At 38.8% G+C, this 72,089-nt stretch overlaps 2 protein-coding genes across 2 annotated transcripts; both read right to left on the bottom strand.

The window, feature by feature from the left end:
- Positions 1–49,416: 49,416 nt before the first annotated feature.
- LOC110729271 lies at positions 49,417–51,472 on the bottom strand. The gene is made up of 6 exons (XM_021909000.1): positions 51,226–51,472; positions 50,871–51,062; positions 50,652–50,768; positions 50,467–50,548; positions 50,287–50,385; positions 49,417–49,440 (listed from the first exon to the last, which is right to left on the bottom strand). Coding segments are annotated over exons 1-6 (516 nt in total). The 5' UTR covers positions 51,228–51,472.
- Positions 51,473–55,151: 3,679 nt separating this feature from the next.
- Positions 55,152–57,475, bottom strand: LOC110729270. Its single transcript, XM_021908999.1, has 7 exons — positions 57,343–57,475; positions 56,947–57,203; positions 56,306–56,838; positions 55,815–56,146; positions 55,639–55,709; positions 55,386–55,466; positions 55,152–55,283 (listed from the first exon to the last, which is right to left on the bottom strand). The coding sequence occupies exons 1-7, from the start codon at positions 57,473–57,475 to the stop codon at positions 55,152–55,154; spliced, it is 1,539 nt and encodes a 512-aa protein (XP_021764691.1).
- Positions 57,476–72,089: the final 14,614 nt, after the last annotated feature.

Genomic DNA, 72,089 nt, shown 5'->3' with positions numbered 1-72,089 from the left:
GAGCTAAGCAAACAGCCACAAATTCAGCAAGAAAACCGTTGGAGGTGCATTTGTAACCCCCCCTTGATTCACGCCTCCTTCATTATTCATGCATTGAAGTTTCTCCTTGAGTTCCTCTCCATTCCCACGGCTCTCCAACTGAAATGGCTGTTCAAAATGCTTCAATTAACGTGCTTAATGAGCAATTAAGCAAGTAAATCCATGATTAAAACCAAACGGACCATGGGCAGCAAAAGAATCCAAGGTTTGGTCTTCAAATGATTTCGCAAGTATTACTTCTTTGGGCGAACCGTAACTTGGACTTGTGCTTGGACTTGGATGAAATTTGTGACTAGGACTAATAGGACTTTCGTGATTTGCATCATCCTCCCCTTCTTCGAAAGGAGTTGTCCTCAACTCGTCATCTTCTAAATAAGGAGCTAGATCACCAACATTGAAAGTTGATGAAACTCCAAATTGCCCTCCAAGATCAACTTTGTATGCATTATCATTGATCCTTTCCATTATTTGAAAAGGACCCTCTGCCCTTGGCATCAAATTGTTCTTTCGTTGCTTAGGGAACCTTTCTTTTCGAAGAAAAATCCAAACAAGATCACCCACTTCGAATTTTCTCACATTGCTCAAGTGTTTGTTTGCTTGCTTCTTGTAGGACTCGTTAGCTTTCTCAATGTTCTTCCTAAATTCTTTATGAACATTAATCATGAACTCAACATGCTCCTTGGCTGTCCCATGAACAAATTTGTCCTTAGGAATTGCAATGTAATCAATAGGAACATAAGGATTGACCCCATAAACAATTTCGAATGGTGAGTATTTCGTGGTTTTACTTGGAGTTCTATTGTAAGCAAATTCAGCATGAGCTAGCTTTAGATCCCAATCTTTCCCTCCTTTGTTCACTAAGGCACGCAGCAATGTTCCAAGAACTCTATTCACCACCTCAGTTTGACCATCCGTTTGCGGATGATGGCTAGTTGAGAAAAGTAGCTTGGTACCCACGAGCCTCCATAATGACTTCCAAAAATGGCTCACAAACTTTGTATCACGATCTGAAACAATGGTTCTAGGCAAACCATGTAACTTAGCCACCTCCTTGAAAAAAAGTTGAGCCACGTTATAAGCATCATCCACTTTTTTACAAGCAATGAAATGGGCCATCTTCGAAAAAAGATCAACAACCACCATGATTGAATCTTTTCCACGAGCTGTTCTAGGCAAGGCCATGATGAAATCCATACTCAAATCCTCCCAAGGTCTTTCGGGAATTGGCAAAGGCTTGTATTCACCTCTATGAAAGGTCATTTTAGCCCTTTGACAAGTAGAACATCTAGCTAGGATTTGGTGCACGTTAGCTAGCATCTTAGGCCAATAAAAGTGACTTTGCAAGATCTCTAGGGTCTTTTGAATACCCATATGACCAGCAAGGCCCCCTCCATGAGCTTCCCTTATCAATAAGTCACGAATTGCCCCTTTAGGAACACAAAGTTTGTTTCCTTTGAAAAGAAAACCGTCCACCATCACAAATTTACCATTTACTCCATGTTTGCAAGCCTCAATGATTTCCATAAGTTCATGGTCATCTTTGTAAGCTTCTTTCATAATTTCAAAACCAAGGACCTTAGCCTCCATGATTCCAAGAAGAGTATGCCTCCTTGACAATGCATCAGCCACAATGTTGGCTTTCCCTTGCTTATATTTTGTAGCAAAGTTGAATGATTGTAAGAATTCTACCCACTTAGCATGCCTAGCATTCAATTTTTTTTGGCCATGTATGAACCTCAAAGATTCATGATCAGAATGCAAAATGAATGGTTGTGGTCTCAAATAATGTGACCAATGGTCTAAGGCTCGAACCATGGCATAAAATTCTTTGTCATAAGTGGAATAGTTCAATTTTCCTTGGCTCAATTTCTCACTAAAGTAGGCAATGGGTTTTTTTTCTTGGATTAGGACAGCCCCTATTCCCTTCCCACTTGCATCACACTCAACTTCAAAGGGTTTCATGAAATCAGGTAAGGCTAAAACAGGTGCCTCACACATCTTTTTTTTCACTAACTCAAACGCCTCTTGGGCTTGAGAAGTCCATTGAAAGTTCCCTTTTTTTGTACACTCGGTGATAGGAGCCATGAGGGTACTAAAGTTCTTAATGAACCTCCTATAGAAAGAGGTTAGTCCATGAAATGAACGAACTTCTGTTATGGTTTTGGGATAGGCCACGAAGCAATGGCTTCTATTTTGCTTGGATCCACCTTGATTCCATCACCTGAAACAATGTAACCAAGAAAAACAATTTCTGTTAGCAAAAAATGACACTTCTCCAATTTCCCATACAATTTTTTCTCCCTCAAAGTTCTAAAAATCTCCTCCAAGTGCCTCAAATGATCTTCCTCATTTTTACTATAAATGAGAATATCATCTAAGTAAACAACTACAAATCTCCCCAAAAAAGGTCTCAACATCTCATTCATAAGCCTCATGAAAGTACTTGGGGCATTTGTTAAACCAAATGGCATAACAAGCCATTCATACAACCCATGCTTGGTTTTAAAAGCTGTTTTCCACTCATCACCCTCCCTCATACGAATTTGGTGATACCCACTTCTCAAATCAATTTTTGAAAACACTCTAGCCCCACTCAACTCATCCAACATATCATCAAGCCTAGGTATGGGAAACCTATACTTAGTGGTTATATTGTTCACAGCCCTACTATCAATACACATCCTCCATGTTCCATCTTTTTTAGGCACTAACAAAGTAGGAACAGCACAAGGACTCATAGACTCTCTCACATAACCCATTTGCATCAACTCCTCAATTTGTTTTTGCAACTCTTTAGTTTCCATGGGATTACATCTATAAGGGGGTTTATTAGGAAGAGGCGCTCCCGGAATCAAGTCAATTTGGTGTTCTATCCCACGAATGGGAGGTAATCCTAAAGGTAACTCATTAGGAAAAACATCCTCATAAGCTTTGACTAATTCGGCCAACCTAGGGTTTTGTTGAACAAACCCTTCATGCTCCTCCTTAGACAACAGCAAAAACACCTCATCTTCCTTCTCTAAGGTCTTTTTGAATTCTTTGAAAGAAAGTAACAAGATTTCCTTTCTTTTGGGCTCTTTTTGTGGTGTTTGTGGTGGTGGGAATTGTGTTTGGGGAATCTTTTTTTGTGGTGGTAAGGGATGCAACACTTTCTTGCTGCCTTGGTGGGTGATAGTATAGGTATTAGTTAGACCATCATGGATTGATTTTCTATCACTTTGCCATGGTCTTCCTAATAAAACGTGACATGCATCCATAGGAATGACATCACACAAAATCTCATCAACATAAGATCCAATCTGAAATTTTATTAAACATTGTCTCCTAACTCCCGTACTCTTACTCTTATCAAGCCAACTTAATTTGTAAGGGGTAGGGTGTCTAGTGGTTTTCAAATCAAGCTTTTTAACAAGGTCACTTGACACAACATTTGCTTCACTACCACTATCGACAATTAAGTCACAAACATCTCCATTAACCTTGCATTTGGTTAAAAAGACATTCTCTCTTTGCAAAGGGTTTCTTTCAACCTCAACTTGCATTTGTAAAGCTCTCCTCAAGACTAGGCTGTTTTTTTCGGGGAAACAATCATCACCTTGTTCCTCCTCTTCATTAGAATCATAAGATCCCAAAGGGTCATTTTCAACAACATTTTCATCCTCTAACTCCTCATCTAGGCTAAAAGGTTGAGCCAGCATATTTTTTAGCTCTCTCATGGTTAAAGCTCTAGTATTAGGACAATCCCTCTTATAGTGTCCTCTTCCATGACACTTAAAACACACTATGTCACTCAAGTCCCCGGTTTTGGCGACAGCTTTGCCTTTTTCTTTTGGGTCAAAGGAACTTGGGTTTCTTTTGGTGGAATTTGGGAAAGAAGAGTTTTCTTTTGGTGGATTGAATGGACGTTTGAATTTTGGGTCAAAAGAGTTCGAAGGTTTCTTCTTCTTCCTTTGATTATCAAATTTCACCGAAAGCTTACAAGCTTCATCAAAGGTCAGATTGGGTTGCACCTCTACTTTCTCATAAATGTCCTTATCCAAACCAGCCATAAACCTCCCTAATTTGAGTTCTTCATTTTCCACTATATCGCACACAATGGAAAGTTTCTCAAATTCTTTAATGTATTCCTCCACACTACTCCCTCCTTGCTGCAAATTACTCCATTTCACATACATGGATTGCTTGTAATTAGAAGGAACAAATCGTCCCCTAAGTTTCTTCCTGAGCTTGGTCCATGTAGAAATACGAGTTTTCCCATTGCTTTCTCGTTTTCTTTGGACTCCTTTCAACCAAGTTTCAACATACTTGGCTATCTTTACCTTAGCAATCTTGTACTTTTGTTCATCTTCCTCAACGTCTTTGAACTCAAAGTACCTCTCAAGTGATTGCTCCCACTCCAAGTACTTCACAGGGTCAAGAGTACCATCAAAAAGGTCTACATCCACCTTTAGACTCTTGTCATCATATCTAGGAGGGTTTTGACGCCCATCCCTTTGTTCTTGTGTCAACAAACGAGCCATTAGAGCCATTATATTACCATGTAATTGCTCATTGGTTTCCAAGAGTCTTTGTTGGTTTTCCTCCATAATTCTAAGTCTCCTTTGGTCAATGGTTTCATTTGGGTTTGCTTGATCCATTTGGACAGAAACACCCCCTACCTGACGCGCCAAATGATGTAAAAACTAATAGATGAAATTAGTTTAAACAAGTTAATGAATCAAGCTTAAGCAAAAGATTGAGAAAAGGTTGGTGTTTAGGTACGGTTTTGTAGGATTTTAGGTGGGTTTTGGGGTTGGAAAGTGGCGTGGCTATTTGAGGGAAATTAGGAATGGAAAGGTTTAGGTTTGTAAGGATTACTCACTTAACAAACAAGGATATGAAGGCAAGGATTTCTCACTCAACCTACTAAGTTCAAATTGTATGGAAGGATTACTCACTTGACCACTCAATCTCTTCAAGTCTAACTTGGTACAAAAACCGGTTATTTCACAAACAAATAATCAGTTTTTAGGTTCAAGCAAAAGCTCTTTTTTTTTTCATTGTTCAAAATCTGATTACAAACTATCATTACATGCCTTTTATAAGCAACTAAAAGAACTAACAATCATTGCTTAACTTAAAGAAGCAAACTGATTTATTAAAGCTTTAAACAACGAAAATGAAACTAAGCCTAAGATTACGTCTAAGTGCAGCAGCCTCTTGGTCTTCATATGCCTCTTAAATTCCTTAATAAACTCATGTAAATGAGCTAAGCAAACAGCCACAAATTCAGCAAGAAAACCGTTGGAGGTGCATTTGTAACCCCCCCTTGATTCACGCCTCCTTCATTATTCATGCATTGAAGTTTCTCCTTGAGTTCCTCTCCATTCCCACGGCTCTCCAACTGAAATGGCTGTTCAAAATGCTTCAATTAACGTGCTTAATGAGCAATTAAGCAAGTAAATCCATGATTAAAACCAAACGGACCATGGGCAGCAAAAGAATCCAAGGTTTGGTCTTCAAATGATTTCGCAAGTATTACTTCTTTGGGCGAACCGTAACTTGGACTTGTGCTTGGACTTGGATGAAATTTGTGACTAGGACTAATAGGACTTTCGTGATTTGCATCAGAAGACGTATATAAGGCCCAACTTTAAGAGGATTCCTGAGACAGTTTTAGAGATAGTTTTGAGAGCCTTTGTAGAGAGTTATTGGAGAACGTTCTTAGTATTAGAGATTCATTAGTTTTCTTAGAGATATTTCTAGAGATTTTAGTTTTTTCTTGGATTGATTTGAAGCAAGATTTGCGAAGATTCTTTGTATTATTCATTGACGACGGATATCAAAGTTCTGAACTTTTCCATTGATTCGCATCAATACAATTGGTATTATTCATTCTTGTTTATTAATCAAGCTTTATTATTCCTTAATAAGAATTCATGTTTATATCTATTATGCTTTTGGAATTCATTATTGCTTTGATTATGAATATGTGTGAGTAGTCTCCTAGCTAGGGTTTCGGGATGAAACCCGGCCTAGGTAATCTATGTAATTGAGGATTGATTTTGATAAACGGATTGTGATTAAATTGATTATATGCGATTTCATGTTAATTCATTATAATAGGAGTAGCTAACCTAGAATCTTGAATTTGATTGCATGATATTCTTGATTTGAACAAGAGATTGTGAATTGAGTATTTCATTATTGAATGTGGTTTGATTATGTATCGAGTAATGTTAAGTGCATGAGAAATCCAAGCTTAGTATTGCCCGTTGTCTTCCTATCACATGATATTGATCAGACTTATAGTCTTTGCATATCCCGTTTGTCTATGTGATTCCTTGTTGCTTAGTTACCAATGGTTAGGCGGATTCCCGTTCTCCCTAGTGTCTTAGTTTATTGATTTATTCCATCTTATTAGTAGTATTTTAGAACACCATTTTCCATTGATTTCGAACTAGCTTAGGTTTAAGATTGATTTTCAATTACTCTCGTTCCTCGTGGACCGAACCTTTATTTGCCATTGTACTTGGTTATAGGGTGTTCGTATAAGTATTGTTTGATTGAGAGTTAGATTGTAGCGACCATTTTAACCCTCGTCAGGGCGCTGCTTTACTACCTTCCTGCCGTCCGCGATCTATATCGGATCGGGACTTATGACTGGGCCAGCTTGGCCTATGCTGACTTCATTCGAGCGCTAAGGGACTCGTGTCGACACCGGTCTTTTGGGACGAATGTTGCTCTGTCCATCTTTTGGAGGGTCGTAGAGGTAAACATTATTCCCTATAAAGTTTAGCTCTACATTGTAGCTAGCACTTGCTGATAATTTTAACTCCTTGTAGATCTGGTTCTACGAGTACTTCCCTTCTGCTGCACCGGCAAGACCGTCGCCGCACAGGTTTCCAGTGAGTGCTTCCTGGGGCAGCCGCCGTGTGGGGATGTCCACTGCGTATGTCCGAGACTAGATAATCGCGGTATGATTCTTTTCTTATTTGCCATTTTGCGATGCTCTAGATAGATTCTCGCCTGATTGACGCTCTTTGCAGGAGCCTGTGGTGTTGTACCGGCTGTGGGTCGGCCTGGTAGTCCCTGGGTTAGCCGCGCTGTATTCTGCCGAGCGTCGCTATTTCCTGGAGACTTATGGAGCGACTGCATACCTTGGAGAGAGGGTTGCTAGACAACATTCCTCCGATACCTTTGTCGTTCCTGCTCCTCCACCCGTCACATGTTTGACGCCGCGAGGTTGTTGAGCATGTCAGAGGGAGCTGGTACCCCTTGGAGATCTTGCACGATCCCTAGGCGATGCTATGTAGAGGAGCTACTGCCGTTGTTAGCTCCAGTTCCTGTACCGGCTGAGGATGTGGCGGTACGATTTTTCGGCTTTTACCTTTCGTCAAGTAGCCCCCAAGTAATGCTTTACTGACTTTGTTTTGCTTTATCAGGACGATGCTGCTGAGTCGTGTCGCCCCGTATGTCTATCCATTACCAGGGGACATACGGGCCGATTGAGGAGATAATTCCTCCGGCTCTTGAGGATGAGCGCTTCGTAGAGCGGTCGATTCCTCGCCACCAGACTCGGGTAAGCTTATTTATTTGCAACTTTTGTCCATATATATTATGCATGTTTACTGACTTACTTCTTTGACAGTTCTCGCGCGAGGTGGTTTCGGTGATGGCACGATGTATAGATGCCTTCCGGAGCCAGCTTGTCCGGATGAGGAACGTGGCTACCTGCCGTCGAGACGACGCCGTTCAGGAGGTAGTCTTTCTTTCATATGCTTTGCATTACAGCTTCAATTTTGCCTTGTTTCTGGTTTTAATTCCTTTTGCAGGGTCAGCCCATTCCTTCTCGTACCCGCACGAGACCTGAGGTGCGGAGGGATCCGGCGAGGTCTAGCTCGAGGCGTCGCCGCACTACTTCAGGAGGTAGAGGCGGTCAATCTGAGGCCGCTTGTGCTGATGTGGCAGAGGGCTCGGGTTCTTCCTCTGAGGGTGCTCATGCTGCGCCGGTAGGCCAGGGAGAGGCACCTCGGCTCTTAGAGGTGGTGGGATGTACGAGGTTGGCTCGTCATCGCAGCAGCCTCCATAGCCTCAGCCTCAGGTTGATCTTGGGTGGACTGGTCCCACGTTGAGTTTTCCTCCTCCTGCGGAGACTGGAGCTGATACTGGAGCTGGAGCTGGAGTAGGTGGAGTGGTTACTCCTCGTACGGCGGAGTTTTATGCGATGACGGGTTTACCTCCCCTGGCGCCGTTGTTTGTACCTGTGTTTTTTGCTAATTTATTACTTTGTATAGAACTTTGCCTTTTAGTTAGACTCATTTTTTAGACATATTTGTATATACATACTATTATGAGTTTATTTTATTTATCATGTTTTTTTCATTTTCTGTTAGTATCATTATGTGCATGTTTGTGTGTGCAAGAAAGTGCGACAAGTAATTTTGCGCAAAAATTCCATCATTTTTATTATTGATGAAGGGTATCCGATTTTGTCCCCCAAAAAGAAAAAATGAAAAAAGGAAAAGGTAAATAAAAACTTGGGTTTATAAAAAACTTGGAAATTAACCTAAATAAAATCCAAAAAAGAATAATATAATATAATAGCTATATTAATTAAAAAAAAGAATAAAAAGATGTTTAGAAAAAGATAAGGGAGCCGTAAAGTCATTAGTAGACTCGAATTAAGGTAAAAACGCGGTTTTAGAAAGCGCGTATGATGAGGCAGATTGGCGCCATCTGGCGCCACGCGTATTGGTGTAGCGCTAGGCGCTACACTTAGCGTGTGGTGCCAAGCTTTGGGGTCTGGCGCCAATAGCGGCGTCTAGCGCCAAGTAGCGCTGACTCCGTATCCTACCCCGATTAGAACTGCTCCGATTTCGTGCATAAATAGCCCCCTGCCCAGCCGATTCTTTTCATAATTTCAGCAAATAAAATAATTCTTTAGCTTTAAAAAAATAATATCATGTCTCTAGTCACTAAAACTTTTACCCAATACACCCATGAATGGTGTCGGTCTTTTAATGCCAAAGAAAGAAAAGAATTAGATTTGTTCCACTTGGGGGGAATTTATGGTATCAAAAGGGTAGATCTTGACTTAGATTTTATTCATATCGCTCTAGAATATTGGGATGATGATACTCATTGCTTTAGAATAGGGTATGATTGAAATTAGCCCTTTGCCGGAAGAATTTGGTGCTATTTTAGGTTTCCCTGCAATAGACCTCATAGTAATCCCTAGAATAGATGCATATTATTACAAGGATTTTGAACGATTCTTCAATTTAAAATAAAGGGATCTATCAAAAATAGTATATGGCAACATAGTTAATTTGAAAGAATTTGCTCGCCATTATTTTGATAAACCTCTCTCTGAATCTTTTCATATTTATAGAAGAAGGGCTTTCTTATTTTGTATGCTTAATCAATTTTTTCTTAGTAGTGGTAAAAATAATGAGGGTCAATCAATTATAACCACCATACTAGAACAAATTGAATCAGGGAGAAATCCAATGCCATTGATAGTTGGAGAGACTATGATTAGTCTTGATGAATTGAAAAGGAACCCAAAAGCACATTTTTGGGGTTCTCCAATTTTATTACAGGTAGAAAAATAATATTTTTAATTACAGAAATCAAAAAATATATTTTTGTATAGTAATAATAATTTATTTGCATTGCAATTTTTTTTACAGATGTGGCTAATGGAAAGGCTAGAATTAATTAGCCATCCCGATAATATTGATAAGTACACTCCAAATTGCTTCGTGAGGAGGAAGAAACGCTTCTCTAAAATGGGGCGCCATGAATGGAAGAGGGTGTTCGAATCTCGCAATTTTGCTATCAAGTGGGTCATCCCATGGTGGAAAATAGAAAGGATGATTGGTGTCAACAAGCAACCTTTCTTCCGTCTTCCAAGTTTGTCCCGTATGACTTATTACTATCCCTGCAGGATAAAAAGACAATACGACCTTCTTCAGAATATTCCTTCCGGAGATCTTCATCCTCCCTACGAGTTCCCTATCTCCTAGGAAGTAGCAGATTTGATGCTTATTGGAGTGCTAGACCTCTATGGGAAGTGATTACCCAAAAGGTTCCTCCTTCCTTGCCCAATGATGTGAAGAAGTGGTTGCTGAAGAAACCTTCGAAGGACTCGAAGAAAAATCAGGGTAAAACTGATGTGAAGAGTCGTCTAGGTGACAGGGTGATTCCTGCCAAGGAACGCTTAGGTGAAAGAATTGAATTCAAAACACCTGCAATGCCTAGGAAGAAAAGTACTACCAAAGATAAGGGAAAAAGGAAAGCTGACACCACAGAGAAAGAGGCTTGGGTAGAAAAGAATCATGGAGTCTTAGTTGAAGGGGAAACTATCTACTCTAAGATTGAATGTAGGTCCTCTAAAGGATGCCTACTAGCTAAGGTTATGGATGAGGAGGAGGAAGCAGACAAAAATTGGAAAAGGGCTAGGAAAGAAAAGAAAGATTAGGAGCATTGCTTAATTTCAAATTATTAGACTTAGTTTATATTTTTTATTTAAAGTTAATTTATTTCAGCTTCATTAAAATTCCATCAATAATGTAATTTTATTTTATTAATGAAATTTCAGCTTTTAATTAATTATTTACTTTAAATTTATTTATTAAAGCAATGAAAACCGAAAAAATTAATTTTCCAGAAATTCTTCGAGTACGGAAGTCGAAAATTTTCCGAAAAACACCGAAATATTCCCAGAATTTAAACAGTGAATTGGCGCCGCTTATCTGCGACTGGCGCCGACCAGGGAAGTCTGGCGTAAGGCGACGGTGCCGTCGGCTGGCGCTGATTGTCGTCGGCTGGCGCTAACGCTCAATTTCTGGCGCTGGACTGTTTTCTGTGACGCCGATCTTCTATCGAATTTTTAATTAATTCTGGGATGCAAGATTTTTGGAAAATAAAGTGGCCGCACCCATAAAGGGTTGCCTACGTATCCTTTCTCAAGGAATCAGGCCAAACATAGCTCTCTTGAGTATCCTACTCGAGTAATTATGGGTAGTATTTCTTAAGTTGGTCAAGATTTGTCATGTTCGAGAACTCATTGCCATCCATATCAGTTAGTTTTGCTGCACCCCCTGACAGGATTGTTTTGACAATGTAGGGTCCAGACCAATTAGGTCTAAATTATCCCCTTGGATCTAACACATTTTTACTTAATGCTTTTAACACCAAGTATCCTACTTTGATGTTTCTTGTCTTGACCTTCTTATTCTAGCCATGCGAGTTTGATAACACTGAGTGTGATGTAAAGCTTCTAGTCGTTTTTCATCGAGTAGAATTAATTCTTCATATCTTGCCCTAGTCCATTCGACTTCATCGAGTTTACTCTCTAATGCAATGCGTAGAGATGGAATTTCTAGTTCGACAGGTTGTACGACATCCATTCCATATACGAAGGAAAATGACGTATTTCCTGTTGATGTGCGAATTGACGTGCGGTAACCCCACAATGCGAAGTGAAGTTTGTCAGGCCAATCCTTATAATTTTCCGTCATTTTCTCGATGATAGTCTTTAAATTTTTATTAGCTGCCTCGACTGCTCCCTTTGCTTGAGGTCTGTAAGGGGAAGAATGATGATGTTGAATGCCATATTTTTGTAACAATTCTTCACATTCGGCCTGAAAGTGAGTTCCATTGTCACTTATCATTTCATGTGGGACTCCGTATTGACTAATAATATTTCTCTCGATAAAGAGTGCTGCATGTTTTGCGGTGAGTTTAGCGTATGATTGCGCTTCAACCCACTTTGTGAAGTAATCGATTGCTACTAAGATATATTCGTGGACTCCTGTTCCTGGGGGAGTGATTTTGCCAATGATGTCAATTCCCCATGTAGAGAATGGCCATGGCGATGTGTATGTGTAGAGAAAGGATGGAGGAACATGTTGTAAATTGACATAGATTTGGCACATGGGGGCATCTTTTTTCATATTGATGGCAATCCCTATTCATTGTAGTCCAATAATATCCTTCTCGCATTATTTTTGGACTAACATTTTGCCATTTATGTGCATGCCACAGATTCCTTCATGGACTATTCTCATTGCTCTTTGTGCATCTTTTTTTCCTACACATAAGAGAGCTCGACCCTTAGGTGCCCTTTTATGTAGCTCGTTGTCTATGAGTACATATTGGGAAGCCAAGAGTCTTAATGATCGTTTTTCTCTTTTGTCAGCGTGGGGAGGTTATTCTCCTTTGGTGACATAATTGAGTATATCCGTGTACCACGGTTCTTCTTCTTCTTCTTCTTCTTCTTCTTCTTCTTCTTCTTCTTCTTTCTTCTTCTTCTTCTTCTTCTTCTTTTTTTTCTTCTTCTTCTTCTTCTTCTTCTTCTTCTTCTTCTTCTTCTTCTTCTTCTTCTTCTTCTTCTTCTTCTTCTTCTTTCTTCTTCTTCTTCTTTCTTCTTCTTCTTCTTCTTCTTCTTCTTTCTTCTTCTTCTTCTTCTTCTTCTTCTTCTTCTTCTTCTTCTTCTTCTTCTTCTTCTTCTTCTTCTTCTTCTTCTTCTTCTTCTTTCTTCTTCTTCTTCTTCTTCTTTCTTCTTCTTCTTCTTCTTCTTCTTCGTCTTGGACTACTTCGTCGTCTTCTATAGCCTGGATGTATGCTGGTTTGTGCCTTTTCTCTATAGTTAGAGGCATTTGCTCGATTTTCGTGGGAATCCTAACCATTGAGGCTAGTCTTGCCAAGGCATCATAAAATTGATTTTCTTCCCTAGGTAGATATGTGTATTCTACCTTCTCTAACTGATCGGTAAGATTTTCCAGATAGGTTTGGTAAGGGGCTAGACTTTCGCTCCTTACTTTCCACCTTTTGGATATTTGATTGATAATCAAAGAAGAGTCTCCGAATATCCTTAAATTTTTTACTCCTAATGCCAAAACTGTTTCAAGGCCTACCACGCATGCTTCATATTCAGCAGCATTGTTGGTAACGTCGAAATCAAGCTTTATGGAGATTGGAACATGCTCTTCTTTAGGTGATACTAGTAATACTCCAACGCCACATCCCTTTTGGTTTGAGGCTCCGTCGAAGTACAAGGTCCAAGTATCATCTTTGGTAACCATTGAATCTTCATCTGGAAATTCATTGTCTTGTATTGGCGTCAAATCTTCTATTGGAAAGTCTGCTAGAAAGTCTGATACCACATATCCTTTGATAGCTTTTTGCGGCATAAACCTCACATCAAACTGGGCTAGATTGACTATCCATCTTGATATGCGTCCATTGAGTGTAGATTTCTCGAATAGATACTTGAGTGGATCTAATCGGGAGACTACGAAGACAGTATGCACTAACATGTAATGTCTTAACTTGGTTGTGGACCACACCAAGGAGAGGCACAACTTCTCAAGTGGTGTATAGCGTGTTTCATATTCGAGCATCTTTTTTGGTTAGATAGTAGATTGCGTTTTCTTTGCTTTCTACTTCGTGTGGTAGCATAGCTCCCATTGTCTCTTTGGTAACCGTCAAATACAACCTAAGAGGTATTCCGGGAAGTGCTGGTGCTAATACGGGATGATTTGCGAGATAAGCTTTGATCTTTTCAAAGGATTTTTGACACTCGTCATCCCATATCACTGGTACATTATTTTTGAGCTTTTTGAAGATTGGTTCACATATTGTCGTCAATTTTGATATGAACCTACTTATGTATTACAACCGGCCAATAAATCCTCGAATTTGTTTCTCAATTTTGGGCGGTGGCATTGACATGATTGCTTTGATTTTGGTTGGGTCTATCTCTTTTCCTCTAGAGCTTATGACATAACCCAAAAGCTTGCCTGAGGTGACTCCAAAAGCACACTTAGATGGATTCAACCTCATATTATATTTTCTTAGCCTTTCAAAAAATTTCCTTAAGGCTACTTGATGGCCTGGACGGTGTTTTGATTTTACAATCATGTCGTCGACATATACTTTAACTTCTTTATGCATCATGTCATGGAGTAAGGCAGTAACTGCACGTCGGTAAGTAGCACCCGCGTTTTTCAACCCGAATGGCATTACCGTGTAGCAGTAAGTGCCCCATGGTGTTATGAAAGTTGTTTTCTCCATGTCTTCTTCTGCCATGAGAATCTGATTATAACCTGCGTACCCATCCATGAATGAGAGAAGCGCGTGATTTACTGTGTTATCCACCAGAATATCGATGTGTGGTAAAGAGAAGTCGTCCTTTGGACTTGCCTTATTTAGATCTTGATAGTCAACACACATTCTTACCCTTCCATCTTTTTTCGAAACTGGGACGACATTGGCGACCCATTCGGGGTATTTGGATACCTTGATGAAACCTGCAGTTATTTGTTTTTGGACTTCTTCTTTTATTTTAAGAGCTACGTCGGGTTTCATTCGACGTAACTTTTGTTTTACAGGTTTCATTCTTGGAATTAGTGGTATAGTGTGTTGAGCTATTTCTCTATTAATGCCTGGCATATCTTCGTATGACCAAGAAAATACATCGATAAATTCTTTAAGTAAGTTAATTAAATCGGTTCTTTCTTGTTTATTAAGTGTTAATCCGATTTTAACTTCTCTTTTATTGGTTGAAGCATTTGAGATATCAACCGTTTCAGTTTTTTCAATTACCGGTGTTTTCTTTTCGAGTGTTTCCATTGCTTTAATAATTTATTTTTCTTTTTCATTGTTAGTTAAGCAATGCTCGTCATCTGTGGTTAGAGAAGAACATAAGAAATAAGGAGAAGGAGAAATATTATTATACTCTGAGATCATTACATGAAAGAGTGATATGTCCTCAGGGACTTGATCACTAACTATTCTAGGAGAAGAAATAGGAAGGGAAGGTGCTACTACTAAAGACCTAGAAGACTCTATAGGGAGAGACTCCGACTCAGACTCAGACTCAGACGACTCTTCAAACATTGGTCCTTGCCCTGTCGTGATGGATATTTTTCTTCCGCTTGGAGTAGTCACCTTGATATTCTTGCGCCACCCTTGTAGTGATCCTTCAGCTGCAGTGATTAGCTTCGAGGGATCGAAGCTTTTGCTTTGTAGGATTGTTTGAATGAGCGAGGAGTTATCTTCTCTGTAAGTTGGCTCATTCTTTTCTCGCCCAAATAGTAATCCCATGACGTTAAAGTCAAAGCATGGGGGTGATTTCTCCTTATGGACAGGAGTTGGGATTTCATCTGTGAAATAACAATCCAAGAAAATCTCAAATCCCGGTTGCCTTATGCCGTTTACAACAAATGGCTCGGGAAATTCATGGCATGGATAGTCCTCTCCTTCTTTTATAAATTGACCATTAAGTGTGAGAGGATACCGATCTATTGGGATTGCTTTCTTTTGAGTGCGAAAGTGTCGGTTCGAAACCAAGTCCGAAAGTGTCTAACTTAGGGAGGCCAGGTGACTCCAGCGATTTTGCTATTCCTTTCTTCTTTCCTAGGGTCATCCCAAGAAAATGTCCTTGTTTCTTTAGAATAGCATTTACAATCATGTTGGAATGGGGGTCATGGCAAAGAGGGGTCCTTTCATCCTCCTGGATTAAGGAGACTTCTTCGTTAAAGCCCCATAAGTCTTCATCATCCTCGTCGTGCTCCACATTAATGATTGGATTTTCTATAGACTTGATCCTCATAGGCGAAGCATCGATGGTGATAGGAATTCCCCTAACTATAGCATTTAATTGTTGGTGGAGAGATGAGGGGACAACCTTTAGGTCATGAAGCCAAGGGCGCCCCAACAGTAAATTGAATGAAGCTTTAATGTCTACAACTTGGAAAGTAGTAGCATGTTCTATTGTTCCCGCTGTTACGTCCAGAGTAATTTTACCAAGGGCTTGACGACGAGTGTTGTCGTAGGCCCTTATTCCTTGTGTAGAAGGAGTTAAATCTTCATCTCTTATTCTTAGCATCCTTGCAGTTCTAAGTGGACAGACGTTGATGGCCGATCTATTGTCTACAAGAGTCATAGGAACATTCATTCTCTTGCAAACTACTGTGAGGTTTAATGCCTTGTAATGTTTGTCACCTTCTGGAGGTAAATCCTTGTCAGAAAAGGTGATCAAATTGATTGGACTAGGAAGATCACTTGTGAGGAAGTTGGCTAACCCCTCAGGAGTAGTGTCATAATCTATCCCTATTTTGTCCAAGGCATTCATTACAGCCAACCTATGTTCTCGAGATGTCGCCAAAATTTTCCATACGTTCATCTCAACTTTTGTCTTCTTAAACTGCTTAACGATATCATTGTCTTCAATGATAGGTATGGGAACTTGTTGTGTGGTCGGCATAGGTTGTGTTGAAACGGGAGGTTGCATTCTCCTAGATCTTGTGAGGACGTCTATTGATGAGTCTTCTTCAGCCCAAAAGTCATCCATGGCGTATGACACAGACGGTGAAGACTCTACTATATATTTTAAGTAGACATCTTCTTCATCACTATCCAAAACTCCATTAATGGTTGCATCGTCTTCTTATGGAACTTGGACTAGTTTCTTTTCATCAATCATTTTCTGAACTACATCCTTGAATTTAAAACAGTTTTCGATAGTGTGACTCTTTGATTGATGATACTGACAGTAATATCTATATGTCCTTTTCAATGATTCGAATGGTCTCAGTTCGAGAGGTTTGATCTCGCCACTCTCGGAGAGAATTTTGAACATTTGTGCATATGGGATCCCAATTGGAGTGTAAATTCTATTACTCTTCTTGGGTTTTTCAGTGACTTGTAAAGGAAAACACTTTGCCTCATAAGTCGTTCTCATGGGTGTGAATTCTCTCTTGGGTTCATCTTTCGGGAGTGGAACCTCGTCATATTTCTTTTGAAGTTCCTTTATAGCTTTGAGAGTTTCACGTAGCAAATGCGACCCTTCCATCGTAGACAGTGTGAGCGCTTGCATGTTTTCTTTACTTGTCGGTTCTAGAAGGCTATCCATGGCGTGGAAGAATATCTTCTCGTCTTCTTTAATGACATGGATTTCTTTGACAGGTTTAATGAGAGACGAGGGGTCAACCTTGTTTTCCTCATCAAAAATAGCAAAGGCATGAGCGAGAGGTGCATTAACAATGCTTGGCTTCTTACTGCCAGGGGGCAATGGTAGCTTGTTGTTGTCGATCAAATCTTGGATAGCTTCCTTAAGCTTCCAACAGTTTTTTGTGAGATGGCCCCTACCTTGGTGATACTTACAGTGTGCATTGGGGTTCCAATTAGCCGACCTCTTTTCTACTGGTGGGTCCCCAAATGGCCCAATAGGAGTTATAAGACCTTTTGCATTTAATCGATCAAATGCGGTGTCATAACTCATGCTAATAGGAGTAAAGTTTCTCCTAAATGGTTTCTTTTGTCCTTGATTGTTCATAGCAAGGACTTCACCTAAATTAAAAGTGCTAACGTTGTTTGAGTGGGTGGTTTTGGAAGAAGAAGGATTGTCGTTCTTCTTTCCTTTCCAGCCACTGTTGAAGTTATTGTTGGCAGCTTTTAACTTAGCCTGGTCATCTTCAATGTTGATCCCAATGTCATAGACGACTTTGAAGGTATGGAGATTATTTTGATACTTGAGATGCTTGGAATATTTTTCTTGAAGGTTTTTGATGAACAACCTTACAGACTCTTTTTCACTTGGCACCTCAATCATCTTAGCTGAGGTTTCTCTCCATTTATTAGAGAAAGAGGTGAAGCCTTCGTTCTCTTTCTGCTTGAGGATTTCAAGTTCCCTATGGTTAATCTCAACTTGGATGTTGCACTTGTATCTATCAACGAAAGCGTTTGCTATGGACTCCCAGGTAGAGGTCTTTTCTTTCTCGAGAGAAAAGAACCATTGTTGACAAACGGTCTCGAGAGATAGTGAGAACAGAGAGGGGAAAACCTTCTTATCGATACCCTTAATACTCATTATTGTTTCGAAGGCTCTTAAATGAAAATAAGGGTTATCAGTTGCTTTGAATTTCGGGATGTCGTTGGCATTGAACTTCTGCGGAAGAAGATCTTTGTCCACCGAGACCCCTTGTGAAGTAAGCCCTTGAAACTTGTAGTCGCTAGATAGCTTGCTTAGACTCTCTTTCATGAGGTCCATCTGTTGTTGTTTCACAGGATCATCGATCTTAAGTGTGAGGAGCGGCAGTGCCTCAGTCACGGAAACCAGTTGGTTCCTAAGCTCATTGACTTCTTCTTGTGTTTCCATTATTGTCCTAGCTTTCCTCTTACGAGCTATGGGTTTGTCGAAAAGTTGGACTTGTACGAAAAGGTTGTCTTTGATTAACCGTCCTTCCTTTCTTGACCACGCAATGTAATTTAAACCATTTTGCGTTTTAATTACTTGACTCAAATCGACTTGACTTTACAGGTTTTTAAAGAGGAAAAAAAATGGGTGCATATTTTTTGGAAAAAATAATGTACATATTTTTAGGGAACTAAGTATAGTTTTTTTTTTTTTAGAAAAAATGGAGGATTAATATCTGACTTACCCCCCTAAAAAAAATGACGGAAAAAAACGCGCATGCAAGACTCCCTTAGACATGGTCAAAGTGTGTGTATTGGTGTGTACATTGAGTGTATGTGACATGTTTGGACTCTTGTGTAAGACCATGGGACTTAGTGCCTAAGCTCGATTAATGGCTCAACCAAGTACTATTGACAGCGAAAATTAACCGAATTAATTAGTAAACTGGTTAATTAGACACTAGGTGATGACTCGACCAATAATCCGAACTGTTGGAAAAACGACAAGACTGGCGTCGCACTATGTAGTGTAGCGCCAGACGACAGAGCTGTCGCCAGGCGCCACATTCCACACAGTGGCGCTACATTCCAGACTTTGGCGCCAATACTGGAGCTTCAATCTGGGACTGTTTTCGGTGTTATTAATCAACAGGGGTATGCCTAAAGTCGTACTAGGTCAATTTTGATTAAAATATTAGACTTTATTGACTCAAATTAATTAATTAATTAGGAAAGTTCTTTAAGTCATTAATTTATTTAATCTCAACACAAGTCAAACAAACGGTTAAGAAATCATAGTATATGCACAACAAATAATGCACAATTAGTCAAGTAGGCACAATATGATGCAATGAGTTTGCAACCTAACCATGGCTCTAGTTCTCTAAAGTTCGGGATATGGTTTAGTCAATAGAGGGTCCATGGTTAATTGTCCGGATGCGCCGCGCGGAAGCCTAACCGTGAAGGGTTGGCACGAGTATATGGGACACTGCGAGTTTTAGAAAAACTTTCGCTTCCATGGTTTGGTGAATTCAACATTCTTGGATGTACCCTTTGTTGCTCAGAGCGTTCAATCAGGTAGATGGAGCATGAATTCCCAGATGGTTATGTCCATATGTAGAACACATATGGGTTTCAGAAAAGTGAGAAAAAATTCAATCAGGAAGTAGGATCGAGCAAACGATACGAAAAATTGGCGCCAGGTTTTAGCTGCAGCGCTTGGAGACAAGCCTGTCGTCTGGCGCTACAGTTAAATGTCTGGCGCCAATACTCTGGTTGCTAACGCTAATTCCTACAAGCGTCAGTAGCTTTCTGTGCTCGATAAAATTTTCCAGTTTCGCGCAGTGTTATTTTGGTCCTAGTTGAGAAAGATATTTCTCAAATTTCCTACGTGTAAAATCCTATGTTTTTAACTCATTACGGATGGTCTTTCCAATGATCTCTTTTTTATGCATATGACAATAATGTTAATCAAAATTACGCACATGAAATACTTAGAACGTTTCGAGTCTCATCCACTCATTCTAAATCATTGCCGAAACAAATTCAGGAATTAAAATAGAAATCCTCCCCAGCGGAGTCGCTAAAAACTGTAGGGAATATTTCAAGCGCTAATCCCCTAGTTCGAACCCCACTGTGATCATACACTAAAGTACGGTGGCGTCCAAAAGGGAAGAAGATAGAGCAAAAGAGTCACCAACAAGTTTTAAGAAATTGTAAACCATTCACAGGGTGAAGGTTATACCCCTTAACGATCCAAGAGATCGTCAACTCCAATAAGGTCTTGAACCAAATAAGGGTTCGGGGATGAAGGTACAAATCCAACCTAAAAGAGATTGAACCTGCCCTAATAATAGGCCTCTACTTTATTCAGATCGTATTCATGTGCGCTTTTGATTAACATGCAATCATTAGGTTTAACCCTAAACTTGTTTATCTATGTTGGTTGAATTTTAATGCACAAATAAACTATTATTGGCGACCACTTGAATTATAATCATATTAACCCTAAACAAGATTATTAATTATCTTATTAAGTGTGATTACAAGTACCATTTCCCTTTAAACATGCATAAAAGGTGTGATCAAGTAATAAATAATAAATATAATATTAAGCAAAATAATAATAATCATCATAATAACAATTATAACAATAAAAATAATCATGTTAATAATAAAGGATAATATTAATAGTAAGATCCTAGGCATGATACTAATAAGATTAATAACAAACCCTAGCATGTCACTAAACATTAAAAATCAAATCTTTAACCCTAACATGATACTAACAATCATAAATATTAGGAAGAATATAAAAGGCATCATACTTTTAATCATACTTGATATTAAAGTTACCCTAGACATGATACTAGGAATCATAATAACAACCTAAGCATGAACTCTATATCATAACATCAATAAAAACCATTAAAGTACTTACTTTGATGCCTCGAATCTCTTTCTAATAACAAAATACACATGTTAGTAACTTCAATAAAAATAATAAAATCAAAACAATTAAATTAAATAATTGAAAGAGAGATTTGGGACCAAACCCTCAGAAATTAAACCTTTCACGTCTAGGGCGAAGGCAACTTCGAATATGGTTAAGTGTTTCTAGATCTAATGAATGCGGAATTTTTATATTTGTGAGAAGGCTAGTTTAGAAAAGAGAGAGAGAATAATCAACAAAATCTTGATGAGAGTTGGTAGATGTAGAGAGAATGAGAATTGATGATTGTTGATGAAAAACTAGTTATCGAAAACGGAGTTTTTAGCACGTTATTTATAGAGAAAATCAACCAAAAAGATAAAATCGTATTTCCCTCAAAAATGTTCTTTGATTTTAATTAAAACTCTGAAAAGTCAACAAAAGTCAATTTATCAATGCTAATTGAATTAGGAATGAAAAGAACCTTCTAGAAGAATCTAGAAGACTAAGACCATCCCTAATTGCATTAGGAATGATAAATCTATATTAGGCCCTCCCCAAGATCATTGGGCCGCATATAAGGCTTAAACCGGACCCAGTTCAGTAAATTGGCAATAAATTCCTCAATATTCATCGGAATTGGGCTTATAATATATCGTTGGAAAGATCTTGTCAAGCCCCATCCAACTACACTACTATTGGACCCATATCATGGACCAACCAAACTGGATTGGCTGTTTTCTTAAAATAAGTTTTCAATAACAGAGAGAAGAGAAAATAAATTAAAACTATACGCAACACTAAACTTTCCACACTTTCGCTTCATTCGATTATGATTCGATGTGAAAGGTACTCATCACTGGGTTTGGTTTTGGGGAGACACAAATGGGTGTCTATAGATATTCTTGATCTTACTCCAACTTTTCAAAAGTTTGTGAGAAATGAATTCTCTTTTAAGGCGCTTGTAAAGTCCTTTTGAGTATTCTTGATCAAGTATTCTCACGAAGCCCTTTTAAGGTCTTCCGAGATTCTCAGTTCTAGTTTGTTCCTAAGCTCGATGGTCATCGAGTTCATTTTCCTCCCACTTGTCGTTTTGGAAACGTGTTACTTTCCTTAAAGACACCACTTAGAGAAACAAACACTATGTTCTCAATTAGGTTTTGGAGGTAATGCCCATGGTCTCACTTGAATGCTTACAAAGAGACATGTATATTGTCTTTAGGTAAAAGTTCGTTGTGATGAAACAAACAGTTAGCTCCCACTTGAGCTATCTTAGCCTTTAATGAGCTATTAAGCTCCCACTCAACCACTTAGTTCTTGCTAAGCTAGTGAGCTCCCACCGAGCCAATGAACTCCCACTGTGGCTAAGAGTTTTAGACATATACTTGAAAAGACATTTAGAAGATAATTCTATCCATAACTGAATATGGCGTCCTTTCTTAGCTTCGACATTTTGTTTAGTGTAACATTAGTCCTTCGTGCAAATCTTAAGAACTTTATAGGAAGGGATGTGATCCATCATTGTTCGAGTCATTTTAAATGGCATCGAGGTCTCTATGAAGACACACCATGAAAATTTCAATTTCATCACTTTGTGATGGTCACGCTTGGCTCAAGAAAACATTGCTCGATCTAATCTAGACGTTTTGATATCTTGCCAAGTCGATTATGCACTTCACTGAACTCTTGAACTATTCAAGGTCAAGTTTGTTCACATTTGATGAATATAGCCATATTCTTTCAAATTCTTTGTGACACGTTGAAGTAAATGAATCCTCTTTAGCTTTCGGAGTCAATTGTCTATACCAAGAACAATAGCTCTTTACTTTGTCGGTTTCAACAAGTAAGATTTTCTTGTCTTAGAACAATTCCAAATCGATCAACTATCAAGAGCATATCTAATAGAGCCTTGAGTACGTTCTTGTCGATGTGACATTGTTAAAGATGTTCGGAACGCAAATCATGCCCATGAATTTGAGCTTTTTCTAGTTTATCATGTTAAGAAAATGTTTGTTTATAATCAAGCATTCTTGACTCACGGTTTTGACAACCATGCCATTCAAATAAATTTTCAACTATTGCTCATTGCTTTGAATGTGAGTCTTTTCGTGTGTAAACGGATCAATTGATGATTATGGAACACAATAACCATTTATTTGTTCCGGCCTTAGCTTAAAGGTCTTTAAACAAAGCATACGACCTTACAACTGATGTAGCACCCATTGGTTCATTCCTAGCTTGTAAGTTGATAACTTAGCTTATCTTCAATAGTTTGAGGTCACTTTCAAAGTGGAACACTCAAGCAGTATCTGATACTTGTGAAGATAACGAATTGCTAAGTTAACTACAATAACATGGAATCTTATTCCTTTTCTTCGTTCCTCATTTCCTATATTTCTTATCATACTTTATCTCATAATATTTTAAGAACCATTTCTTTAAGAGTCTTTGACTTTTATACTTTATTAGGCATAATTAAGCATCTAATGCGCCGTAAAACAAAGTTTCATCTTTTCCTTTAATTCACGCTTGAATTACTACATCAATGAGTCCTACTCATCTATGTATTAAGCGAAAAGATATGTTGGCTGTCAATATTGACAATTTAAGTTTGCAACTTAATACTTCATGTTTTATCAAAACTACCTAGTATTTTGAATACATGATGTCCAACCGTCCTTTCGGACTTTATAAAACTCATTTATGAGAATTGTATTTTAGAAATGCTTTACTTTTCTTTAAGAACCATTCTCAAAGATTTCCTTTACGAATCATGAAAAGCAATACAGTTTGATTTGGAATTCTACAAATATAAGTGCAAAGTATAACCATTTATCAAGTAAATAACATAATTATATTGAAAATTAAAAGGTATTCATGCAAATCTTCAATCTTATTAAACGTCTTATCCACGCATTAAAATTGTCCCCATTTTGGCGAGAATAAGTCAATTCCAAGATCCGAAGAAACAAAGAGTGGTTAAGCATGCTTTGTCTTGTGTTAACACTCAATCTCCTAAGGTAAGAAACGCTTTGCTAATGGCTCCAAGCCACTATTGGTTGAATAAATCATCGCATCTAATGCTCTCTCAATAATTTATTCACTTTGCCACGACATGTTAGGAATCCATCACTCATATCGTTGAGTAGAACCAAAACCAATTTGCATACCCGGTATGCCTTACTTCCTAGGAGAGGTAGTGATGCCTCACTTTGGCATAGCCCACCACTACCCTCGTTCGGCCGGTAAGTGTTGTTTTGGAATGACAAGTTTTTACTCAATATTTAGGGACCTAGAGTTTCTATGTTGGTTGATTTAAGTGAACTTAATTAATCATCACAACATTCGAAATCCAAAACATACATCTAACATATAATTCATATACATACACACACACACACACACACACACACACACACAGATATATATATATACACATATATATATAAACATATATATATACACATATATATATATACACATATGTATATACACATATATATATATATATATATATATACATATGTGTATATACACACACACACACATACACACACACACACATACACACACACACACACACACACACACACACATATATATATATATATATTTACATATATATATATATATATATATATATATATATATATATATATTTATATATATATATATATATATATATATATATATATATATATATATACATATATATATATCGAAAATCATAAATATAAATGCATTTGGCAACTAGCATGACCCCTTGAGATCTTCAAATCTTCAAAAGGTCTTCATTTGAAACTTCATGGCTACGTCTTCCAGGAACCTCCATCTTCAAGAATTGACCATAATTAAATACAACTACTAGTATTTACGATTAGGACTAATCTAAATATTAAGGTACAAAAATACTCAACGGTACTATACGCAGACCGTATTTAGATTTACAAAAATACATCACGGATCGAAGTCCGTAGTTTCTATCCTAATCGGGCCCCACTAGTTGCCATTTCATAAAACCTGTGAGAGAATATATGTTCCATTCATCCATTCACTATTTGTGAATGGCCCATGAATTTTACAACGGTAAACAAGTAACAATGCAAAAAACACGCATGAACTAGTAACTAATCTAGGTGGTTAATCCAATTAACACGCCTAATTAAAACTAGTCAAAGTTGTTTTAACCGGTTATGTAAATAAGCGCAATTAACATTTGAAGCTCCCACTAAATTCCGCATCCAACTCAATTAATCCAATTAATTAAGCCGATAAATCCCAAAATTTGTCAAAATAAATTTTGCCAATGCCGCTCAAAACCGAGGCCTAGCCTCCAAAACTTAATAAAATAATTAAAATAAATTAAAATAAACAAAACGGCCAAAAGGAAAAATTAAAACGAGAAAAAAGTGCATCGACTACCCAAGGCTAGCACCCTTGAGCACTCACACGCACGCAAGTGCTGAGCGATTGCCTAGCAGCCTCGACCTTGCGTGCTGTGATGCTGTTGGGCGCTTGGCAGCGCGCACTCGATGCGCGTCTAGCTGTAGCTGCCTAGCACTGCTGCTACGCCTAGCATCATCTCGCACGCCCCTTATGCACCAAGTCAGCACACGGCTCCTCGCACACACCTAGCACCACATGCACCAAGCGTAGCAGCCTCGTCCCTCGGCAGCCACATGCGGGCTGTGCGAGGAGCCTAGCTGGGCGAGGGATGCACATAGCTATTATGCCTTGGTTTGCGTGCTTGTGCCTCGGGATTAATTCCCGATTTTGTGTGACATCTCTAATAAATTCTAAATTAATTTTAGAATTAATTCATTGAGCAAAAATGAAAATTTAAACAAGTCTAACTTAAAATAAAATTTTCAAAGTGCATCTAACAAAAATAATTCCCAAGAACCATTCTTTAATTAAATTGGTGTAACTTGGTGCAATAAAAGTAATAAGAGGGCAATTACTCACTATTAATTTAATTAGTTTAAATTAATCTTGAGTTTTGACAAAATAAGAGGGAGTTGGAAAAATGAACATAAATTCAATAAAGATTCCAACTTTAATACTTGTGAATCCTTGAAAAATTATATCTTCCAATATGAAGATAAACAATTTTTCTATCACAAAGTTTCAAACTTTATGATTCCAATCAACTAAAAAAATGATTAAATCAAACAAAGTTTAACAAAAATTCATGGAATTTAGTAATATAAAGTTTCAATCACTTAACATAGTTAAATATTGAATCTTTAATACTTGGAAGCCTCAAAGAACAAAAATTTCACACTTAATGCAATTAGTTTGCAATTATGTGAAAAATAAAACCAAGCTTTCAAACACAAATTACCACCAAGTAATCATGCCTAAAGAGGTTTAAAATTGCATATAAAATATGTATTGAACCAATTACATAACCACCATAAATATGCAATTAATTTTCAAGGTTAGAAAGACTTAAAATTTTTCGTAAAAACGAAAAACCCCTCAAAAATAGCATTTTTTGGTCGTTTTTTGGCTAAAAATCGAGGCCTAGAAGGAAAAAACCATTTCCAGAACACATTTTCCACCCAAAATTCACTATTTTTGGGTCGAAATATGGGTTCAGGGCTGAAGGTAGCTTAAATACGAGGTTAAAATAGATAATACGAGCTACTAATCTAATTAGAAACTTAAACCAGAAAAATTAAGCCATAGAGAACACCTTCATAAATATTATAATTTTAAAAATAAACGAGCGTGGCTCCGATACCGCTTTTGGGGTTTGGTCAGTCCAACTTACCGCGGAAACGACCCCGACCCAAAGAACCACTCGCAATTAATAATACCATAAAGCATAATTATGAAGCATAACAAATAAACATAAAGGATAGAATCATAATTTACCTTTAACGTGTGATTCGCCCTCAAAGTTGGGCTCTTACTTGAAAGCTTTAGCCCCGCTCAAACGAAAGCCTCCAACGGTATCCACCCACAAAGGACGAACACCGACTTTTTAGGTCCGCTACCTTGGAGTTAGCAAGGTCCGACCAAAACCTGAGTGATTAAATGAGTTCAAAGGTTTTCACAATGGTGATGCCTTTTTCAACTCTCACTCAAGTAAATAATTCTCAATCCATGCTTTGGCTATTTATAAGGAAAGATAGCTTGTGAATTCCACTCATCTTTCAATGTGAGACTTTTTCACAAAAAGGTCCCACATGGAAAGATTGATGAATTCAATCCTTAGTTAATAAACCAAGGAATAAGTAACAGGTGTCACATGGTTAGGTGAGGACCACTTTTCTACTTAGTCCCCAAGGCAATTCACATGCAATGTGAACTAACCATGTGTCACCCAACCTTGAGCCCCAAGTGGGGTTCAGTTGGGCCATTTTATTTTGGCCCGTGTCCATGAACCATCGCCCCAGGTCCACGGCCCTTGCCATATGTGTCGCCACCATGGCGCGCTGCCACGTGGCACGCTGGCAATGTGGCATGCTGCCTACGTGTGCTGCCACATGGCACTTTGCCATGTGTGTTGCCACGTGGCACGCACCTATTGGGCGCGCTTTCCTAGCCTTTCGCGTGACTAGGACTTTACTTGTTACTTGAAGCTTTTTCCCGTCTCGCCAAATCCTTAATTTTGGCTCGACATTCGAGATTCTCCGACGCTCGGTTTCGACGCTCTAAGCTCGAATTTCCAACGTCTCAATATTTATCACTCGGGCAACGAATTAATTTCTTTCGAATTAATTCGTCGAGTCGGTTCGTATATTTTTTAGGGTGTGACCCGAAGGGTTCAGTCAAGATTAAGCTGTAATATTAATTATACATTAATATTACTGATCGGAAGCGGCCTCCACCTAGGCATTTCGATCATCTGACCTTACTGAATATATTAGCTTTCTATTAATTCTGAACCCGCTAACGGAAGAGTACACTTGTTCGAAGGACAACATTCCTTTCAATTTGAGCATGGGTAAACTTATGATTTGTGCTAAATATCCCATAAACTCCACATGGAGAAAGACATGAACGAGGTTTGTGGGTTTTCTCAAAACTCATTGGCGACTCCTACTTGTTTCTTACAAAAAATCGTGATGATAGAATCAATTCTAATTTAAGGTCCCCAAAACAGTCAGGAATTCAAATCCTAATACACCCTAACAAGTGTAAAGTTCTAGGCTTTTAAATGGCTATGGACATCTAAGGAAGGACCCCTTACGATGGGATCACCCTCTTTACTGTGGAGACTCTGCTAGAGACTTAGAGGTTACAAGATTTGTTCTTAGTTATGGTCCAAGGTTTCGAACACTAGGTTGCCTATGGGTTGTAACGGGAATTAACTTGGATAATATATAGTTAGAGAGCGAGATTTGAATGTATAATATCTTCCTTTTGCACAAAAGTAAAAACCAAACAAGCAACATTGCATCATGCATAATCATAGCACACTTTAACCTTTGGGGATTGGCTCATTGACTAGGGGCTGCCAAACACTAGGCTTCTATCCCGAAATCAATAACAATCATCCCACCCATATCGTCAACAAAATGTTGAGAGAGCGATGTCATGAGTCAACACGTTGAATGATTGATTTGTGCATCGTTTCTTAAGATATGGTACCCTTACACACCCAAGCCTTTGACCTTAGAATGACATTATGTATATCTTGGCTTATGGTATGCTTATGTGATTACGTGACTATATGCAACGTGTTAGGATAACTTTCTTTTTTTCTTTTAGTTTGGTTTAGGTTCCCAATTATGAAGTTGTATCTTTGTCATTTTGAGTCATATTCAAAGGGTAACATAAAAAAAAGAATCGAAAAAAATGATGGCAAATGTAAAAAAAAACGCTCAAATTATAAAAAAAAAATTTTGCGAGCGGGTGGCACGCACAACTCAATAAGTTGCGTGACCCTAGCCAGCGCAAGTGATTCGGATGCGCGCACCAGCCGTGCACAGCTTAATCACTTGCGCATGCCTACTGTTACGAGCCATTTTGATTTTTGCGAAAACAAATTGGCTCGTTCAAACAATGTCTTCATTGAAAAATTGTTTAAAGGTGATGTTATCCATTCGAATATATTTTGCGTTCTTTCTCCTTCTTTTTCTAAAACAAGCGTATCGATTTTCTTATCCTTTCGCACTTCTTTTAGAGCCGGTATTCAAGCTTGGGAATGAAGACTCTCGGGCGCTCGCATTCTACGTATACCATCAAACGATGCACCCCTTTCAAACCACCTTCCCTCGACAACTAGTCCTTGTCCAAAAACAATTTCAACCATTGAGCAACTCCAAGAAGAGATTGCTCGCTTGAGAGAATAAAAGGCTCAAGAGGCCGAGGAAAGAAGAATTAAGAAACTTGAAAAGGCTGAAAAGAAAAATGCTGAGAATCTAGCCTTGCAACAAAAGAAGGAACAATTATTCGTCAAAGAAAAGTCGCTGGAGAAGCTTGTTCTTCTTTCTACCATGGGGAACAAGTACTTTGACGTAGAAAAGTTTGCTCCTCCCCTAGGACTTGCTTTACGGGAAAAGTTTGTAGCTACGGACTTGGCAATATTTAAGGTGACCAATAATCCACAAAACCACTTAATGTGTTTTATTGGCACCATGACATTAAAGGGAGTTGATCTTAAGCTTTATGCTTTGACTTTCCCTTTATCTCTAGACCCAACCGCGAGAGATTGGTACTATGTCTAGATCCAAAATTCAAAACAACATGGGAAGATCTAGTTTTGGCTTTCATTACCCAATATGAGAGTAATGTAGAGTTCAAATCGACTCTAAGTGAACTTGAAATGCTTAAGCCAGGTGACAATGAAGGTTTCCTTGCTTTCTATGGTAGATGGCGAGAAAAGGTGGCTCACCTTGCCCAAAGGCCACCTAAACTCGAGTTAGTACAAAAGTTCATTGACAATTGTCATGAAAAGTACAACAGGCATCTACGTTACCTTGGTTTAGACACTTTTCAAAAGGTGTATTATGTGGCTACTAGGATTGAAGATGATCTTGCAAAAGAAAAAGCAAACAAATCTTATCATCATTAACCTAGGAATAACTATAAAAAAGGGAATGATAATACTTCATCCTCTATTGATGTATTTGCGACTTCCAAGCAATATAATAACAGTAATGATCCACGAGGAAGATGGAAAAAAGAAAGAAAATTTACACCATTTCCTGTGAGCTATAAAGAATTATTAAAAAAAATTGAGCAAAAAAGGTCTACTTACACCAACAAGGCCAACACCACCCACTCCACAAGAAAAAAGGTACGCTCAATGGGATGGTAGTGCTTATCATAGGGGCGTTGGGCATGATACCGAACGTTGGTATGTCTTAAAACACAAAGTACAAGATCTAGTAGACGATGGGAGAATTCTCACGCCTAAACCTAACAATAATGTATCCCCACTAGGAGTATTTCACATTAATTAGGACCATGTGGGAAATGATACGTTCAATCCTTTGGATTATATCACAACTATAGGGAAACCTCTAACCATAACACTCATAGGGGGAAACTAATGAAGTGTGTGGGTTATGGGATGACGACTTCCAAGACTTATATGTCTCTAAGTATGCCGCCGTCCCACCTCCATCTTGTCTCAAAAATGAGACAAACGGAGCGCTTAATTGAGATTATTTCTTGGGGAAGTCACATGACTTATCAAATCTCTCCTTGGATGAACAATGACATTAAGCACAACTCATGGAATGTCTTGAAATGGAAGCACATTCAAAGCCTCTAGAAGAAATTTGGTTCGTGAGTCCTACAACTAACCCAAACGTAATAGATCATCTAATTCGTTAAGGGCAAGTTTACAAGCACCACCAAACGGAACCTCGACCACACAATCAAACGCAAGGTCAAGCACAAAACCCAATACCACCACCACTTGAGGTGGAAGATCCATTGGTCAAACAATTTCGCTAATCCAAGGCGAATGTTAGCATTTGGGAACTCCTAAGTACTTCTAAAGAACATAGGAATTCTCTTATGAACGCTCTAACGACTTTGTCTGTAAGTACAGACACAACCCCCCAGGATCTCGTTAGCTTGCTTACTAGCGAGAAATCCGACAAATCAATCATTTTCACTAATGATGTTTTTCCTTAAAAAAAGGTGCTACCCATAATAATGCATTATACTTAACTGTGGGGTGCAAAGGGTACAATATCCCTCTCACATTAGTAGACAATAGGTGTGCTGTAAATGTGCGCCCACTACGAACAACAAAATATCTAGGCCTTAATCTAGAAAAAGATTTTCATTCAACGAAACAAAGCATTAGGGCCTATGATAACTCGAGGAGATCGGTGTGTGGAACTGTTAAGCTACTAGTCACCATAGGCCCAATTCAAAAGATGGATGAATTCCATGTCATGGATATTAAACCCACATTCAACCTCCTACTTGGACGTCCTTGGATACATGAGCTTGGTGCAATACCATCCTCACTTCATCAAATGATTAGGTTGAACTATCAAGGGCTTCCTATGACTATACATGCTTCTCCTCTCAAAATAGCTGTAAATGAAAAATCATTTCTAGAAATAAACCATGATAATGATGAAGAGGACATGTGGGGATTTGCCGACGAGCCAATCTGCACAATCGAAATGGAAGAGAGCCTTGAAGAATCATTCAAGCTTGATCCACATTCCACCCGGATAGTAAACAACATCTTGTTTCAGAGTAGTTACTTTCCTGGGATGCCGTTGGGAATAGGAATGAGAAATTGAAATGAATGGTGTCCTTCGAACAAGTGTATTATTCTGACAGTGGGTTCAGAATTATAATTAGAAAGCTAATATATTCAACAAGGTCAAGTGATCCGAATGCCTGGGTGGAGGCCGCTTCCGATCAATAATATTAATGTATAATTAATATTACAGCTTAATCTTCACTGAACCCTTCGGGTCACACCCTAGCAAATATACGAACCGACTCGACGAATTAATTTAGAAGAAATTAATTCGTTGACTGAGTATTAAATATTAAGACGTCGGAAATTCGAGCTTAGAGCATCTAAAACGAGCGTCGGAAGTCAAGTTAAAATAATAAAAGATGAGACACGAAAATAATAAATCAACAAGACCAAAATACCTTTAGCATCGGAATGCCCCGAGCAAACCGAGTGTTAGGGGCATTTGGTATAGCATGGTGGCTAGCATGTGCACCAAGTCGAGCCTAGGCTGGCTGCTGCGTGCTAGCGCACCAATTCTAGCACAGCAAGCTAGCAGCGCTGGCCAATCCGCGCAAGCACTCAGCAAGCAGCCCACATCATTGATGCGCGACTTGCTGGCCGAGTGTGCAAGAAGCTCGCACAAGCTGTGCTGGGCATGCTGGCCAGCAGCGCCAAGCAGGCCGCATGCTTGTGCTGGGCCTGCTGGCAGCCTGTCTTGGGGTGCCTTGGTGCCCAAGTGTGATGCCATGTGGAGCATTGTAAGGGGAGGCTTGAGGTATGAGGTGGCCGGTTTTTGGAGAGGGAGTGGGGAGCAAGTTTGGTCCCCCCTCCTTCAAATGGTCCTCACCTAACCTCTCTCATGAGCTTGCCACTTGTTGATTTATTACTAGTTTGATTATTTATTTTATTTTAGCTTTAAAATAAAATGGAAAAATTAAATTCTCCCACATTGATGGGAGAGCTTTTTCACTCTCTTGTTTTCCCTATAAATACCGAAGTTAGGGTATTGGGAAAATCACTTGAGTGAGAGTTGAAAAAGGTATCACCATTGTGAAAACCTTTGAAGTCATTTAATCACTCGGGTTTTGGTTGGACCTTGCTGACTCCAAGGTAGCGGACCTAAAAAGTCGGTGTTCGTGCTTTGTGGGTGGATACCGTTGGAGGCTCTCGTGTGAGTGGGGCTAAAGCTTTCAAGTAAGAGCCCGACTTTGAAGGCGAAGCACGCGTCAAAGGTAAATTCCGATTTTATCCTATTATGTTTATTTATTATGCTTTATGGTTTTATGAATTGCGAGTAGTTCTTTGGGTCGGGGTCGTTTTCGCGGTAAGTTGGACTTACCAAACCCCAACAACGGCATCGGAGCCACGCTCGTTTATTTTTAAAATCTTAATATTTTTCAAGGTGATTTTTATGGCTTAATTTTTCTGGTTTAAGTTACTAATTAAATTAGTAGCTCGTATTATCTATTTTAACCTCGTATTAAAGCTACCTTAAGCCCCGAACCCAGATTTTGACCCAAAAATAGTGAATTTTGGGTGGAAAATGTGTTCTGGAAATGTTTTAAGCCTTCTAGGTGGCGGTTTTTAGCCAAAAAACGACCAGAAATGCTATTTTCGAGGGTTTTTTCGTTTTTACGAAAAAATTTAAGTCTTTCTAACCTTGAAAATTAATTGCATATTTATGGTGGTTATGTAATTGGTTCAATACATATTTTATATGCAATTTTGAACCTCTTTAGGCATGGTTACTTTGTAGTAATTTGTTCTTGAATGCTTGGTTTTATTTTTCACATAATTGCAAACTAATTGCATTAAGTGTGAAATTGTTGTTCTTGGAGGCTTCCAAATATTAAAGATTCAATCTTTAATTATGTTAAGTGATTGAAACTTTATATTACTAAATTCCATGAATTTTTGTTAAACTTTATTGATTTAGTCATTTTTTAGTTGAATGGAATCATAAAGTTTGAAACTTTGTGATAGAAAAATTGTTTATCTTCATATTGGAAGATATAATTTTTTCAAGGATTCACAAGTATTAAAGTTGGAATCTTTATTGAGTTTATGTTCATTTTTCCAACTTTATCTTATTTTGTCAAAACTCAAAGTTAATTTTAATTAATTAAAATAATAGTGAGTATTTGCCCTATTAATTTTGTTGCACCAAGTTAAACCAATTTAATTAAAGAATGGTTCTTGGGAATTATTTTGGTTGCATGCACTTTAAAAATATTATTTGAGTTAGACTTGTTTAAATTTTAATTTTGCTCATTAAATTAATTCTAAAATTAATTTAGAATTAATTTCGAAAGTCACGCAAAAAATTTTTGGGGATCAAATCCCGAGGCTAATGGCATGCAAAACAAGGCATGAACGCCCTTGGCTAGCCGGGCTGCATAGCAGCCCGCATGTTGCTGCCAAGGGGCTTCCATGCCCTGTGCGTGCAGCCATTGCGTGGCTGGTGCGTGCGGCCGCAAGCAGCAGCAACATCACGCTGCCATGTGCGTGCGTGCGTGTGTGCTGTGTTGCATGCACTCGAGGCTGCTGTGGCGCGGTGATGCAGGGCACGAGCACATGGTGCATCATTTTGACTTGGTGCATGCATTGTGTAATTCGGGGTATGCGTAGACGTTGCTCGTGAAGCAATGTAGTGCAATGAATTCGTTCAACATGGCCATCAAGGGCCACGTTTTTTATGTGTGAAAGTTCGCTGATGTGGGCGGTGTAACGCCTAGCGACATTGGGCCCACTCCCACGTCATTGAGCATCTAACGGTTGTGCGAAATGTGAGCACTACATGGCTTAGTGCTAGGCACTTAGACACTTTGGACTACGTATTTTTGCTCAAAAAATGTCGTTTTAATTATTTTATTAATCTAATTTGTTTCAATTATTTTAATAAATTTTGGAGGCTAGGCCTCGATTTTGAGCGGCATTGGCAAAATATATTTTGACAAATTTTGGGAATTACTGGCTTAATTAATTGGATTAATTGCGCTTATTTACATAACCGATTAAAACAACTTTGACTAGTTTTAATTAGGCGTGTTAATTGGATTAACCACCTAGATTAGTTACTAGTTCACGCGTGTTTTTTGCATTGTTACTTGTTTACCATTGTAAAATGCATGGGCCATTCACAAATAGTGAATGGATGAATGGAATGTATATTCTCTCACAGGTTTTATGAAATGGCAACTAATGGGGCCCGATTAGGATAGAAATTACGGACTGCGATCCATGATGTATTGTTGTAAATCTAAATACGGTCTGCGTATCGTTGAGTATTTTTGTACCTCAATATTTAGATTAGTCCTAATCGTAGATACTAGTAGTTGCATTTAATTATGGTCAAGTCTTGAAGATGGTGGTTCTTGGAAGACGTAGCCATGAAGTTGCAAATGAAGATCTTTTGAAGATTTGAAGATCTCAAGGGGTCATGCTAGTTGTCAAATGCATCTATATTTATGTTTTTCGATATATATATGTTTATGTATATGAATTATATGTTAGATGCATGTTTATGATTTCGAATGTTGTGCTGATTAATTAAGTTCACTTAAATCAACCAACATAGAAACCCTAGGTCCCTAAATATTGAGTAAAAACTTGCCATTCCAAAACAACACTTACCGGCCGAGCGAGGGTAGTGGTGGGCTACGCCAAAGCGAGGCATCACTACCTCTCCTAGGAAGTAAGGCATACCGGGTATGCAAGTTGGTTTTGGTTGTACTCAACGATATGAGTGATGGAGTCCTAACATGTCGTGGCAAAGTGAATAAATTGTTGAAAGAGCATTAAATGCGACGATTTATTCAACCAAGAGTGGCTTGGAGCCATTAGCAAAGCGTTGCTTACCTTAGGAGATTGAGTGTTAGACAAGCCAAAGCATGCTTAACCACTCTTTGTTTCTTCGGATCTTGGAATCGACTTATTCTCACCAAATTGGGGACAACTTTAAATGTGTGAATAAGACGTTTTAAATAAGTTTGATCAAAATGCACGAATGAAATCTTATTTAAATTTCATGAATGGTTTTTCATTACAAATTCTTTCAATTGTAGAATCATGTCTTCAAATAACTCAAACAACCAATTCTCGTTACGCTCAATTCTCGACAAGGAGAAGTTGAGTGGGCCAAATTTTCTTGATTGGCAAAGGAACTTGCGAATTGTTCTCATGCAAGAGCAAAAGGAATATGTCCTTGATGAGGAAATGCCCGAGGCTCCCAAGGAGGAAGTGACTCAGGCTGCCCTAAATCGATGGCAAAGTGCCAATCGAGATGTCAAATGTTTCATGTTGGCTACAATGTCTCCAGAGCTTCAAAAGACTTTCTTTGAGAAGGAGACAACTTTTGAGATCATTTTTGAATTGGAGAATATGTTTCAAGAGCAGGCCCGAACTAAAAGGTTTGAAACCCACATGCAGATCCTTGAGAGCAAGCTCAAGAAAGGAGAGCCGTTCAGCCCACATGTACTCAAAATGATAGGATTGTTTGAGAACATGGGAAGGCTTGATGCAGGGTATTTAACCGAGATGGAAATTGACATCATTCTCCACTCGCTACACAAAGGCTATGATCAGTTCAAGATGAACTATAACATGCACAACATGGAGAAAACCCTCACCGAGCTTCATGGTATGTTGAATCAAGCAGAGTAAACGCTCAAGGATGAGGGGAAGCATGATATGCTCATGATAAAAAAGGGCAAGACGTTCAAATTCTCAGGAAAAAAGAAGAAAGGCTTTAAGGGGAAGGGCAGGACCTTTCCGCTTAAGCCTAAAGCTACCAAGGATAACAAAAAGAAGAAGGTAGCATCTTCTAAATCTGATTCCAAATGCTTCTACTATAAGAAAAAGGGACATTGAAAGAGAGCTTACCTCAAGTTCAAGGAAGATAAGAAGAACGGAACCATTGCATCTGAATCAGGTATATTCGTTATAGACTTTAACTTTACTAGCTTAGCATCATGGGTATTAGATACCGGATGTGGCTCACACCTTTGTTCCTATTCTCAGGGACTAAGGAACGCTAGAAGGCTAGAGAAGGGAGAGGTTGAAATCCGGGTCGGCAATGGAGCCAAAATTAGTGTCGTATCCGTAGGAACTCTCAGTTTGTCTTTTCCCACCGGGCTTGTTTTGGAACTAGATAACGTTTATTATGTTCCCAACATTACCAAAAACATCATTTCAATTTCGGCGTTGGACGCCAAGGCTTTTGAATTTCGAGTAAAAGACAATGCATGTTCGTTTTATCTCGATAATGTTTTATATGGTATTGCACATTCTGAAAATGGTCTTTATGTTCTTGATCTAGACAAAAAAAATTTATAATGTGAATAATACTACCAAAAGAGCTAAGACCATGGAGTCAAACCAAACTTACTTGTGGCATTGTCGTCTTGGCCACATTAACATCAAACGAATGAAGAGACTTCTACAAGAAGGTGTTCTTGACTCTTTTGATTTAGAATCGTTTGAGAATTGCCAGGGATGTTTATTAGGTAAGATGATTAAGTAGTCATTCCCCAAGCTAGGATAAAGGGCAGGAGACTTATTAGGTCTAATACACACTGATGTGTGTGGACCAATGAGCTCAACCACAAGAAATGGACACCGATATTTTATCACCTTCAGAGATGACTATAGTAGATATGGTTATGTGTACCTAATGTCACATAAATCTGAATCGTTTGAAAAGTTCAAAGAATTTCAGAGTAAAGTTGAAAATCATCTTGGCAAGAAAATCAAAGCCCTTCGATCAGATTGAGGTGGTGAATACTTGAGCCAAGAATTCGATGACCATCTGAAAGAAAAAGGTATACTTTCAGAATTAACACCTCCAGGAACTCCTCAATGGAACGAAGTATCTGTAGACACCCAAATGTGTCTCTCCAAAACCAAACCCAGTGATGAGTACCTTTCACGTCATTTGATTTTCGAACAAAGCGAAAGTGTGAAAATACTAGTGATGAGGATGTTTTTATTAAAATATCTCTTCTTTCTGTTTTTGAAAATATTTCTTTTCTTACCTTATTTATGAAAAACATGCATTCCTGTTTAGTTTGGTCCATAATAAGGGTCCAATAATGGTGTAGTTGGATGGGGCTTGAAAAGACATTTCCAACGATATATTATAAGCCCAATTCCAATGAATAATGAGGAAGTTATGGCCAAAATACTAAACTGGGCCCGATTTGGTTTTTATATGCGGCCCAATGATCTAGAGGAGGGCCTATCATTAATTATCATTCCTAAAGCTATTAGTATTGATTATAGTCTTCTAGAATATTATAGAATGTTCTCTTAAATCCTAATGGAGTTAGGATTGATAATTATGTTTTAATGAGTTTGAAATTGAATAAAACTACTCCTTTTGAAAATCATTGTTTTGTACGAAGTGGAATATATTCAGATTTTACTTTTGTGACTCATAATATTTATCCAAATTTTATATTATTTGATAGATCTTGAAATTATCTTTCCAATGATATATTATAATATTAAATCCAAGTTATAACGAAAAAGATATGAATGAGACATGAAACTCTATCCAAAACTGACACCCTTTCACTATTTCGGCCATATATTTTTATCTACAAAATATATTAATCTGATTTTACTTGGGTTGGCAAGTAGACTTCATGATCTTTCCAATGACATATTATATGACTTATTTGGACTTTTGGATCAAAAGATATGATAAAAACAAAATCCGCAAAAACTGTTTTCCAGCGCCTAGCGCCACGCCTAGCTTCTGGCGCCAAAGTGTAGCGTCTGGCGCCAATCCTGGCATCTGGCGCTAGAGTCCAGCGTTTGGCGCCACGCGCTGTTTGACGCTGCGATCGAGTTTTATTCTCGTCGAAACTCTGATTCGTTTTTTTATCCATCCGACTGATTTTCTCTGTAAATAGCCTCTTAAAATTCTGTTTTCAATCATCAATTCTTATTCTTTCTAATTCTCATCAACTCTCATCAAGAATTTCTTGATTCTCTCTCTCTTTCTAGTCTAGCCTTTTACAAACACAATTCCTCATACATTAACACTAGACATACCTAGCATTGTTCGAAGTTGCCTTCGCCCTAGACGTGAAAGGTTTTAATTTCTGAGGGTTTGGTCCCAAATCTTTATTTCAATTATTTAATTTAATTATTGTTTAATTATTTTCCTTGAAATTACTAACACGTGTATTTTGTTATTAGAAAGAGATACGAGGCATCCAAGTAAGTGCTTTAATTGTTTTATTGATTTTATGATACAGAAATCATGCTTAGATTGTTTTATTGGTTCCTAGTATTATGTTTAGGATGTTCCTAGTATCATGTTAGGATGATTTCTTTACTATGATATTTAGGGTGATTTGCTTATATCAATCATGATTCCTACGATGCTTCCTATTTTCTTTCCTAATATTCATGTTAGTATCATGTTAGGGCTATATATTTGATTTTTATTGTTTAGTAAAATGCTAGGGTTTGTTATTAATCTTGTTAGTATCATGCCTAGGATCTTGCTATTATTATTATGCTTTAACATGATTATGTTAATTATGATTAATTTTATTATGATTATAATTGTTATAATTTATGATGATTATTTTAATTATGATTATTATGATTATTTTTATTATTAATATGATTATGATTTATGATTATAATTTTATTATAATTATTATTATGTTGCTTGATATATATATTGTTATTGCTTGATCGCACCTTTTATGCATGTTTAAAGGGAATTTGTACTTGTAATCACGCTTAATAAGATAATTAATAATCTTGTTTAGGGTTAATTTGATTATAATTCAAGTGATCGCCAATAATAGTTTTATTTGTTTATTAAATTCAACCGACATAGATTAAACAGGTTTAGGGTAAACCTATTGATTGCATGTTAGTCAGAAAGCGCACATGAATACAATCAGAATAAAGTAGAGGCCTATTATTAGGGCATGTTCAATCTCTTTTAGGTTGGATTTGTACCTTCATCCCCGAACTACCAGTCATGGTTCAAGACCTATTGGAGTTGACGATCTCTCGGATCGTTAAGGGGTGTAACCTTCACCTCGTGAACGGTTTACAAGTTCCTAAAACTTGTTGGCGACTCTTTTGCTCTATCTTCTTTCCCTTTGGACGTCACCGTACTTTAGTGTATGATCACAGTGGGGTTCAAGCTAGGGATACGCTTGAAATATTTCCTACAGTATCTGAAAGGAGAAATAAAACCTTATTAGACATGGTACAATCAACAATGGGTCTTAGTGATCTTCCTATCTCTTTCTGGGGACACGCACTTCTAACTGCGGCACTAACACTGAACCGTGCACCATCAAAAGCTGTAGAAAAGACTCCATATGAATTATGGACAAAGAAACCTCCTAAAGATATGGGGATGCGAAGCATATGTCAAGAAATTGATTTCTGACAAACTTCATCCCAAATCTGACAAGGTTTACTTCGTGGGCTACCCAAAAGAAACCAAAGGGTATTACTTCTACAACAAATTGGAGAACAAAGTGTTTGTTGCTTGCGATGGTGTCTTTTTGGAGAAGGAATACCAAAATGACAAGTGGGAGGAAAATGGAACTCGACGAAGTTCGTGAGGATGAGCAACAAAATCAGAATAACAGTCAAAGTGCTCAAACAGCATCTGTTGATGCAGGTCAAAATGATTAAAATGTGCAAAGTCAAACCGACAATGCAAATGCTCAATCCATTAACTATGTAGGTCTCAGAGGCCGAGATCTCAACCTGATAGATTTCTTGGTTTAGTATTAACCGAGATATCAGAGGACATCCTGATTATGGATGGAGATGAACTGGCAACCTACAAGCAAGCGATGGCAAGCACCGACTCTGCTAAATGGCATGAGGCCATGAGATCTGAAATGGATTCCATGTTTGAAAATCAAGTCTGGGACTTGGTTGACTTACCCGAACGTTATACACCTATCGGATGTAAGTGGATTTTCAAAATGAAAACCGACAAAGATGGAAATGGGTTCATTTACAAAGCTAGATTGGTGGCAAAAGGTTATAGACAAGTTCATGGTATTGATTACGATGAAACCTTTTCACCAGTCGTAATGCTTAAATCCGTTCGGATCCTCCTAGCGATTACTGCATATTATAACTATAAAATATGGGAGATGGACGTCAAAACAGCCTTCTTAAATGGTATTTTGGAAGAAACTGTGTACATGACACAGCTAGAAGGTTTTGTCGTCCAAAACAATGCTGGGAAGGTTTGTAAGCTTAAGAAGTCCATTTATGGACTAAAGCAAGCTAGCAGAAGTTGGAATCTGCGATTCGATGAAGCCATCGGTATGTTTGGTTTTATCAAGAATCCAGATGAATCTTGTGTTTACAAGAAGGTCAGTGGGAGTGACATCGCCTTCTTAGTCTTATATGTCGATGACATATTGCTCATTGGAAACATCATTTCGTTGTTAGAGTGTGTAAAGGCCTGGCTTGGAAAATGTTTCTCAATGAATGACTTAGGAGAGGCTCATTACATACTAGGCATCAAGATCTATAAGGATATATCAAAAAGGATAATTGGATTGAGTCAAAGTACTTACATTTATAAGTTACTTTCTCGATTTGGCATGGAAGGGGCCAAAAGAGGTCACCTGCCAATGTCACATGACATAACCCTGAGCAAGAAGCAGTGTCCACATACACCTGATGAGCGGGAAAGAATGAATCTGATTCCATATGTTTCGCTTATTGGATCAATCATGTATGCCATGATATGTACTAGGCCAGATTTATCGTATGCCTTGAGTGCTACGAGCCGTTACCAATCACATCCAGGAGAGGCCCATTGGACTGCGGCCAAGAATATCCTAAAGTACTTGAAAAGGAACAAGGATAAATTCCTGGTATATGGTGGTTCAGAAGAATTAGTTGTTAAAGGTTATACCGACGCAAGCTTTTAGACAGACAGAGACGATTTCAAATCGCAATCTGGATATCTGTTCTGTTTGAATGGAGGAGCGTTTAGTTGGAAGAGTTCCAAACAAAGTACAACTGCAGATTCTACAACTGAAGCCGAGTACTTAGCAGCTGCTGAAGCGGCTGTTTGGATTCGTAAGTTCATTGGTGAACTTGATGTTGTACCTTCCATAAAGGGTCCAATAGCCCTCTATTGTGACAACAATGGAGCTATTGCTCAGGCCAGAGAGCTAAGGGAACATAAGAAAGTCAAACATGTCAAACAGCAGTTTCACATGATTCGAGAATGGAAATCAGAAGGTGAAATCAGAATTTGCAAAGTTGGAACGGTTGACAATGTTGTCGATTCACTTACTAAACCTTTGCCTCAAGTGAAGCACAACAAGCACGTTAAGGCAATGGGAATCAAGCATGTAGGAGACCGGCTTTGATTTCCCTGTTTAGTGTTTTAGATAAATTTTGAACACTTAATTAAGACACTAAGAAAAATCATTCAAGTTTTAGAGTAATATAAATTTCATGCAATATTTTATTAATCTGTTTGTTATTTAATTGTGGTTTAGGATTAAATAATGAGTCCATTCGATTATTGGAATATTCAAAATAGGGTATCAAGACCAGTCTTGGTAAGGAAACACCTATTAAGTGAACATTAAATATTATAATAAAAAATTATCCCTAATCGAGGTCATTTAAACGATGGACGACTAATGACCAATTGAGATTAGTGTGTAGTTTTATTTATAGCACTGTTTCTTGTGCTACAAGGACAAGATTGTCATAAATCATTTACACAGGTATTGGTTTAGAACCATACTGGATCGACCTATGAGAATGCTTTAAGAGATTAAAAATCGTCATAAGTATACTTCTCATTATGGCTATTAGAACCTATTTCCTTGACCATGAGTATTGTGATTTCTCTTGTTTGAGTACTAGTCTGTTTTGATGTTGTCAAACGTTTGCCATAATAGGGGATTATAACGGCAACACTCGGGCGGCTAGGTATTCTCAGTAAGAGGAGCTACATTACAAGACTGGGAATGTCCCTCTACTAAAATATGGAAGATGTCTTTGTTGTATACAAGGCCTCTCGTAGAGCGAGACTGTAAAATGCATGGTCGTGCTCGGATGGATTTTAGAAATAATCTGTTTATTGACAGTTGGACTTGGAATCAAGAAACACTTATGGACGTAATAAGGATGACATAATAATCTTACCTTACAGTTCATGAAGAGACATTAAGCGACATAGGAAAAAGGTTGTACACTAAATGCGCACTTGTCCGAAAGGGCAAGTGGGAGATTGAAAGGAATGGTGTCCTTTGAACAAGTGAATTATTCTGATAGCGGGTTTAGAATTATTAGAAAGCTAATATGTTCAGCAAGGTCAAGTTATCGGAATGCCTGGGTGGAGGCCGCTTCCGATCAGTAATATTAATATATAATTAATATTACAGCTTAATATTGACTGAACCGTTCGGGTCACACCCTAGCAAATATACGAACCGCCTCAACGAATTAATTCGGAAGAAATTAATTCGTTGCCCGAGTATTAAATATTTAGACGTCGGAAATTCGAGCTTAAAGCGTCGAAACCGAGCATCCGAAGTCGAGTCAAAATAATAAAAGACGAGACACGAAAATAATAAATCAACAAGACCAAAATACCCCTAGAATCAAAATGCCCTGAGAAACCCGAGTGCTAGGGGCATTTGGTATAGCATGGTGGCTAGCATGCGCACCAAGCCGAGCCGAGGCTGGCTGGTCCGTGCTAGCGCACCAATGCTAGCACAGCAAGCTAGCAGCGCTGGCCAACACGCGTAAGCACTTAGCAAGCAGCCCACATCATTGATGCGCGGCTTGCTGGCCGAGTGCGCAAGCAGCCCGCACAAGATGTGCTGGGCGTGCTGGCCAGCAACGCCAAGCAGCCCGCACGCTTGTGCTAGGCTTGCTGGCATTCGCACATGGCAGCCTACCTTGGGGTGCCTTGGTGCCCAAGTGTGGTGCCATGTGGAGCATTATAAGGGGAGGCTTGAGGTATGAGGTGGCCGGTCTTTGGAGAGGGAGTGGGGAGCAAGTTTGGTCCCCCCCCCCCTTCTCCAAATGGTCCTCACTTAACCTCTCTCATGAGCTTGCAACTTGTTGATTTATTACTAGTTTGATTATTTATTTTATTTTCGCTTTAAAATAAAATGGAAAAATCAAATTCTCCCACATTGATGGGAGAGCTTTTTCACTATCTTGTTTTCCCTATAAATACCCAAGTTGGGGTATTGGGAAAATCACTTGAGTGAGAGTTGAAAAAGGCATCACCATTGTGAAAACCTTTGAACTCATTTAATCACTAGGGTTTTGGTCGGACCTTGCTAATTCCAAGGTAGTGGATCTAAAAAGTCGGTGTTCGTCCTTTATGGTTGGATACCGTTGGAGGCTCTCGTGTGAGCGGGGCTAAAGCTTTCAAGTAAGAGACCGACTTTAAGGGAGAAGCACGAGTCAAAGGTAAATTCTGATTTTATCCTTTTATGTTTATTTATTATGCTTTATGGTTTTATTAATTGCGAGTGGTTCTTTGGGTCGGGGTCGTTTTCGCGGTAAGTTGGACTTACCAAACCCCAACATAAATCTCTTTTACTTCCTATCCCAAAGAAAAGTCTCTCTTTTGGATTGGGATACAAACCAACCAAGGAATAACTAGAGTCTCACGTTGCTTAAAACAAAGCACGTAGAGATGACAATAAAAAGGGGATAATCACTTTTCTCCCATCTTACCAACAAACCCTTAATGGACAATTCATTAGGGAGGGAGAAGATTATCCTTTGTATGACTTTCCAGAACCATTAGTTCTAGGAGGAATCAAGAAGTCTAGATATAAGATATTTCATGATTGCTACTTCTTGAATGACAATCTTGAAATCGTTAAATCAAAACACCCAACCCCAGGGTGCTATGATAGGATAGCATTCAACTTGCTATTTGGACTAGAGTAAAACCATGTTGCTGCCATGACTAATTAAAATGCCATCCAAGATGAAGCTTTTGACCCAAGCTCATTGATCACCCCTTCTAATGAAACCTTCGAGCATGGATAGAGGAAGTCTTTCAAGTGGACAAATCATAAAGGTGATTAGCTAGAGATCGTCACAGGAGAAGGGAAGATGTTCGAAGAATCGGATGATGAGTTTAGCTTAGAATTTAAGGAAGCTGAAAATTTGAGCCTTGTGGCTATCACTAAGTCTTTATTTTCTAGTTCTAAGGACGAAGATTCCAAAAATGATTCTTCTCTGGATGTACTCTCTTTTGAATTCAATAATATGAGCTCTATTTCCGATTATATGCCTTCTCTCGAATCTTTTGAATGCTATAACAATTAATCTAATGAAGATGATAATATTAATAAATTGGTTGAATTAATGAATGAACGAGAACAAAAGAACCCTATAATTGAAGAAACTGAAACAGTAAATATAGGAACTAATGAAAACAAAAGAGAAGTCACAATTTGCTTAACTTTAAATCTGAAAGAGCGATCGATTCTTATATCGACGCTCAAAGAGTTCAAAGACGTGTTCGCTTCGTCATACAAGGACATGCCTAGAATAGACAAGGAAATTGTGGAACATACCATTCCCTTGAACCCTACCTCTAAACCTATAAAACAAAAACTTTGACGAACGAAACCTGACGTCGCTTTGAAAATAAAAGAAGAAGTACAAAAGAAATTAGACGCAGGTTTCATTCGCGTATGTAATTACCCAGAATGGGTAGCGAACATCGTCCCAATCCCTAAAAAGGATGGACGAGTTCACATGTGTGTCGACTTTAGGGACCTTAACAAGGCTAGCCCTAAAGACGATTTTCCTCTACCTCATATTGATATACTAGAAGATAACATGTCTGAACATGCGATGTTATCCTTTATGGATGGATAAACAAGCTATAACCAAATCCAAATGGCAAAAGAAGATGAAGAAAAGACATTTTTTATCACCCCTTGGGGTACATATTGCTACACAATCATGCCATTTGGGCTAAAAACTGCAGGAACTACGTACCAAAGATCGGCTACGACTCTCTTGCATGATATGATGCATAAAGAAATAGAAGTTTATGTGGATGATATGATTGTAAAGTCCAAAGATAGAATGGGACACATAAAAGCTTTATGAAAATTTTTCACTGGCATAAAAGAATATAAAATGCGATTGAATCCACAAAAATGCGCCTTCGGAGTAACTTCTTGTAAGTTACAAGGATACGTAGTAAGCACACGTGGTATTGAGATCGATCCCTCTAAAATAAAGGCAATCGTTCATATGCCTCCCCCTCAAACTGAAAAAGAAATTAGGGGGTTTCTTTACAAACTACAATACATTAGTTGGTTTATCAACAAATTGACTATGACTTGTGAGAAAATATTCAAAAACTTAAAAAAAATAAGAAAAACATGAATGGGACGATCAAAGCCAAAGGGCCTTTGAGAAAATCAAAGATTATCTCAAAAGTCCATCAATTTTAGCACCACCAGTACCCAAACTACCTCTTAGGCTATACATCACGGTTACGGAAACGACCATAGGTTCCATGCTAGCACAAGAGGTAGACACAGTCGAGCATGCAAACCTAAAGGAAAAAACGCCATCTGTAACGGGCAAAAAGGGCCCATCCGTAACGGGCATCGTCCGTTACGTATACGGCCATTACGGATGGGCATTGTTATTCGTAACGGGCACTGTCCGTTAAGAATAATGAGTTATTCGTAACGGACATTTGAAATGTCCGTTACGAATAACCCATTATTCGTAACTAACATTTCAAATGTCCGTTACGAATAACCCGTTATTCGTAATGGACATATGAAATGTTAGTTACAAATAAGGGGTGGGTTATTCATAACTGTAGACACCCATTTGTGTCTCCCCAAAACCAAACCTTGTGATGAGTGCCTTTCACGTTGAATCATAATCGAATGAAACGAAAGTGTGGAAAGGTCTGGTGTTGCGGAAAGTTTTATTTCTTTTCTTTTCTCCCTGTTTTTGAAAACTTTATTTTAAGAAAACAGCCAATCTAGTTTGGTTGGTCCATGATATAGGTCCAATAGTGGTGTAGTTGGATGGGGTTTGCAAAGACCTTTCCAACGATATATTATAAGCCCAATTCCGATGAATATTGAGGAAATTATGGCCAATTTACTAAACTGGGCCCGGTTTGAGCTTTAAGTACGGCCCAATGATCTAGGGGAGGGCCTAATATGATTTATCATTCCTAATGTTATTAGGAATGGTTTTGGTCTTCTAGAACATTCTAGAAGGTCTTATCATTCTTAATTCAATTAGGATTCTTCAGAGTTTTAATCAAGATCAAATAGCATTTTCGACTGAAATTATATTATTTTATCTTCCAGTACGGGAATTTATCAGATTTTCGAAAACACGTTGAAATCCAATTTGGCGTCCAACCCCAGGCCTTGGCGCCTGGAATCAGGATTGGCGCCAGACGCCAGCCATTGGCGCCTGGCGCTATCCACTGGTCCTGGCGCCAATGAGACAGGGCTGGCGCCAAGGTGGTTTTGCGATCTTCAGACTCTGTTTTGATAAATTATCTTTTTTGGATGATTTTCTCTATAAATATCGTATCAAAAACTCCGTTTTCAATCATCATCGACATCTATCGTTCACCAATTCTCTTTATTCTTAAGTTTTCACTAATGATCAATATTCATTGACCAATAATCAACTCTCTCCATTCATCATCTATATCATTAATTCATTCTTCCATTAATCCTTTAGCATTCTTTCTTCCTTGCTTTTTAATACAAAATTCCGTATTCACAAGATCTAGAAACACCTAGCCATATTCGAAGTTGCCTTCGCCCTAGACGTGAAAGGTTTTAATTTCTGAGGGTTTGGTCCCAAATCTTTATTTCAATTATTTAATTTAATTGCTTTGATTATTATTTTCCTTGAAGTTACTAACGCGTGTATTTTGTAATTAGAAAGAGGTACGAGGCATCCAAGTAAGTACTTTAATGGTTTAATTGATTTATGATGTAGATATCATGCTTAGATTGTTATTATGATATTCCTAGCATCATGTCTAGGGTATTTTTAATATCAAGTATGATTAAAAGTATGATGCTTCCTATATTCTCCCTAACATTTACGATTATTATGATTATGATTGATATTATTATTATTAATGGTGTTGATTATTTATTATGTTGATTGATACATTATTTATTCTTTATTGCTTGATCACACCTTTTTATGCATGTTTAAAGGGAATTGGTATTTACAATCACGCTTAATAAGATACTTAATAATCTTGTTAGGTTAATTGTGATTATAAATTTAAGTGATCGCCAATAATAGTTTATTTGTGCATTAATATTCAACCAACATAGATTAAACAGGTTTAGGGTTAATCCTATTGATTGTATGTTAATCAAAAAGCGCACATGAATACGAGCAGAATAAAGTAGAGGTCTATTATTAGGGCAGGTTCAATCTCTTTTAGGTTGGATTTGTACCATCATCCCCGAACCCTTATTTGGTTCATGACCTTATGGAGTTGACGATCTCTTGGATCGTTAAGGGGTGTAACCTTCATCCTATGAACGGTTTACAAGTTCCTTAAAAACTTGTTGGCGTCTCTTTTGCTCTATCTTCTTCCCTTTTGGACGCCACCGTACTTTAGTGTATGATCACAGTGGGGTTCAAGCTAGTGGGATTTTAAAGGCTTGAAATTATTCCCTACAGTAACAGACATATGAAATGTTAGTTACGAATAAGGGGTTATTCGTAACGGACATTTGAAATGTCAGTTACGAATAAACGCTTTTTTGTATTAAAATAAGTCCTTATTCGTAACAGGCACCTAAAACGCCCGTTGCAAATAAGTGATTATTCGTAAGTGACATCTTAAATGTCCGTTATGAATAAAGTTTTATTGTCTATAATTTAACACTTATTTGTAACAGGCAACAAATATGCCCTTTACGAATAACTGGTTATTTGTAACTGACAATTCTGCTGCCCGTTACAAATAATTATTAAATTAAATTTTTATTTTATTTAATTTCAACAACATGTATTTATATATAATTAATATATATTTTAACCTGTTATAATAAACCTGTTCCTGTAAATAAGCAATTATACCGATCAATCTTTCGTAATAATTAATACGACGTAATATAAAAACCGAAGTAGTATCACATTACAAATAAAAACTTGTATAAATTTATCCAACATGTACAACAACACTAAAAATATTACTTTGTTCTACCTAAGCTAATAGTTATGCATTCAATAAATATTTACTTCTAAAGTATTGCGCCCACTGTTCTCGAACCACATTCACCTCGTCAACATCATACGGGCCTGTCCTTGTACAAATATCATATTAAAAAAACATATGAAAGAGGTTACAAAATAAAAACAATCCATAATAAAAACAATCATTAGAATAAATGTGCTGAACCAAATTATAGAAAAAAACTCATAATATAGAAATAACACACATAACATCCTTAATAGACTTATATTTTGATTTCTATGAGTTGAAATCAATGAAAAGTGAACATATAGAGCCAAAAAGGCTTTAAAATTGCGCTAAGGGACTTCTATCTTTCCCATCTTTCAAGTATTGGTTCAAATTAACACAATATCACACATAACATCCTTAATTACCTTACATTTTGTTTTTTATGAATTGAAACCAATGAAAAGTGACCATTATCTCACTCTTGGGAGGGTATAGAGCCAAAAACGCTTCAAAATTGCTTAAGGGACTTCTACTTTTCCCATATTTCATTTATTGGTTCAAATTAACACAATATAACACATAAAATCCTTAATTACCTTATATTTTGGTTCCTATGAATTGAAATCAATGAAAAGTGACCATTTACTCACTTTTAGTAGCGTATAGAGCCAAAAAGGCTTCAAAATTGCGTCAGGGACTTCTACCTTTCCCATATTTCATGTATTGGTTCAAATTAATACAATATAACACTAAAAATCCTTAATTACCTTATATTTTGGTTTTTATGAATTGAAATCAATGAAAATTTTACCATTATCTCACTCTTGGGAGCGTAAAGAGCCAAAAACGCTTCAAAATTGCCTAATGGACTTCTATCTTTCCCATCTTTAAAGTATTTGTTCAAATTAACACAATATAACACATAAAATCCTTAATTACCTTATATTTTGTTTTCTAAGAATTGAAATCAATGAAAAGTTACTATTATCTCACTTTTGGGAGCGTATAGAGCCAAAAAGGCTTCAAAATTGCCTAAGGGACTTCTACCTTTCCCATCTTTCATGTATTGGTTAAAATTAACACAATATAACACTAAAAATCCTTAATTACCTTATATTTTGGTTTTTAAGAAATGAAATCAATGAAAATTGACCATTATCTCACTCCAGGGAGCGTATAGAGCCAAAAACGCTTCAAAATTGCCTAAGGGACTTCTACCTTTTCCATCTTTCATTTATTGGTTCAAATTAACACAATATAACACATAACATCCCTAATTACCTTATATTTGGGTTTCTATGAATTTAAATGAATGAAAAGTGACCATTTACGTACTTTTAGGAGCGTATAGAGCCATAAAGGCTTCAAAATTGCCTAAGGGACTTCTACCTTTCCCATCTTTCATGTATTGGTTCAAATTAACACAATATAACACTAAAAATCCTTAATTACCTTATATTTTGGTTTTTTTGAATTGTAATCAATGAAAATTGACATTATGTTACTCTTCAGAGCGTATAGAGCCAAAAATGCTTCAAAGTTGCCTAAGGGACTTCTACCTTTCCCATCTTTCAAGTATTTGTTCAAATTAACACAATATAACACATAACATCCTTAATTACCTTATATATTGGTTTTAGGAATTGAAATCAATGAAAAGTGACCATTATCTCACTTTTGGGAGCGTATAGAGCCAAAAAGGCTTCAAAATTTGCAAAAAAAACTACTAACCTCCTCTAAGACACCTTTGCACTCCAAGTGAGAAGTAACAATCTCATACATGTATCTCATAATGTAGTAGCCACATTCAACTCCCCCTTGTTGAGAACACTAGTATATATGACAAATAGTTAAAAATTATGTTTTCAAAGTGAACAATGTATAACAATATGGGGTGAGTAGTGTATTTACCTCCATTTGTATGAATTTCAATTTTTGCCTATGTGATTTAAATTCACTCCCTGTGAGATTCGCCCGATATACTTTATAAGTCCTACAAAAATAATATATATTCTAACACTTAGAACAAAATAATCTACAAACCACATACATAAATGATATAGAAACTAGGGCATAATTTCAAGGTTGTGGCTCACGTCATCATAATTTCGGCAATTTTCAATTGTCGTGGTTTTTCTTTAGGTAGCTTCATAGAGTCAAACTCATAAGCTAAACCTAATTTTAGATCGACCACCACAAGAACCCAATGACCACTACGTTATTTAAGAGGAAAACACAAGTTAGAGTATTGGAAAATTGGTGATATCATTTATATGATTAAGTTTAGTGGTAGTATAAAAAAACATATTTCGAACCTTGCAACATATGGAGCCACGATGAATTTGCAACGTTTACCCGTCTTTCTTACTTCATGCAAAAATGTATTCTTCACATATGTATAAGTTTCAAGGTAATCATTCTGAATTGAAGATTCTAAAATGAGTTGAGGACAAAAGAATGTGATCTCAGTCCTGTTGAAAAGGTCGATGAAGTTGTCTACTAAATACCTACATGATAAAGTCATTGAAAACTAAAAATTCAGCATTATAGCAATAAAAATATTACTATAGTGAATATAAGAACCAAAGTAAAGGAAGATTAAGTAACCTACATGAAATAAACATGAATCAATGAAACATTAGCCCACGATCCTCTTAGAAATTCACGTACATCGGTAGCGGTTACCCAAATCTGTTTGTCGCTATCAAAATTAAACATTGAGGCCTTTAGAAGTACTGATGTTGTATCATACTTTGCATCATCATAATTCATTAACCAATACAACAACTCACACCCCTCGCCAAAAGTATCGACAATTTTATCTTCAAGTGGTAGGAATTTTGTGGGTTTGATGGTAGATTGCCTTGATTTCACACCACAACTATCGTCCCCTTCTGTGCCTTGGCAAGATCTATGCTTCTTTTTGGGCGATGGTGACACCTTTACAAATATATGAATATTAGTCTAGATTAAATATACAAAAATGATGGCACTTAATGTTAATAGTAGGAGACTATACCTCTTCTAAAAAAAAAACCATGTCTATAGGCCATATTACAAAGGAAGACTTGGCTTTTCCCAACTTAGTCACATTATCAGGAGACGGTACCGGTATATCGAGGAGGGCACAGTCAGGATAAGGGTTGTCCACAATAACCCTGTAATGATCAGGTAACATCTTCAGGTTGTGAGTAACTTCACCGGTAACAGGATATACCGTTCCATCTGCCACAACCACTAATTTTCATTGTACTCATCTTTCAATGCTAGGCGACATTTAGTGGCTACCTACATATTACAAAAAACTCGATCAATATTATACATGTTAACCTTGTAAAGTCATATCTTTAATATAGTTAATAAGACATATACCTCTATTACATGAGGGCTTTGTGTTGCCTCCATGTTCGTCATCTCTTGCATTCCTTGAAATGCCTCCACGTCACCGGTCATCTGTGGTAGTAAATTGGCGAGATAAGCTTTCAACTCCATTGCCACCCGTCGTCCCAATCTCTCTTCGATCCTCTCTTGAAGCTTCTCTTCAACCTTTTCTTCTAGCCTCCCCTCAAATTCTTGAGTTAGGGTAGCTTTCATTGATTCTAACTCTTCTAATGAGCATCCACCTTGGCCGGATGATTTACCCTTTCTGTATCCCTTCCCAAATACTTGTGTGTGACTAACTCAACCCCACACCTTCCTAGTGCTTTTACATGCCCGCGGTGATCCTTTTTTTCTAAAGCCTTGTCGAGGGCATCCATACCAATACCATCACTTGAATTGTTTCCTTCATCATTCTTTTGCAAGTTTTCCAACTATTAAAAAAAAACATATATAAGATATGGCAGAACAAGAACCTTAATTGAAAAAAAGTGATATGCATAAATAGACTTGTAGCCTACAACATATACAACATAGAACAATGATAGTAGTGAACATGATAACTGGCGAGGACTCGAGCAATAAACAGAAAAGGCCTGATCAGAACTGTTCGGAAGTGATCGGAACTGAAATTTCAGACCTGATCGGAACTGAAATTTTAGAACTGATCGGAATTGAAATTTCAAAATTGATCAGAACTAATCAAAACTGATTAGAACCGAAATTTTAGAACTGATCGGAACTGAAATGATTGGAAGTGATCGGAACTGAAATTTCAGAACTGATTGGAACTGAAATTTCAGAACTGATTGGAACTGATCATAACTGAAATTTCAGAACTGATCAGAACTAATCAAAACTGAAATTTTAGAACTAAACGAAACTGAAATTTCAGAACTGATCGGAACTGAAACTTCAAAACTGATCGGAACTGATCAGAACTGAAATTTCAGAACTGATCGGAACTGAAATTTCAGAACTGATCGGAAGTGAAATTTCAGAACTGATCGGACGTGATCGGAACTGAAATTTCAGAACTGATCGGAACTGAAATTTCAGAACTGATCGGAACTGATCAAAACTGAAATTTCAGAACTGATTGGAACTGAAATTTCAAAACTGTTCAAAACTGATCAAAAGTGAAATTTCAGAACTGATCGGAACTTTCTTGCAAAGGTCGAACACTGAAAGGTCCTTCCTTCTGAAGCCTTTCAGCAAGTTGTCCCCTAAGATGAAATCCCATAATTAGCAAATAACATATATCTTGAACATAGAAGCATCAAAATCAACAGAAACTATTAATTTTATAAACCCATTTTTTTTGCAAATTTCTGCCAAACTTATTCCAAGAATCGTGGTTGATCCACTTTACAGCTTTCTGTGAAGCTTCTTGGAATAGCAATATAGTAGTGAGACATTAGACATTAAATTATAGAGAATATTGGAAACAAATTACTAGACTAAAGCAAGAATTGAATAACTATTACATATTAATATGTTGTACAAGGTGATCATCAAATTGTATTCTAAATTGAAGGATTTTAGGAAGTTGTTTAGGTTCTATAGGGCACTTGAGCAGGGCCTTTGTCCAGGGATACACATCTCTGCAGATATTCTATTAACCCATGACTTGAAGAAATATGCCAGAAGGAGGATTATATTAATCTATGCAAAGATTAGCTATAGGAAAGTGTGTTATTTGTGAGCTGAGAAGCTACAATTTACCCTCTCACTGTCTCACATCAACAATTATTTTGTTTCCCTAATCAGATTAAAAAGTATTATACTTGGACTTTAATATGTAAAGGGTAAGAAGCTTTTGGCTATACTTGATAAAGCTACAATTGTATCCACCACTTATGTGCTTTGGTCTAAAATAAAACTGAAATTTCAGAACTGATCGGAACTGAAATGATAAGATTGCAAGTTTCTGTTCTTCCTACTTTTTCTTTCTCTCAGGATTCCTACAAGAGCTTTTCAACAACAGATGCCTTGACATAAATGTTTACTATGAGAATCCACAAGTCAGAAGTTCAGCATCACCCATTCACCCTTCCAGCTAAATGACATACTAAGTATTAACACCATCACAAATCCACAAGTCCTTGCCTTTTTCTGTATGCATGGTTAACAACAACTAAGCAAGCAACAACTAATCAGAACTGAAATTTCAGAACTGATCGGAACTGTTCAAAACTGAAATTTAAGAACTAATCAGAACTGATCGGAACGGATCAGAACTGATCGGAACGGATCAGATTTGTTCGGAACTGGTCAGAACTGTAATTTCTAAACTGATCGGAACGGATCAGAATTGATCGGAACTGATCAGAACAGATCGGAAAAGGCCTCAAATTTAGAAAATCCCATTAAACAATGCAGGAAGAAGAAAATGAGCAATAAACAACAAAGGCCTCCCATTAAACAACGCAGGAAATGAGCAATAAAAAGAAAAGGCCTGATCAAAACTGATCAGCTCAAAAGTATAAACAAGTAACTGAAAAAAAAAACTATACTTGGTTACTTAGAACAACACTTACAATAGTATTGGCTATTTGCTGGGTTTCGGCATTCTTCGGGTCTATAGCCCACGATCCATCTGCATTACGAGTTTAACGGGCCAAAATCCAATAAAGAGACCGATTTTTAAGTTTGTCACTCATTACACAGCTTGTCGCGGACTCTGTGGTGCTCGAGGTTGAAGATTCTGCTGGAATTCTATTGGTATTACTCTAATCAACTCGAGCCCTCTCATAACTCTTGGAGCCTAGATGGTGGAGATGGTTATTATTCTTTGCATTTTCCTTGCCTTTTTCACTCAGAGCCTATTACAAAATGAAAAGCTATTGTAAGTAGTATTGTAGTTGAAATAAAATATGTGAAAAATACTTTCATAATATCTTACACACCTTAAATTCATCTGTATTGCAATATGTCTCAAACTCTTTCCATTACTCTTCTGTGATGTATCCTTCATGAAGCTCCCAGGGCTTAATGTTTGCACTTGGTGAGTCAGGCGGAGGTGCAGTTTCCTTAGTTATGAATCGTGAAACTAACCAAGACTTGTTCTTCATAAATCTAGCACCAACAGCTTCGTGGAACTTCTTCTCTTTACTACCCTTAGGATCATCAATGTGGAACTTCCGCTACAAAATTAGAGAATGTTAATATTCATAATTAATTATAAGTATCATTAAATTTAGAGCAATAAACCATATTTATATCTTAATTACCTTACTCTTCTCCCACAAGTTTTGCTTTTGAACTTTATCATACTTCGGATATCCCTTCACTTTAATGTTAACTCTTTGAGCACAATTAACAATTTGCTTCCCATAAGCAGATTCCCACTTTCCAATAGGCATGTCAAACTTATCAAATTCGAGGAACATAGGTGTAGTTGTTTGGACTGCTCTAGACGGGCCTCATCCCTTTTTTGTAGAAGAATTTACTTGGGAAGTGGAGGCATCCATGTCACCAGATTGTTCCTGTCCATCATGATCATCTATGTTTTCTTCCATTGTAGTATGCCTCTACACAAAGAATGAAATTAACAAGAATAGAATCAAAATCATAACAATAAAATCATATTAATGTAAATACTATACAATAAAGAAATTAATGATTTAGATATATACCAATTTAATAAATTCAGTATTATTTGCAACAAAAATACTATTGTTAAAGGAATACAATAACACAAACCTTGGTTGTAGTTATAGGAACCACTAACCCTTCATCACGATCATACTCTACATCATCAACAATATCTTCCCCTTATTGTAGAGGTTGCACTCCCATTGTTATAGGCGGGATGTCATCAAATTGGTCATACTCTACTTCATCCACAACATCTTCCACACCCACAATTTTTCACTTGCCTTCAACTACAACATGCCATTGCGGATCTATATTATCCTTGATGTAGAATACTTGTTTCGATTGTGAGGCTAATACAAAAGGCTCTTCACCATCAGTGTAATGACTAGAGTCAACCAAGGTGAATCCAAATAACTCATTGGTTTTCATACCACGACGGTTATCAGCCCATGTGCAACGAAATAAAGGACTTGTGAAATCAACATAATCCAACTCCCAGATTTCTTGAATGACACCGTAATATGCCTGTATAGCTTCAACTGGCCTTGTATCCCTAGAACTTGAGTATTCAGTAGAAGATGCAACCACGACAACACCACTATTTTGTTGCACACTTTTTTCATCTTAACGACAAGTGGCAAAAGTAAATCCATTGATATCGTAACCCTCATAAGTATACACAAGTGGTTGTGGACCTCGTGAAAGCCACTTGGTCGTTTCAGAAACATTCTCATCTCTACTCAATTCAAGCTTCAGTTAGCCTTCAAACTACTCAACATAGTGGCGATTATGCTCCTGCATCAACGCATAGGAGCTGATCCTGGGATTGTGAATTTTCAACTCATGAAGATGTTTTTCAATATATGGATGAACTGCAGATAGGTTTTGTAGCACAAATCGGTGGGCTTTCTTATATCGATCAAGTGGAGGTTTAACCAATTTCCGACCTACTTTACCCTTTCCTTGAAGTCTTCCCTCGTGACGAGAAGTCGGAATCCCAATTTCTTTAACCTTAGCTAAAAACACTGAACAATATTTCCCTGCTTTTTCTGATATGAACCCTTTCACGATGCTCCCTTCAGGATTTGCTCTGTTCTTTGCCTTATCTGCTAAAGTACCCATTTGCCTCTCATAAGGGTACATCCAACGCATAAATACAGGACCACACTCCTTTATCTCACGAGGAAAGTGCATAACAAGGTGAGTCATTATGTCAAAAAAGGAAGGAGGAAAATGCATCTCGAATTTGCATAATGTTTCAACAATATCATATTCCATATCGTCAAGTGTTTTTGGATCTATCACCTAACTAAAAATTGCATTGAAAAACAAGCAAATCTTCACAATAGCATGCCTAACATATTTTGGCAAAAGGCATCAGAGTGAAATTAGCATGAACACTTGCATCATCACATGACAATCATGGGACTTCATACCAACAACTTTCTTATCAGTAGTAGAAACAAAACGCCTTATGTTCGACGAATACCCTGTCGGCACCTTGATTCCTTTCAAACACTCACAAAAGATCCTTTTTTCTTCTCTAGACAATATATAACACGCATGGGGCAAAAATGCTTTTTTCGTTGCTTCATCCTCAGGCCATAACTTAGGTCGAATTTTGGCTTCCTTCATGTCTCTAAGCACATTATCACCATCCTTTATCTTCCCTTTGATATTCAACAAAGTCCCAATTAGTGCCTCATAAACATTTTTTTCCAATGTGCATAACATCAAGACGATGTCGAACCGACAAGTGCTTCCAAAAAGGCAGATCCCACAACTTAGACACTTTTTTCCACAACACACCCTTCTTCGGTTTCTCTCTGTGCATCTTACCAAAGATTGTCTTAAAATTTTTACTTTTCTCATACACTTCAATTCCTGTCAATGGCTCACGACTCACTCCCTTCTCAACATGCCCGTTGAATTGTTGTCTCATCTTCCTCTATGGGTGATTTCGACGAAGTAATCGTCTGGTATGCATGTAGACATTCTTCCCCCAATGCTTCAAGCGTGTAATTTGCATGTCATCCTCACAAATAGGGCATGGTTTTTGTCCTCTAACTTTGTACCCTGACAAATTTCCATATGCAGGAAAGTCATTTATAGTAAAAAAAACCATGGCTCTTAATCTAAAATTTTTACCCGAAAGAGCATCAAATGTCACAACACCTTCATCCCACATAGGGCTGTCAAACGGGTCATGTCGTGTCGGGTTCGTGTTCGTTTCGATGTTAAACGGGTTGAAATACCCTTGACCCAAACCTAACCCATTTATTAAACTGGTTGAAAACCCTTGACCCAAACCTAACCCGCTTATTAAACGGGTTACTCGTGTAACCTTTTACTAATATAGTATGTAAAAAACTATAATATTCAATATAAAAATTAAAAAGACATACATCATTAATTCATTAATGATAATACAAGAGTTTAAAGTTAGTAATTATAGCAAAAGTACTACAAGAATTTAAAGTTGGTTGCTTTAGCAGCACAACCATACATAAGAATTGTCCTAAATTAACAATCAATTTTTAATTTACAAAAGTTGAAATTTATTTTATCCACCAAATTAACTGCCAATAAATACCTAATTGTATACATGGTGCCAAGGCAATTTACAAAATTACAAGTTTAGAAAAAAAAAATCGGTTTTTGTTACTACTTTATTAATAGTTTAAGCGTGTCGGGTTCGAGTTAGCGGGTTGTCGATCAACCCATTTATATAATTGGGTTGTGCGTGTCGGTTTCGGGTTGAAAATTTCCACCCAAACCTAACTCGTTTAATTTTGTGTCGGATCCGTGTCAACCCAATTATGTAAACGGGTCGAGAATAATTGACCCAAACCCGCTTATTTCGTGTCGGGTTTTCGTGTCGTGTCAGCTTTTGACAGCCCTAATCCCACAACAGTTTCAATTCTTCAATAAGGGTATCCAAATAAACATCTATCTCATGGCCAGGTTGTTTAGGACCTGGGATTAGAAGTGATAACATAATGTACTTGCGCTTCATACACAACCAAGGAGGTAGGTTGTATATTGACAGAAGAACATGCCATGTACTATGTTGACTACTAAGAGTGCTAAATGGATTCATCCCATCCTTACTTAATGCCAGTCTTATGTTCCTCAGCTCCTTCCCGAATTCTGAAAATGTCTTGTCAATGTCTTTCCATTGCAACGAATCAGCTGGGTTTCTGATCAACCCATCCTTCCTCCTCTCATTTTCATGCCAAACCAACTTCTTTGCTTAATCTTTAATTGAGAACAGGCGCTTCAACCTTGGTATTATAGGTAGATACCATACTACCTTAGTTGGTGGCCACTTCAAGGGATCCTTATTTAATCCCTCTCACTTGTATCGTGACACACCACACTTTGGGCAAGCATCTTATTTTGCATTCTCCTTTCGATATGGCACACAATCATTAGGACATGCATGGATCTTGGTGTACTCTAAACCCAATGGACACATCAACTTCTTCGCATAGTAAGTCGACTTAGGAATGTCATTTCCTTGTGGAAACATATCAGAGAGGGTTTCTAACAACAAAGTGAAACTAGTGTTGGTCCACCCGCTCTTTGCTTTCAAGTTATATAAATTTAAAATCCCAGAAAGCTTGGAATACTTAGAACAACCAGGATACAATGGTGTCTCTGCTGCTTTCGACACATTCTCATATATATGAGAATCTTCATTAACATGATCGCCTAACCCGTCTATCATCTCTTCTATCCTGTCTTCCTCCATGTCATCATTAAAACCCACTTCATTATCATCAAAACCATTCGGCTCTCGCTCATTAGCTTCATTGTCGTTAATAGAAGAATTATCTGCAGGAGGAAATTTTTCACCATGCCAATACCAAATATTGTAGTCTGGCATAAGCCCACGAATAATCCAATGGTCCTCTATTTTCTTAATGTCTTCCCACCTCTTCACATTGTTACAATCACGACAAGGGAAGAAAATAGGTCTTGCTTTGGTTAGCCTTTGTTTAACGAGTGTACTCCATTGGTGTTGCACTGCGATTCTACAGAACTCGTTGACCCCGGCTAAGTATTCTGGTGTGGTTCCAGAACCATTATACATCCAACGACGGTCCATTTCTAAAAATGTATGATTAAAAGCCAAGAAACAAATTATATTCAACATCACATATCAACACATTCCAAATGCATGGTTCCAAAGGTCCTTATCGCTCCAACCTAACCCATCCTTGGAAGTGTATTCTCACTAGCAAATGGTTGACCATTTTTCGGCCCTAAGGAAATTTCGGCAGCATTTCCTTATGGTTCTCAGAGTACACGATGTAATTAATCTCTTAATTACATATGTACCCCGAGAACACATTAGGGAATGCTAACACAAAATTACCTTTACTTTCGAAAAACAAGCAACCATTTACATCCTAAGTGAAAATACAATTCCAAGAACAGTTCCAAATGGGGACTATTCAAGATTTACTCCTAATGAGTAAATCTTGAACGGGTATCTAGGCATATGAAGATATAATGCATAATAAATATTCACACATTCAAGATCAATCATGTCAAATAAAAGTAACCAAACACATAAACATGAGTTATTTACCTATCAAAGAAAATTTGATATTTGATGCAAATAAATTATGCACATACAATAAAATAGACCAACTAATGAAACTATACATAAAGTATCTATATAAAGTACAAGATACTTCAAAATTTCCAAATGCGAGAAAAATATTCACCTCTACCTCTAATTCTTAGGAATTCGTCACATATATAACATTTCTTATCCTCTTACATAGTAACACCAATTCTTCATTTAACACACCCAATTAACATACTAATTATTCATCATCACTTGGATTCAAAATTTCTACGCTAATCACATTATCTAATACACAATCAATCTTAGTTTCATTTCAGGTTCAGCTAAACAAATAATCGTTAAAAGTTTAAGACAAAACAATTTCTATCAACAAAATACACTACACCACATCATAAATGCCAAAAATTAAGACTAAAATCAGACCTTGCCTTGCTGATAAAGGCGCCGGAGCTTGTCCTGACCTCACTAAACTGGCTATCCAAGACTCATTACTGCCACACGGTTCCTGCAGACAATACAGAAACTGTTGAAGCATAAAGGTTTTGATGATGAGGAACTTAAACTAAAGCAAACTCAACTAATAAAGGTTTTCAAGTGTTTGATCAGTTTAGGTGAAGTTGATCGTGGTGATGGAAGAAGTAGCTGGAACTAAGAAGACATGAAAATATATTTATTGAAGGAGTTAAACAAATTAGAAGAAGAGTTCTCTAACAAGAACTGAGTTCCCTAACAGGAACGTTCCCTAACATCAAGCTTAAGTTCTTTGCTGGAACTTAATAATCTTGGAGCCCAAGTAACCTACCTGAACAAAATCGCGGTGCAACAATTATATTTAGTTAAGGTTTTTATCTTCTAGATTATTGTTAATATGATAAGTAGGTTATTGCACAAAATTTATTAGAAGCGTGACAAGTTGGGTTGGTAAATAAAATAATATGGAAAATATAAAAGATAGATTTTAAGAAAATATTTTCTAAAAAGATTATTTTCTTTAAATCAGTTTGTTAAAAAGATAAATCTTTTTAACAAATATCTTTTTAATTTTATTTTCCGAAAAAGATTTTATTCCACTTGATTTACATAAAACCGTGTTGAAGGATAAGTTAAGTTAACTTATTTATCTTTTAGAAAACCTACTTTCTATACGAGTAATACTTGTATAAATAGTAGAGAACAAAATGATTTTAGGTTTTTGTGAGTTTATGCATGGAGAAATCACTGTGCTATAATTGTGTAAGTTTACCAAGCTTCTAACTTGTCATATTAGTTTCGGATTTCGTGCATTGCCTGAAGGAGTTATGTCTTCGATAAGTGCAATTACTATATATATCAAGGATCACTATTATGGAGATAATAAGTTCATTCTATAGGGTCGTCAATGTTTGGTGCTAGATATGAAAATTGATCTTTGGGCTAGCTTAATAGCCTAAAGCCTTATAGAATGGATCCTACAAGGTCACACATAAGAGTATTGGGTTAAACAAGTTAGAGGCCCATTATTGGGCCACATGAGTTCATGACATACCATGTTGATGATTGGGCTTGGATAGTTAGAAGAGTCTAATGGGTTTTGGACTTGACATGGTTTTATTTCTAGATATGATCTATAAATATAAACCATGCCTAGGGTTGCATGATAGAACAATTGATACACAGTAAATTGTTAGACAAGCAACCAAGCATCCCAAAACCCTAACTCTCTCTCTCTCTACTTGGCCCTCTCTCTCTCTCCTCCCTGTCCATACGACTCTCCCTTTTGGGCGGCACGTGTGGTGGCGGGTGGGTGGTGCTGTGGTGTGTTCGTGGCTCGGATCTCCGTTGAAGGTTGATTGAAGTGTTCAGTCACAACTAACTAGCATTAGTGGAGGTTTAATCCGTGCTCGTTGACTAAGTAGAGGAATCACACGTGGGGTTATTGTTCTCCTTATTGTTCTTGCTCAATCACTTGTGGAATCACGCTTCAAAGGTATTATTCTTACTCTTTATGTGTTAAGCATGAGATCCTTGGTTAGGTGCTATATGAATATGATTCATGATTATTTCCGCTGCGTAGTACCTATAATCCCCTACAGTGGTATCAGTTAGCCCCTTGCAATTACATATATTGAGTATTAAACCTTTGTTAATCAACAATTTTAATTCAATTAGGAGGAGAATAATTTAATTATGGGTCAATTATTATATTAAATGTGATCTAACAATATAGAATCATTAAATTTGTTTAATTTGCTCCATATTAGCCCTAAATTGATCCGAAAATAGCCCTATAATACTCGAAAAATTCGAACCCCCCCCCCCCCCTTAATATTTTTGAAATTTTCGAAATCATTAACCCTAATTTATGAAATTTGTGTTTTTGATTTTGATTTAATTCGAAAGTTTTATGTTTAAAGAATTTAATCTAATTGATTTCATGATAAATTATGAATTTTTCATGATCAACCTATTTAATTTAAAAGTTAAATTGAATTGGGATTAAATTCATGAAGAGCCCTAATTTTAAAATTGAATATGTTTTAACTTTAAAATTAGATGGACCACATTAATTTTAATTTTAAGAAAAATGTTTTGTTTTAAATTAAAAATCAATCAAAAAAAAAGAGAGAGGATTGAGGTGCGGCAGACACGGCTGGGTGGCGCAGCCACGTCGACTGCCGCACCGGTGGTGGTCCAGGAGGGAGGGTGGGCTGGGCACGGGTCAGTCAAGGGGACAGCGCAGCAGTGCACCACCCCGATGTGTGTGCTGCTGCTGCTGTTCTCGCGTCGCTGCAGGGGCACCGCAAGGTGTGCGGCCACCGTGGCCAGCTTCGGCTGGCCACACCACGGTGGCTGACGCGGCTTTTTAAAAAAAAAAATTATTTTATTTTGAATAAAATCAGTTTTCAAAATTAAAAATTAAGAGATAAGTTTTGATTTTGAAAAGATAATCACCAAAGTTAAAGTTGTTAATTTTGTTTAAGATAGGATAATTATGGAGCAAAAGATTCTATTTGGATAATAATTGATTAAATAATGTGATTATCCCATAATTATTTTAGGATATTAATTGATTTAAAATATGTGATTGGCAAGTAATTAGGATAGAATCTCCTAAAAGTTAGGATAATCATGGAAAATAAATATGATTTATCTTCCATAATTAAAATAAGATTTGATTCTATCTCATACCTAAATTAAAATATATGATATTTTATAATTGGTTATGAATAATATATGATATTATCTAATTACTGATTAGGGGATTTTGCTCCCACCAATCGGAATGTGCCACGTGGACCAATCAGGTCCTGCCAAGTGTCCCCTAGTTGGAACTGTAAGGGCTTGCCACGTGGCACGCGCTTATTCGTCCACCTTGGACCTGTTATGTCACGACATGTGGCATACTCCATGCCTAATGGAGAAACCGGCCACCCAGGCCCAACTTCCGAAGGAAGCCCAATCGGCCCTAGGTTAACCTAAACCTAGGATGGGCACGTTTTCCAAGGTTATAAATACCTCCCTTAATCCTCATTAAGGGGGATTACAAGAATATTACAGAAACATTACGGGAAAAACACATTAATTACACACAGTAATAACCGGCTGATCTCGCTAACAAAGCAGATTACCTACGTTAATCACTCTCACCTAGAGAGACCTAATCACTTTAATTTTTGTATTAATTACTCCTTAATCAGTTACTAAGTTGACCGTTGGAGGCGGAGCTCACAGGAGTCTCCGTTATTTTGCAGGTACAGGCGTCCGGTTCCAGTCTCGGAATTGTAACTCTCCCGCAGGACATCAGAAAATCCCGAAACATTTGGCGCCGTCTGTGGGGAGAGTACTCCTGAGATGGCATCCAAGTCTGTACCGACTCCTGAAGAGAGGCGTCCCCTAGACGACCCTCAAGTTCAGTCGGACCATGATACCGAAAGTGAATTTGAAGTTGAAGCTCATACAGCTTCAGACGGGACCCTAAGGGCCCGACGTACCCGTCATACCGAAAGGAGGGAACGGGAGCATCTTCAAACAGGAAGCGAGCCAGCAGGCGCACCGCCTGTTCGGCAACAGCCGACTGATGGGTCTGCTCCCATCACAAGGAACGAACTCATGACCTTCATGAGGGACTTCAAGGGAGAGATTCAAGAGTTGATCAACAAGAAGTCGACTGCTCCAGTCAAGGAGAAGTCGGCCAAGAAACCCTCCACTTCACTGAAGAGGAAGCCAGTTCAAGGGCGAGAGGCGACTCCTCATCCTAAATCTAGGAAGCGGGAGCCACCTGCCCTTGATTTCACAAAATTCCATTTTCCTACAGGAAATAGGAAACCTGTTCGTCATATTCAGGCGGACGGGTCGAAGCAAACATTCACAGATGCTCGGCTACTGCTAGAACAGAAGAAGAGTGACCGATTGTCAGAGTCGGCCTCTACTTCAAACTTTCAAGACAGTTTGCGAAATGCCTCGATGAGGCATACTCAGTCGTACCATGAGAGTCAGTCAGGCGGCACCTCCCGTCAGTCCGGCTTTCATAGTGCCCAGGCGGTACCAAACTTACCATTTGTGCCGCAACAACAATATTTTTTGCAGCCACCTCCATTTGGTGGACCTGCAGCAAAAAACGTCCAACCTATGGACTGGCAGCTACAGTTGCTTAGAGTTGGTGAACAGCCGTCGGCCTTCTCCAAGGAAATTACTGAAGCCGCTCAGCCGGCCAAAGTGAAAAATGTACTAGTAGGCGCCTATGACGGCACTACTAACCCAGAAGACCATCTGATGGCATTCACCAACCTGATGTACCTTCAAGGGTTGGATGATCCCACTTGGTGCAAGTGTTTCCCAGCGACTCTCAAAGGAATCGCACAGCAATGGTTCGGCAACCTGCCGACTGGTTGTGTAAATAGATTCAGGACGCTTGCTTACTTATTTGCCTCCAACTTCGCCATGAACATCCCCGCGAAGAAAACGACCCTTGATTTGGGAACAATTCAGCAGGGCGAGAAGGAGGGGCTTCGTTCCTACATCAGGCGGTTTAACCTGATGAGAATACAGATTCAAGGGTTACCGGATGAGGTAGCCTATACTGACTTTTTCAGAGGTCTCCAAGACGGGTCTACCTTCAAATTTGATTTGGTTCGAAAAAGGGTGGCGACTCTTCAAGAGGCCTTGATTGAAGCAGAAGCCTATATACAGGCGACTGATCTTTGTACGATAAAACAGTCGGACGGGAAAAGGTTCGACAAAAGAGAAGGACGACAGAAGCAGTCGTCTAACAAAGATGAGAAAAGAAAAGAGGTCTGGGCGGCTGATTCCTCTAAACAGCCGGCCCAGAAAAAGAAAAAAGAATTCAAACCATACTCCCCAAAGTATGCGTTTAACAAGGATAACCAGTTTATCCTAAAAGAAATCAAGGGACGGATCTCAATTGAGAAGCCGGTCCCCATGAAGGGTTCTGCAAACAACCGGAACCAAGATAAATTCTGTGCTTATCATGATGATGTTGGTCATCACACCAATGACTGCATCAGTCTCATGCGGTATCTGGACCGCCTGGCTGAGCAAGGTGATCTTGCCACTTATGTCAAGAAATCTACGGGGAACACTTCCTCAAAAAAGCAGTCGGCCAAAAAGAATCAACAGGCCGACAGCTCCGATACAGATGATGCAGTCGTCTACACCATTGCAGGCGGCTTCTCAGGAGGCGGCCCCACTATTAGGGGCAACAAAGATAATATAAGGCGGTTAGATGTAAATTCCGTTCACCAAGAACGGCCGTCCAAATATACATTTCCTGAGATTGTCATCACTGAAGAAGATCTAGGAGGGGTAAGGGGGCCGCATGACGACCCTCTCGTTATTGAATGTAAAGTGGCTAACCAGAGAGTTGGCCGAATCCTCATAGATACCGGAAGCTCCTCAGATCTCATCAGTAGCAAATGTCTGTCGAAACTGAAATATCAGACTGATTGCATATATCCGGCCTCCCACCCTTTAGTAGGGTTTGGAGGAGGAGTCGTCCACCCACTGGGACGAGTAGATTTACCCATTCGCCTGGGCGAAAAAGGGGAAGGACGTCACATGGTAGTCCGGTTCCTAGTAGTAGAGGAACTCTCGGCCTACAACATGATTCTGGGTCGACCAACCCTGAATAATTCCAAGGCTGTTATAATCCCGTCTCTTATGTTGCTCAAGTTTGAGAGGGATAATGGAACAGTCGGCTCCCTAAGGGGAGATCAGAGGATGGCCCGAGAGTGCTATCTCTCGGATGTCAAGCCCACTGTTATGGCCACTGGGTCAAGTGGTGAAAAAACAGACCTTGACAATGTCAAGGAGAGTGCGCCTGTTCAAGAAGCAGGCGGCAAAAAGAGAAAGGCGTCCCAGACAGAGGCCGCAAGAAAAGCAAGAAAATAGCAATCATTGGCAGAGGAGCGGCCGGATGAGTTCCGCCCTCAGCCGGCTGGTGAGAATGCGGACCTGATCTTAGACGACTCACGTCCTGACCGAACAGTCAAAGTTGGGACGACTGCTCTGAGAAACCTTGGTGACGACTTTCACAACCTATTGAAAGAATACAAGGACATCTTTGCATTCGAAGTCCATGAAATGCCAGGCATTAGTCCTGATCTGGCGGTACATAAACTGGCCGTGGATCCGAAAAAGAAGCCGGTACGGCAAAAGAAGCGGAACCATGGCGAAGAAAGAAGTCAGGCGGCAGCCGCCGAAGTTAAAAAATTACTTGATGCAGGGTTCATTCGGCAATGTTACTTCCCAGACTGGGTTGCAAATGTGGTGCTTGTAAAAAGCCGAATGGCACATGGCGAATGTGTGTAGACTACACAGACTTAAACAAGGAGTGCCCCAAAGACAGTTACCCTCTGCCTAAAATCGATAACCTGGTCGACTCAACAGCCGGCCATGCCTTGATGAGTTTTATGGACGCCTATTCTGGTTTCCATCAAATTCCTTTATGGAAGAAAGATCAGGAGAAGACGGCCTTCGTCACTGATCAGGGATTATACTGTTACACGGTCATGCCATTTGGTCTTAAGAATGCCCCGGCTACCTTCCAACGAATGATAAACACTGTGTTCTTTGATCAGATTGGGAGAAACGTCGAGGCATACATTGATGATATGATTGTCAAGACTAAACTTCAGAAAGATCATCTGTCGGACCTCCGAGAAACTTTCGCCACACTCAGGCGGCACCATGTCATGCTCAATCACAAGAAATGTGTATTTGGAGTTGAGTCTGGGAAATTTCTCGGATTCCTTATCAATCAGAGAGGAATAGAGGCGAACCCTTAGAAGGTGCAGGCGGTCATTGACATGCAGTCGCCTCGTACCATCCGAGAGGTTCAGAAGTTAACAGGTTGTCTGGCGGCCTTGGGAAGATTTCTAAGCCGATCAGGCGACAAATGCCTATACTTTTTCCAGGCAATTAAGAAAAAGGCAAGGTTTGAATGGGGGTCGGATGCTGAGGCCGCCTTCCAGAAATTAAAAGTTCACTTGCATTCCTTGCCGAGGCTGGTCAGCTCTTTGCCCAAAGAGGTTCTCTACATGTACCTGGCCGTCTCTGATCATGCGTTAAGCGCTGTTCTCCTTGGTGAAAGGGACGGCTGTCAGCTCCCGGTCTACTTTGTCAGTCACGTACTGAAAAATGCCGAGTTGAGGTATCCCCTAGTGGAGAAATTTGGTCTTGCACTCTTCATGGCTGTTAAAAAATTGAAGCCCTACTTTTTGGCACATGCAGTCGTCGTGTATACAGACCAACCTATCAAGCGGCCACTGACCATCATGGAGTCGTCAGGCCGAATGATCAAATGGGCCATAGAAATTCAGAGCCTCGAAGTTACTTTTGAGCCTAGAAAAGCAGTGAAGGGGCAAGCCTTTGCTGACTTTATTGTAGAGATGACTCGTCCTCCTGACTCTCAAGTTCCAGACCAAGTATGGAAGGTATATGTGGACGGAAGCTCTACTTCAAATGGTTGTGGAGCAGGCGTCATATGTCAGTCGCCAGAGGGCGACAGGTACGAGTATGCTCTACGCTTCAGTTTTCAGGCTTCAAACAATGAGGCAGAATATGAAGCTTTACTAGCCGGGATCCGCATGTGCAAGGCGGCAGGGGCAAGAAAAATAGACGCCTGTTCCGATTCACAATTGATAGTGAGTCAGTACAATGGCGAATACGAAGCAACCCATCCGACCATGATCAAGTATTTACAGGCGGTCCGACAAGCAGTCGGCTCCCTTGAGGATTTCCATCTGATCCAAGTGCCGAGATCAGAAAACAACCAGGCGGATGCACTGTCAAAATTAGCATCATCCGCCTCCTCCGATACTCCTCGAACTATTTTTTGGGAAGTAATGGAGAAGAGAAGCATCGAGGAAAACCCTATTGGAATCCTAGACAGAAGCTCAACCTGGATGGATTCAATCAGGGCATATCTGACAAACGGTACACTGCCGGATGATCCTCAACAGGCGGCAGCACTGAAAAAACGAGCCACCTGTTTTGAAATGATAAAGGGAGAACTTCACAAGAGGGGGTACCTTCAACCCTTCTTAAAGTGTGTTACTTCAGAAAAGGGACGAGAGATACTAGATGATCTTCACTCTGGTTACTGTGCTTCCCATATAGGCGGTAGGTTGCTTGCTCAACGGACAAGGCGGCAGGGCTACTTTTGGCCTACTTTAGAAGCAGATGCAATGGAGATGGTGAAAAAATGTGACAAGTGCCAAAGGTTTGGCAAACTAATTCACCGTCCGGCTACTGACCTCACTACCATTCACAGCCCACTACCGTTTGCTAAGTGGGGCATGGACATTCTGGGTCCATATACGCCTGCTACAGGCGGATAGAGGTACATACTTGTTGCCGTCGACTACTTCACTAAATGGGTAGAGGCGGAGGCTGTAAAGGGAATCAAGACGAAAGATGTAATTTCATTCATTTGGAAAAACGTCATCACTCGGTTCGGGGTTCCCATGTCTATGGTTTTTGATAATGGTCCCCAATTTGAGACGCCTGTTCTCAAAAGCTGGTTGGGTGATCAAGGAATTGCAAACTACTTTGCATCTGTCGGCCGTCCACAAGCAAACGGCCAGGTAGAAGCCTTTAATAAAATCATCTCAGACGGTCTCAAGAAAAAGATTGAACGAGCAGGCGGCCTATGGGCGGATGAACTACCACATGTTCTCTGGGCCATTAGGACGACTGAAAAAGGGGCGACTGGAGAAACTCCATTCCTCCTAACTTACGGTGCGGAAGCTGTTCTTCCAATAGAACACTACGAGCCGACTCTTCGAGTAATGCTATATGACGAAGAGGCAAACTGGGCATATTTCACTCACAATAGGGGCATGTCGTCTGGGCATATAGTCGGCTACTCTCCATAAGAAGATGGCCGACTGGTTCCAAACACATAGCCACCCCCCTAATACTTAGCTAAAAAGATTAGGGCCTGGCCGACCCTGTGCCTAACAGGCGGCTACCCTCCTTTTACTTAGCACCTACGTTCACCAAGAACTTACCAAGGCCACAGGCCGAATGATCAGACCAGGCACCAAGCCAACTGATCAAATCTACAAAACTAATACGACCTGTCCCAACATCATAGCAGGCGTCCGACGGCATCCATCCGGATGAAATTCGTCGCAGAGAGCAGCTCCCTTTTGGGTGGAACATTGTTCTATAAACTAATTACACGGCACCTATACGACTGTCCCCAAGGGCAACCACGTAGCCGTTTTTGAGACAAGGATAACTCTATCACTAACCAAACCAGTGGTAGCAGTTGACATCTGAGTCAGATGACCGCCTGTATTACTTGGGATAAATACAGGGGGTACCTATTGAGTTAATAGCCAACAAACATTGGCGAATCAAGGGGTCTAGCCGGCCTTCGCCGCCTGGTACCTCTACTTCTCAAAGAAAAGTGACGGCGACTGAGTAACTCCAACGTTAACTCATAAGTCACTCCCTCAAATTTGGTATGGAACCTAAAAGGTTTGAGTCGTCCGCCTGTTTTTAACAAACAGGGGCACTCAAACCCCTATTCCTACTAGGTAACCTATTGAGTTAATAGCCAACAAACATTGGCAAATCAAGGGGATCAGCCGGCCTCCGCCGCCTGGTACCTCTACTACTCAATCTAGATTGTGACGAAGACTAAGTAACTCCTATGTTAACTTAATAGTCACTCAAACTTAGTATGGAGCCTAAAAGGTATGAGTCGTCCGCCTGTTTTTAACAAACAGGGGCCCTCAATCACTACTCTTGCTAGGTTAAAAAATTATGAGTTAAAAGCTAACAACATTGGCAATAAAGGGAAACAACTGGTACCCGCCGCTTGTTTTCTCTACTACTCAATTCCTTGGCGACTAGGTAATACTCTATTTACTAGGTCAGACCACTTTCCTACTTGGTTAAATTTACAAAAGACAGGCCCGCCTGCCTAAAAAGGATCCAGACAAAATAGTTCGAATACCGATTGGATAAATGGCCGACTGATCGTCTATCCTGGAAACAGACAACCAGTCGTCCAGGGGCATAGGCGGCGTACTAACTATCCGTACCTGTCTGCAACGTTCGGCCATGTAAAACAGTCGGTCTAGTAAACAATTGGATATTAGATATGGAATACTTAGACAAATTAAAGCAAAACAAAAATTCATTAAAAATAATAAGCCGGTCATTAAAGACCAGCAAAATATTCAAAGCCCCGGCCCCCTGGCCGGGTAAATACAAAGCAAACGGCACGCAGGTCGTGGAAAGAATACATAAAGCTTAAGAAGGGGGCAGTTCAGTATTAGCAGCTGCCGCCTGGTCAGTACTCTTCTTGCTGGACTCGGCTTCAGCTGCATCCTTTTTTGATGCCTTACCCCCAAGCGGCACAAGCGCCACTACCGGCTCCTCCTCCTCCTCCTCCAACTCTTCCCCCAACGCCTCTTCTTCAGCAGCCGCCAGGATCTCTTGATTATATGCATCCGAACACTGGCGGTACGTTCTTTCCCAAGAGGCAAAGTCGGCACTGGGGAAGAGGCGGCCCCAGGTCATGCGCTGGATTTGAGCGGAGTCTTCCATCATCTCCCGGACCAGCTCTTTCTTCTCTTGCTTGGCCTTTTCCGAGAGCTCTTGGGTAAGACTCTTCTCCTGGGTCACCAGGCGTTCCTTTACGCTGGCCAAGGATTTCTCCATGGCTTCGTAAGAGTACATTTTCAGGCGAAGAGGTTTCAGCTCGGCCTTGAGATTTGTGATGGTCGCCTCCAGCTCGTCATTCTTCTTCTGGGCCGCCTCTAACTGAGCCCGAACAGCGGCGGTAGCCTGCGCCTGATAATAAAGAATATCAATGGTCAGTACTTCATTTTGGGCTCCAAGAGCCTTATCACAGTCAGAGGCGGCCATAGCTTTTGCAGCCTTTACCTCTTTGTTCTTCCGATCAAGCGGCTTGCGAAGGCCGTTAACTCGGAGCAGGGCCTAAGTACAAAAAAAACAGGCATCAGTTTCCAAACAAAAAAGAAAACAGGCGTCCAGAAATTCAAATACTCAAAAATATGCTAAGTATACCTCAGCAAGGACCCCTGCAATCCCGTCAAGGTCAAGGGTGCCGACACCCCTAACCGCCTCCCTTTCAGCTGGAGGAACTGCCCTGATCATAGACTTGGCCATCTTTACCAAGTCAGGCTCCTGGGGGCCGGCTGCATCAAGCATAAACAAACGGATTAGACTTAGTAACAAAGGGAGCAAGTCTAAAATTTACAAGGACAACTTCATACCTCTAGGCGGCCCAGTTGGAGTTTTAGAGGAAGTGGCCGGCTGTTTCTCAGTCGCCACCTGTTTCCTGGCAGAACCAGGAGAGCTCCCAACAGTCGTCTTCCGGGCCTTGGGGTCCGGCTGTTGGGAAGATGAAGCTCTTGGAGCACCCGTCTAAAAAAGAAGAAAAAAAGTCAGTATATGCATAAACACTCCAAAAAGAGGG

The sequence above is a fragment of the Chenopodium quinoa genome, unplaced genomic scaffold (genome assembly GCF_001683475.1).
Source record: "Chenopodium quinoa cultivar QQ74 unplaced genomic scaffold, ASM168347v1, whole genome shotgun sequence".
Taxonomy (NCBI): domain Eukaryota; kingdom Viridiplantae; phylum Streptophyta; class Magnoliopsida; order Caryophyllales; family Amaranthaceae; genus Chenopodium; species Chenopodium quinoa.
This window is presented reverse-complemented; position numbering and strand designations above follow the sequence as displayed.

Coding starts and splice junctions, on each gene's coding strand:
- LOC110729270 (XM_021908999.1), bottom strand. CDS start 57,475: ATGAGACAACAATTCAACGGGCATGTTGAGAAGGGAGTGAGTCGTGAG. Junction 57,204..57,342: donor CAGAGAGAAACCGAAGAAGG/GTGTGTTGTGGA, acceptor TGAATATCAAAG/GGAAGATAAAGGATGGTGAT. Junction 56,839..56,946: donor TGAAGTCCCATGATTGTCAT/GTGATGATGCAA, acceptor ATTTTTAGTTAG/GTGATAGATCCAAAAACACT.
- LOC110729271 (XM_021909000.1), bottom strand. Junction 50,769..50,870: donor GTGGCTCCATATGTTGCAAG/GTTCGAAATATG, acceptor TAAATAACGTAG/TGGTCATTGGGTTCTTGTGG. Junction 50,549..50,651: donor ATTGCCGAAATTATGATGAC/GTGAGCCACAAC, acceptor TTATTTTTGTAG/GACTTATAAAGTATATCGGG.